At 33.6% G+C, this 72,089-nt stretch overlaps 4 protein-coding genes across 4 annotated transcripts; 2 read left to right on the top strand and 2 right to left on the bottom strand.

The window, feature by feature from the left end:
- Window positions 1–15,264: 15,264 nt before the first annotated feature.
- On the top strand, window positions 15,265–20,815 carry LOC133819680 (3-isopropylmalate dehydratase large subunit, chloroplastic). Its single transcript, XM_062252980.1, has 15 exons — window positions 15,265–15,554; window positions 15,625–15,759; window positions 15,847–16,017; window positions 16,362–16,514; window positions 16,616–16,684; window positions 16,786–16,902; window positions 17,561–17,635; window positions 17,790–17,867; window positions 17,986–18,081; window positions 18,290–18,339; window positions 18,445–18,499; window positions 18,814–18,945; window positions 19,844–19,891; window positions 19,978–20,136; window positions 20,267–20,815. Exons 1-15 carry the CDS (start codon window positions 15,510–15,512, stop codon window positions 20,405–20,407), a joined length of 1,524 nt encoding a protein of 507 aa, XP_062108964.1. The 5' UTR covers window positions 15,265–15,509; the 3' UTR covers window positions 20,408–20,815.
- A 9,403-nt stretch (window positions 20,816–30,218) lies between these two features.
- On the bottom strand, window positions 30,219–32,658 carry LOC133819679 (auxin-responsive protein IAA13-like). The gene is made up of 5 exons (XM_062252979.1): window positions 32,042–32,658; window positions 31,385–31,704; window positions 31,073–31,196; window positions 30,814–30,875; window positions 30,219–30,714 (listed from the first exon to the last, which is right to left on the bottom strand). The coding sequence occupies exons 1-5, from the start codon at window positions 32,437–32,439 to the stop codon at window positions 30,665–30,667; spliced, it is 954 nt and encodes a 317-aa protein (XP_062108963.1). The 5' UTR covers window positions 32,440–32,658; the 3' UTR covers window positions 30,219–30,664.
- On the top strand, window positions 32,549–40,410 carry LOC133815643 (uncharacterized). The gene is made up of 4 exons (XM_062248456.1): window positions 32,549–32,611; window positions 37,799–37,988; window positions 38,262–39,820; window positions 39,925–40,410. The coding sequence occupies exons 1-4, from the start codon at window positions 32,549–32,551 to the stop codon at window positions 40,408–40,410; spliced, it is 2,298 nt and encodes a 765-aa protein (XP_062104440.1).
- A 15,851-nt stretch (window positions 40,411–56,261) lies between these two features.
- LOC133816769 (uncharacterized) lies at window positions 56,262–58,345 on the bottom strand. Its single transcript, XM_062249089.1, has one exon. The coding sequence runs from the start codon at window positions 58,290–58,292 to the stop codon at window positions 56,595–56,597; it is 1,698 nt and encodes a 565-aa protein (XP_062105073.1). The 5' UTR covers window positions 58,293–58,345; the 3' UTR covers window positions 56,262–56,594.
- Between the last annotated feature and the right edge of the window lie 13,744 nt (window positions 58,346–72,089).

The raw sequence follows: 72,089 nt of genomic DNA, 5'->3' as shown, positions 1-72,089 counted from the left end.
CCTCTGTATAATCATCACCAGGTCTCATTATCTGCCTTGGTTACATACCTGTTGATTGAATCTGCAGTCAATAACTTGACCCATTAAACATGATGAGCATACCAAGAGCTTTCCCCACGGGAACAATCTTACCACACTACATTCACAAACCACTGTAGTGCTAAAAACATGCCCATGACATTCATACATCAATCATAATCCCTGCTCTTCCAACATACACCTCATGCTTTCAACTCCAGCATGGAAATAACACATTCATATATATATATATATATTCACGGAGCATGTAATCATATAATCATATTAATAGTCAAGAGTCAGGCTCTATCAGAATCTCATGCTCCCTAATACAATATGCAGGCAAAGAATTTGCATTCTATTTCAGCAGTTAAGCACATAACCACATAAATAGTTACCATACCTTGAGTGAAGCTATCTTTAGTGACGAGTGTATGTGCCCAGCTTGTCTACAGGAGTCCTTAACCTTGGTTCGCTCTGATACCAAGTTGTAATGCCTTAATCTCTAGGGACCGTTACGATGTGCATTTTAAACAGTGCTAAACTCGTTAATCGAGTCATTTGGCCATAATCGTGTAACTAAGTATGATTAACGGTTAGGGTTAAAAAATTTGGTCAAAGATATAATGTTTCAATAAAACGTTTACTGTATACATTGGGATCCCAGAAATATAATTTAAAGGTTAATTACAATAAAATATTTACAACTAGCCGACCTAAGCGGCAAAATAGGGTTTAACCCTAGTTCCTCTTTAATCCCTCAGCCGTGGTGGTCGAGCAGCCGCATATGTACACATCGTCACCCAAGTTCTCCAACTCAAGGATGGTCCAGCTTTCTTTTGCCTTTATCTGCACCACATAACACTCGTGAGCCGAAGCTCAACAAGAAAACTCAATATGCTCATGAACAATAATAACATGTTACTAAATCGTAATAAGCATGCCTAGCAATAATAGCCCTATTCATGCATGCAAATACGTCCAAATAATGATTGTGGGCCCTGCCCTTTGTATAGCTGACTTGTGGGCCCAGCCCTTTGTATAGATGACTATCAAGTCATAATGAGAATAGATGGCTAATGTGTCCATCTAAAGTAAGTGACAATTAAGTCACGCACTTGGGCTTTGCACCCTAATCAGATGAGTGAATAACACTTTATGATTTTGGTAATCATAATGGGGCTTGTAACCCTAACCAGATGAGTGGGTCTCACTTTGGACTCTGCAACCTAATCAGATAGGTGACTAAAGAGTCACAACTTGGGCTCTGCACCCTAATCAGATAAGTGACTGATGAGTGAGTCACAAACTTGGGCTCAGCACCCATAGCCATGTGACGTTGTAGTCACCTGGGCCTTTTGGCTCTGGCTCTAAGTAACTAGCCTTTAAACTAGGCAAGTGCTTTTAATTTTCATCAAACTTGAGGTCAGTCAAGCATTAATGTTCATGATGATTCATTCAATGCTTATGTCGATTAGATCTGATCATTTTGGCTTGTGTTGAACACATCAATGTCGTTCTTGACTCTTAAGCCAATACTATACAACTCGTGTTAATTTCTGACTCATAGGTCAGTGCCATACATAAGTAAGCAATGCAACCAGGCATATATCATATGTCAAATATCCAAATGTAGGGCATTCAACATGCTTACTTAACAATCACTAGCATAATTATGATCATGCACATTTACAGAGACTCAAGCTCTGATCAATCTCATATTCAATATTCATGTCATGCCCTAATCATATGTATCTCACGCATCACATACTGGGTGCAGTTTTCTTACCTCTGGTTCGAGCGATAAATAATAAAAGAACGACCCTTGAGAACAATTGGTCCTTAAGTTCCTTAGCAGTTACCTAGTCATAATTAATATGGAATTCCACCAATAAATAAATCATAAAAAGGTTTATAATCTAAAACCTCGTTCACGAGACCAATCTCGTACTCTTGGGACTTCCAATCCACCCAAACGGGGTAGTGAAACCACCCCTGAGCCCCCAAAGTCACCACGAGCCCTAAAAATAGGTCTTGTTGAAAATGACCTAGAGTTGGGGCACTGTTGGGTAGCACTTGGGCGCTTCCCCAAGTTAGAGAGAACCCCATTCTCTCCTCTGCCTAGCGTTGGGGTGCCACTGATAGACCAGAAAAATTCTAGTCTTTCTCCCCTATGTTTTCCTTTGAACCCAAGCTTTAAAACCAACATAAACATCATCCAAACCAATAATTTAACCCCAAAACCTCAACAACATCTCAACCTCATCAAAACCCAAGTCCAAACACCAACACAAACCCAAATCCAAGACCAAAACCTCAAGCTAAGAACTAACTCAAAAACAGAGCAAGAACTAGAAACTTGAACTGAAACCTTACCTCAGTCACGAATTAAACACCTTACAGCTGCTGATCACAAGCCTAAACTCTCAAGCTTCAATCCTCAAGCTTGAATTCTCTAGCTTGGCTTCAAAAATCCAATGGGAAATAAGAGAGAAAGATGAATCGGGAGAGAAATAAGGAAGAGCACTCTGTTTTGGCCTCCTTCTTCTAGAGCTTTTTTATTTTAAACATATCCTAAGGTCAAATGACCTAAATGCCCCCAAGCCTATTTATTTCCTTTTTAAGCCACCAAGGGCAAAATTGTCTTTTCCCGTCTATCTCGTTAATTATAATTAACGCCATCCAATTCCCGTTATTCCCAATATTCTCAAATACTAATAAATCATATCCCATTACCCTTTAATTCCTGGTAATGTACTAATCATCAAATTACCTCAAGACTCACCCCGAGCCCGGTAAATTAACCTCGTTATGACCAAACTGATAACTTTCATTCAAAGATCGTCTCATGACGAATAGCTCGAACAAATTTACATTATAACGTGGCCTCATCCATAATTCACTAACATGCATGAAAATATACAAATATGCCCTCAACGGGCCAAATTATCAAAATGCCCTTAAAATGAAAAGGGGACCCACATGCATGCATTTATCATCACATAATAATATAATTCACATAATCATGCATATAATCATTTAATTGCATAATAAATCAATTATGGTCATCACGACCTCCTAATCAAGGCCCTAAGTCTTATTAGGAAATTTGGATCATTACAGTTCCCCACGTAGAACTGGCTCTCTTCAAGCTTATTGCTTTCAGCCTTACGCAACATTAATTGGTGCAATAACACCCCAAAAAAATTGAAGTCATTCGCCTTGAAGAACTGTCCCAATGGGCATGCCTTTGCCCATTCAATCAAGTCATGCTTTTGAAACTGCTCTATAAGGGTCACAATGTGAGCACTCCCCCTATAAGTAAGACGGGCTGGAAAGTGCTTCTCCGAAGGAATAATAAGGTCATGCATCTGCAAAAAAAACCAAACAAAACAAATTATTAATAAGAAAATATTAAAAATCTGGGTTTCATCGAGGCATGTTGAGGTGACATTAATAGACATGTGCCATCGAGGTCTATCGTGACTCTTTAATTCTCCAACTGTCTAACCTATCGAATTTCATCGAGGCATGTCGATGTAACATCCATCGACCTTTGCCGAGGCTTATCGAGCCCCATTGAGGTTTATCGAGGTAATATAAATCATACATTTTCAAATTCTATAAAGTTTTATCGAGTCTTGTCGAGAGTTGTCGAGGTGACAGCCATCGAGGCCCATCGATTTCTATCGAGGTGGATAAAAAAAATTGAAAAAAAAAACTCATATTTGCGTATTCCCATCCCCGATCTAACTTATGAACAAAAATTAACAAAAAAAAATGGTGTAGACAAAAATTGCAGTATAAATATAAAAATGGTTCGAGGTCTAACCTTCGCCTTTATTTGGGTGCCTTCTTTGATGTATGGGCCGTTTCCTCTGACGCCGTTGCCATCTTCGGTTGTTCCCTCCGACGCACCAATGTGCATGACAAAGATCCGAGCTAGGCCCACAGGGGTTTATAGGGAAACCGAGAGATTGAAGGGTAGAATTAAGGGTTTTTTTTTTGGGCTTTGGTTTCGGGACAAAGAGAGAGACCGAGAGAATAGAGAGAGTGTGAGAAACAAATGTCAAGGGTATTTTGGGAACAAATAGAAACAATAAGACCAAATTGACATGTGAATATTGGGTAGGATATTTTTCAGTTAGTACCCCATATAATGCCTAAACACCCAAATTTCCCTTTGACAAAGTGTTGTGTGGTTTCAAATTCTAGACCAGCCTTGCTGCTCCACCAAATGTATATGCCATATGTGGGCGCAATTTTTGTTCCATTCCTAGTCTTTTGCTTGCTTCTACTCTATCAACTCCATCAATTGCAATTTCAATCACTACAAGATTTTAATCTACACATATTTATTACTAGGTAAATGTCACTTTTACCCACCCATATTTATTGTACGGATTATTTGTAAATAACCGTTTGGTCAATATTATAATATTTCATAATTGTTCTTTCTACCAATAAGATATAGAGTTTTACCAACAAATATTTTGGAGGAATATTTTTTAGTATTTGGCACTCATTTTTCTCTCCATTTTCACTTTATTTTATAATTTTTCATTAAAATAAATTATTATGTGTGCTTTATGTGTCAAAAAATGTCTTAAGTGTGTGATTATGTGTAAATATTTACCCTATATGTCACATCATATGTTTATGTGGGAAAATTTACTCATATTGTATGGCACATATCATTATATGTACTTAATATACTTGATGTTGGCATTCAGATTTAGGCTCTATTATTTTTTAATTTTAGTTTATGATTTAGAGATTTATATCTATTTGTTAGGTTGATTAATTTTTTGGTTCTAAATTTTTTTGTTTTGTTTATTTGATTAATTACTCATAAAGTTTTAGTTAGATTTATCAAGTTTGTTAAATATATTTGGGAATATTTGATTTGATAGTTTTTAATTTCAGTCCAAGTTTGGGGGTTTAATTGTTAGAGATTCGGTAATACAATTTTGGGTATTATTTGCTTATACGAATTTTAATTTTAATTTATTTTTTTTGAGACCAAGGGTATAAATTTTAATTTTGAGTGTTAGAATTTTGATGTTATATTTTTAGGTTTTATTTTATATAATTTTGGTGGATATGGTTTAGGTTTGTTTGAGAATTTTAATTTTGGCTATTATTACTTGGATGTGTTATCTTATGTTATTAGGATTTTAATTTTAGTTATAAAATAATGAAATATGTGATTTTTTTAAAAGGTTAAATTCTATAAAAAAATTGTCTGGTTAAGATAATGTCTATATATTTAATTAATATGTTGATATATATGATTTTTATTTATTTAATATATTACTAAACACATGGTTTTCATTACTTTTTTTTTCTTTGTCTATGATTTTCAAACAATCAGTATGCTTATTTTATGTTGGTAATTATAAAATTTGTTAATGTATGTTGGCATATCAAGTGTTATAAATGTCATAATAGGTCATATTACTAATTTTTTTCTTTCAAGTATTGTAATTTCAAATTTGATGTAATATATGTACCTATTTTGGATACCATAATTTTGTATTGCACCTTAAAGTTTGTTGTGTATCATTGAATGCTAATGTACCATAAAATATATATTGTATAAATAATTTATTAATCTATCATAAAATTTGTATAAATTAAATTAATTGTACCAATAAAGTTTGTATTGTATACCATATCAAAGAATAGAGAATGTAATTAAATGAAATAAAAAGATCGATCTTAAGAGTTGTATAAATTAATTAATTTAATTGAGTTAATATTAGATTATCTCCAATACAATATGTAAATTTTGTGCCAGATTTGACACAAAAAATGAGTCAATACTATTTTTGCTTATTTTGCTCAATATTTATAATTGTGCTCCAAAGCACAATATAAAAATTAACTAAAAAAAATTAATTAACAATTCATTTAATATTTATTGATAATATACAAAATTATTATTTTTTATTTTTTTATTGTAAAAAATGAATAAATAAGTAATATGGTTAGTCATTAATTGTTAATTAATAAATTATAATAATTAGTTGTAATAATTAGTGTCAATATGGTAAATAAAATAATGACATTTATTATTGTGTCAAATTTGACTCATGCTATTTCTTGTGCCAAATTTGGCAGAAATTTTAGCATTTGCCAAATTTGACACAAAACATCATTGAAGTGATCATTTTGCTAAAATATGCTAAATATAGCAAAGTACCAGATTTTTGGCACTGTAATAGAGATGCTCTTAAGTTGTATAATATAAATCCTAATAAAATAAAATTAATAATGTAATCCTTTAATCTTATCAACTAATCTAATAAAAAAAGTTAATTGAAACTTAAATGTAAAATAAAACTAAATCATATAAGCCTAAACATCTAAACTATAACCTAACCTAAAACCATGAACCAAACCCCTTAAACCAACCCTAAACCTAAATCCCAAACCCTAAACCTAAATCCTAAACCCCAACCAACTCTTTAACCCTAAAAATAAAATGAAAATTAAATATATGTTTCATAAATTTCAAACTTAGTAATGATTTTTATTCTTTCTTTTTTTCTTGTTAAAAACTTTTTTGAATCTTTAACAATTAGGAGACATACCATTTTCTTTTCAAATTTTGGTTCACGAATCTTCATTGGATAAACATACCAAATAGGATGTCAGCAGTATATGTCGCTAGTGTCAATGATAATTCAAAAGTGTTGCAAGACAATCCATGAACTTAAATGGATTGGCATTATGCCCTTATCGTCGATGCATGAATAAGTAATCATAAATCTATGAATGTGATCATCTACACTTCCTTACTCATGGTTTTCTTAATAGTTACACTAGATGGTACCACCATGGTGAGCAAGTAGAGGAAGTACAAGATGAAATGTTATTAGACATTGAGGATGTTGAAGATTTGCATGATGATTTAGCTATAGGCTTACGTGATGTTATTGGTAGTGGATATTTTGACACTGGTCCAATTAATGATTTTGTTGATAATGAATCCCTACTTAATATGGGTGACAAGTATGATGCGTTGTTCGATTCCCTTCATAAACCCTTAACGATAATTGTAAAGATTTTTTTTATCTTAAGTGTGATGGTAAAGTTGATGAATCTCAAAATGCTAAAAAAATGGACAAATAAATCATTTGACATGCTTCCATAGTGTTTTAAATAGATATTGTTTGATGTTAATCATTGCCCTGTGAATTATTAATAGACAATGAAGCTTTTTTGTGAAGTGGGCTTAGGGTGTGAGCAAATTGACATTTGTCGATATGGTTGTGCATTGTTCAATGGTGAAAATACAAACGTCGTGTTGTGTTCTATATGCGAGTATAGCTGCTATGTACAAAATAGAATTCCATATAAACAACTTAGATTGTTTCCAGTTAAGACTTGACTTAAACAATTTTTTAGTTATGAGCATACTTCTAAATATATTCAATGGCATAAAGAGTTACACAAAAATGAAATTGGGATATTTACGTCATCTTGCTGATGAAATTGCTTTGAAGCATTTTGACAATGTATACCAAAAGGTATATCAATTTTTGTGAATCATTATTTAACATCCAGTAAGACATCTACTAATTGGTATACTAATGTAACATTCATTTTGGCAACTAAAGCACAATAAGCTTTTATTTGCTTGATTTGTAGCCTAGTTTAAATTGGAGAATTGTTCATAAATTAAATCATTAATCAATTGATGACATTTCTGAAATGTGTAATGTAGTTGATGAGACATTAAATAATGATGTATTTCAAGAAGAAAAATAATTTCAATTGCCACATTTTCAACCAATTATGAATTAAATTGAAAAATCCTCTTTAGTTCGAAAATATGTCACACCTATAACTTTTTTCAAGCGAACTCATCGTTCTACAATTGAATATCAACAACCAAAATCAACTCATCAATGAAGAAGTCAAACTAGATGATAGAAATATTTTTTTGAATGATGATGTATTATGCTCTAATGATGACGATATAGAAAGTGATTTAGAAACATAATTTGATGATGATGCATATTCTTTTAAGAAAATCGTTAGTTTTCTAATATATATTTACTTAAATTTTAATTTTTCTAAAAAATCATTAGGCAGAGTCAGAGAGAAGCATAAAGTGCAGATGCAAGAATAAACATAGACACGTTTTTACAAACACCTCATATGTATAGAAGCTATATGGTTGAGAAGTAAGATAAATGGTTGAAGGTCATATATCACTATAAAATAAGAACATGAAAGAACATTTTAAAGTGTTTGATTAATTAGTATCTATATGTAGATCCCGTTTTCTCCAAACCTCAATAGGTGAGATTTTGTAGGCATGTTATATGTGGAATAAAATAATAAAAATGGTAATGGTTTAATCCTTTTCAATTGAAAATCAATTTTCGTCAAAAATAGAAGAAAAAAATTATGCAAACAAAATGTATCTACCGACGACAATAAACAGAGAACAGAAATCCTATATGAGAAGTAAAACTTTATGAAAATTGACAACTACCTAACTTTCAATTAAGTTGTATGAGACATCAAGGCCTTCTTGCAGCCGAGGTTGTCGACCTCCCATGGACGATGGTAATGGAAGGAAGAAGTTGAAGTCGTGCAACAGTTGTTTGAATCTCTTTTTCCTTATACTTTTGAGGAAATCCGCCTTCCAATTGAAACCATAAGGTGGAGAAGAAGCCTAAGGGAGAAGAAATCGGTGAAAAAAAGCTAAGGCAGAAGCTTTGAGATATCAAGCAACAAAATAGAGAGAGATGATAGGGTAACGTGGAAAGAGGACGAGAGAGTGGGTGATGATGTGCCAAAACAAGGCTGGGCAAAAGGCTTTAAAAAAAATCAGAAAGGTCCAAAATAAAAAACGTTGGAACTACCTAAATAACCATATTTGAATTAAGAATTACATGTGTTTTTTTGTTAAATAGTAAAAGTAATATATAAAATAATTAAGGGATGAAAATGAAAAAAAAAAGATCAACTAAGAGCTGCTTATGTGCTATTTTACTAATAATATAGAAAATTGTTTTATCACGACACTTGGATGTCACACCACTCATTCAATATTCAAAGTAAAAAAAAAATGTACTAACCACTGACTCCACTATCAGTGGTCAACAACCTAGACCCACCACTCGCTCTACTATACCAGATTCAACAAATGGGACCCATCACTTGCTCAACTGTACATGGTCAGTCACACAAGTCAGTCTAACCACACGTTCTACCATTCATGATTAACGAGTCACTCACACCACTAGCTTCATTATTCATGGTCAATGGGTTGAACCCACCACTTTTAGTGTATAGAGTCAACAAGCTGAATCAACTACTCCTTCTACTATCTAGAGTCAACAAGTCGGTTTTACCACTCATTAAACTATTAAGAGCAAGCAAGTCCATGTGGTGATTCATTCTATTGTTGAAGATAATTGTAATGCTCCAAAATTCCTAATAAGGTTTAGGACCTTGATTAAATGATTATATGCATGTGTTATGTGAATTATATTATGATATGATGATAAATGCATGCATATGGGTCCATTTTTAATTATAAGGGCATTTTGGTAATTTGGCTCGTTGAGGGCGTAATTGTGTATTTTCATGCATGTGGGTGAATTATGAATAATACCACATTATATGTGGATTTGTTTGAGCCATTCGGCATGAGACGATCTTTGAATGCAAGTTATCGGTCTGGTCATAACGGGGTTAGTTTCAGGGCTCGGGGTGAGTCTCGGGGTAATTTGGTGATTAGAACATTGCCGGGAATTAAAGGGTAATGGGATGTGATTTATTATTATTTGAGAATAATGGGAATTTGAGGACATTAATTATAATTAGCGGGATTAGATGGGAAATGACTATTTTACCCTTAGGGTTGTTAAGGAAAGAAGATAAGCCTAGGGGCATTTTAGTCTTTTGACCCTAAAGGAAATATATCATTTGAGAAGCTGTAGAAAGCTTAAGAAAACAGGGCACTTCTTCTTCCTCTCCCGTTCATCTTCTCCCTCTTCCTTCCTTTGGATTTTTGAAGCTCAAGTTGAGAGTTCAAGCTCGGGAATTGAGGCTTAAGGGTTTAGGCTTGTGTTCAATCATTGAAGAGGATTCAATTCGAGTTTAAGGTAAGGTTTTAGTTCAATTTTCTGATTCCTTAATTTGTTTTTGGTGTTACTTTTGAGGTTGGAGTTTTGATCATAGGAATGGGAATTTGATGAGGTTTTGATTGGTTTAAGGCTTAGGTTTTGTTGGTTATATGATGGACAAGTTGTAGTAATAGTTGGTGGCTTTGCTTTGTGATATTGGGAGTGTTTTAATAAGGTTTTGAATGAGTTCGAAGGGGAAAAACAGGGGTTTTTGGCTGGGTTTTGGGTGGGGTCGCGGCTCTGTTCTAGAGCGCCACGGGCCAAGCTTGATGAAGAAGCAGAGTGGTGCTGAAAGGCCATAAGGTTGTGGTGCTTGGGGAGGCGGGCCGCGACGCTTGGGGCAGTGCTTGAGGCTAGCGCCTCTGTTTTGGCTGGGGGCCGCGGTGCTTGGGGAGGCGGGCCGCAACGGTTGAGGGCATTTGTGGCCAAAGTAGTGTTTTGATCATGAGAACTCAAACCTTAGGCCTTGGGATCGTTCCTACTACCCGGTTTAGTAGGATTCGAAGTCCCGGAGGCTAGGTCTTGGTCTGGGAACCTTTTATTGATTGATTTTATTGATGGAATCCCATATTTGGTTATGACTAGGTGGTCGTTAAAAAATCAAATGATCGATCGTTCTCAAGGGTCGCTCATTTGCTATTTCTCGCTCGAACCAGAGGTAAGAAAACTGCACCAGTATGTGATACACAAAAAACATGTGGTTAGGGCATGCCATGAATGTTGAATATGAGATTGATCGGAGCTTGAGTCTCTGTATTTGTGCATGATCCTAATTATGCTAGCAATTGTTAAGTAAGCATGTTGAATGCCCTATATTCGGATATTTGACATATGATATATGCCTGGTAGCATTGCTTGCTTGTGTGTGGCACTGACTTACTAGTTAGAATCGGGAATGGTGTCAAAATCGGTTGTGAAGCTGTGACTTACTAGTCAAGTTCAACAGCAGTATTGAGCATTGGTCGTGTTATTGACCTATGAGTCAAGAGCGGCATAAGCGTCATGAACGCAGAGCTGAAAATATTAGATCTAATCGACATCTGCATTGAATGACTCATCATGAGCATTAATGCCGGACCGACCTCAAGTTCGATGAAAACTAAAAGCCCTTGTCTAGTCTAAAGGCTAGTTACTTAGAGCCAAAGCCGGAAAGGCTAAGGTGACCTACACGTCACATGGCTAGGAGGGTATGGGACCTCCGAGATAAACTTATTAGTCATCTGACCGAGATGGACTTATCAGTCATCTGACCGAGATAGACTTATCAATCATCTGATCGAGATAGACTTAACAGTCATCTAACCGGGATGAACTTATTAGTCATCCATATTGAGATAGACTTATCAGTCATCTAACTGAGATAGGCTTATCAGTCATCTACACATAGATAGACTTACTAGTCATCTAAACAGAGAATGACTTATTAGTCAACTAATTAGAGAGACTTATTAGTCGTATACCTCAGAGAGACTTATTAGTCATCTACTTCAGAGCGAGAGACTTATTAGTCATCTAATCAGAGCGCAGGGACTCCATAAACATTTATTTGTACCTGCTTGCATGCATGAGTAGGGTTATTACTGCTAGGCATGCATGTTATGACTTAGTAACATGTTATTACTTGTTCATGAGCATATTAAGTTTTCTTGCTGAGCTTCGGCTCACGGGTGCTATGTGGTGCAGGTAAAGGCAGAAGAAAGCTGGACCATCCTTGAGTTGGAGAGCTTAGATGACGATGTGTACATATGTGGCTGCTCGACCACCACAGCCGATGGTTTAAAGAGGAATTAGGGTTAAGCCCTATTTTGCCGCTTATGTCGGCTGGTTGTAAATATTTTGTGTAATTAACCTTTCAATTATATTTTTGGGGATCCCAGTGTATATGGTAAACGTTTTAATGAAACGTTATATCTTAACCAAAAATTTTAACCCTAAACCGCTAATCATACTTAGTTACACGATTATGTCCAAATGACTCAATTATTGAGTTTAACACTGTTTAAGATGCACATCGTAACGATCCCTGGAGTTTAGGGCGTTACAATAATATATCTTCTCCGGCACCATCTGATATGTTTAATATATTTTACGTTTAAGTCTTTTAAACTTTAGATTTATTTATACATATAAATGTATTTTAGTTTATAATCAAATCTTCCCAAAAGTAGCAAATCACATGGGCCCGACTTCAATACTGCTAGTGTTACTAAGGCAACTCTTATAAAAAATGTCTATGATTTTCGATGCAGAGTGTAGTAAACGAATTTGTGGAATGTTGAAAGATGTAATAACGAGAGATTAGATTATTTATTATTCCCAATAATGATACATTTCATTATAAAGAGTGAAGATTGGCTTTCGAGGAGGTGAGGGCTCTATTGCAATAGTGTCTTCTAAAACTATGCTCCTCGGCCTAAGAATAAGCAGCAACATAGTTCATGTGACAATTTTTAACTAGTCAGCATGCTAAAAAAGTTGTCAAACAATTAGCTTTTTAGTGTGACGACTAATTAAAAAAGACTACATCAGCCCGTACATGCCCTTCAAGTGAGTTGTTCAGCATTTTTGTTTCTTCCAATAAATTATATTATAATTGCTAGGCATGATGCTAGTGCAATCCAAAAAGAGGGCTCCCCGTTTGTGGTTGCTTCTTTTTCCTCTAAATAATGAACTCTTAGTTCGAAAAAAGAAGAACGTGGCTATAATTTTTCCCTTGCTTCCCATTACATGTACCATAAATGTGAAATTTTTTCCACTCCCTAAACTAGTGTCTCAATGCAGTGTCCTACTTGTCTTTTCTTTCCAATGCAATCTTATCTAGGGGTGGGCATCTGATCCAATCTTTTTATACTAATCTAATCCAATTCAATCCAATTAATAATTGGATTGCTTCGGTTTTTTTAATTGGTTTTCGAGTTAGAACTTGATTTTTTTTCAAAACTGAGTTGGAACTTTATTTTTTAATATTAACTTAAAAATATACAAAAAATCACTTACAAACTAAACAACACCATTTATTTAAGTTCAAACTACATAAAGTTATCGACCTTATAAGTTTAATCAAACTAAAAGCTTGAAGTAATATTGAAAATGAGAGAGAAGGAGGATAATAGATGCATATTTTTAGTGCTGTGCAAAAAATCTAAAAAACCGAATAAACCGCTCAAACCGACTGCCCGAACACCGAAAAAACTGAAACCGACGGAACCAAAAATCGTTGAAACCGCCTTGGCAAAAACCGACATTAAATTGGTCGGTTTATAAGTTGGTCGCAAACCGATCGTATAAACTGAAACCGACCGAATATGCTTATGTTCCAAATTTGTGGATGTAACATTGTAACCATGTGTTTAGGTTTTCAAATCTTAAAGTTAAAATATTTAAGTTAACAAATTAAATGAATCAAATTCATATTAAAAAAAAAGCTAAAAAAAATGGATTCCAATAATCTACATTTTTTTAACTTAAATTTCATTAAAAAAGAAAAATCAAGTTCGGTTTGGGCAGTTTTAACCGACCAAACCGCAGTTTAAATCGGTCGATTTTTTTTTTTGTGTTGTAAGTAGATCGATCAATTTTTGGATCGCACCAATCCGAACAAAAAACCGAAATCTGGATTTTAGAATAGAAAAAAACTGCCCAAACCGACTAATGCTCAACCCTAGTTTTTCCTCTTATTGGATGTGGAAGTGCATAATGAAATACTAATAGTTAGCCACTAATAATGTATTAAAAAAATATAAATATATATTTTAATATATTTAAATAAATATAAATAATTAAATATTTTTTAATATATATTATACTTAATTTGAATAGATTAGTTTTTAATTGAATTTCGACATTGTCATCCGCCATTCAATCCAATACAATTATACAATTATTCAAATCCAATTGCAATTTGATTGAATTGATTCGCTGTAATTGAATTGGTTTGAATGTGCCCAGCACTAATCTTATCCCAAGATTCAACTTCTTTTCATTATTTTATTTCTACTCACAAATATATGTAAATTATACCTAATTATATCGATTAGTTTAATAACGAAATTATAAAAATTATTATTCATTTAAAAGCGCTATCATCTAAAATTGGTAATAATTCGCTTTTTTTTGGTTATGACACTTGAGTTGAATGTAATACGTGAATTTTAATATGTTGCTCGTGTCATTTTCTACCTACCAAAATAAAATAAAATCATTTTTGATATAAACTGTAGGATAATTATTTGCTAGGGGCATTAAAAATGTCTCTACCTTAGGGATTTTATTTATTTATTTATGACATTTGGAAAAATTATAATAATTTTTTTTCAAGACCATATATATTATAGTTATAGTAAATATTTCACAAATTTTTAAAAAAATCTGTATCATTTACAGTGTTCAATCAGAGTTCAAATAGTGTGACTAATTTTTTTATACGTGTGAAAAATATATTTTTTGAACACTGTAAATTAATCGAAATTTCTCAAAAATTGGTGGGATATCTGCTACAATAATAATATACACAGTCATGAAAAAACAATAAATTTATTTAATATTTAGCACGATTATGATATATGGCGTCATATTATGATATATTGATTAAAATTCAATATTGATTTAGACAGTAAAAATAAATAAATAAAAAATTAAGGGGACAATATATTTTTTCTTTTGACAAATGATAATTTTTTATAGGGTAGGTAATTATTTGGTATCTGTGTTTTTGCAAAGTATTATTTTTGTACCATCTGTTTTCAATAATGCTCATATGGTACTCTGTATTTTAAAATCGTACATATTTGGTACCCTAAACTCAAATTTAATTAATAAAATTTTACTAATTTAATCAAACTGCTGTCAATTATGTAAGTTCCAAATTTAAATTTAATTACTTAATTAACAGTTTGATCATATTGACAAAATTTTATCTATCAAATGTCTAGGATATCAAATATGTATAATTTTAAAATATAAAGTACCATGTGAGTATTATTGAAAATAGAGGTTACCAAAATCATAATTTGCAAAAATAAAACATACTAAATATGCAAATTCCTTTTTTTTAATATATTATAACTACTATTTTATATATTAAGAAAAGAAAGAAAAAAAAACCATTGAGAGGCTTACATGTGTATCTGATTCGACACAATTTCAGTCACATAAATCAAAGTAAAAGAAAACTCGAAGCGGAGGCTCGTTCTGTCCACGCACCAAGACGACGCCGCCGCCTCTGTTAGAAGTGTTTATGTTTAAGAAACTAGCTCAGGCATAGGCATATACACACCATTACTCTTAACTCTATATTCTCTTCACTCAACACAGTTTTGCAAATCATTTCTATCAACTCTCATGGCTTCTGCAATTGCTCCAACTTCAGCTCCTTTTCTCAAGAAGGTGACTTTTCTTTCCTACCCACTTCCCATTTTCTTACCATTTTCCTAACCCATGTTTTCTTTTGTCTCAGAAAGAGTTGGGTCTCTCTTCTTTCTCGTCGTCACCGGAATTTTCTGTTCAGAGATGCAAGAGAACGGTCTCCAAGAAGATTTGTTCGGTCATGACGCCGCAGCAATCAGAACGCAAGCCCGCCACCACTGGCTCGGTTGGGGTTTCTTCTCTCTCGTTCATTTTGGGGGAGATTTGCGTTGATGGGTATCTTAGTTTTTGTTGATTTGGATTGTTTTTTCAGGTCAAGACGGCGATGACGATGACCGAGAAGATTTTCGCCAAGTCTTCTGAGAAAAGCCATTTGAGCCCGGGTGAGAATGTTTGGGTTAATGTTGATGTTTTGATGACTCATGATGTCTGTGGCCCTGGTTCCTTTGGCATATTCAAGAAAGAGTTCGGCGAGAATGCTAAGGTAGTTGGTAATTTTTTGGTTAAACTTGTGTTAAGGAATAATTAATCTCGTTACTGATTTGAAGTAGCTGAATTGCTGTATTTAATTGAAATGATTAGCTGCAAGTTGCAAGGCGTTGTACCTCATATTTAATTTTTGCTTATCATCTCTTGATTGACCGAAACAAAATAGTAATGACATGAAGAGTTCGTATTTAGAAATTCAGAGAAGTAATGGTAAAAGGGTGGAACCCTCTTATGTGGTTTCCAACTTCACAATGGGCTAATACATCTCTTTTCGTTTACTTACAAAAAAAGAGTAGCTGTTTTGGATTTTTAACTAGTGATTGTAATTTTGAATTGAAGGTTTGGGACCGTGAAAAGATTGTGATCATACCTGATCATTATATATTTACAAGTGATGAACGTGCAAATCGCAATGTGGATATCTTGAGAGATTTCTGCACTGAACAAAACATCAAGTACTTTTATGATATAAAAGATCTGGGTAACTTTAAGGTATGGATAACAATTTGCACTTTATCCTCCTCTATTCTAGTCATATTTGACTTTGTCCCTTAGTTATTGATATTGAAATAAGCTTGATATATATTTGGTAGGCTAATCCTGATTACAAAGGTGTATGCCATGTAGCTCTTGCTCAAGAAGGTCATTGCAGACCTGGAGAGGTACAGTTTCTTTGTCTTAAGATATCTTAGCCTCCTAAAAAAATTCTATAATTTACGTTGCACTTGCAGAAATTCATTTAAACCCCTAAATTGGTTTCCAGGTCCTGCTAGGTACAGACTCTCATACCTGTACTGCTGGAGCTTTTGGACAATTTGCTACTGGAATTGGAAACACTGATGCTGGTTTTGTGTTGGGAACTGGGAAGAGTCTGCTGAAGGTTTTTATTCTGTTCTTCTAATGTTTTCTGCATAAATAAATATTAGCACAATGGGGCTTTCTCTCCTCTGTAGCTTTTCTTAGTTTTTTTCTTTTCCTTTTCTTAAATCACTCTCTAACTTAAGATCCTACCACTTTTGTGGGTTGTAGTCATTACAATAAGAAGTGCTTGATTATCTTATTGTTATGTTCTTCACCGACAGCAAATGAGAACTGTGTGCTATCTAATTTCATAGATTTTAAGAAATTGCTACAATCCTCTTTACCTTAGACTTAAATTCAAATGTCCTTGTGTAATGAGAGTATGGAAACTAAAATTGAAGAGGACTATCACGAAGAATAAGGGGTATTTGGAAAAATAACTTTTTTTTAGTCACTATACGTCTATTTGATAATTTTTTACAAAATGGCCTCTAGACACACTCAATACCCTGTTGGAAATTATCAAGACCTTGTAGAAAATTCTCGACACTCTATCAAGAAGGCTATTTTGCAAAATTATCAAAAGAAGACATTATAAAAGGGTCTCTTTTCACCGATTACTTAGAAGAATAATGAATTTTATGTTGCCTTTGTATACATGTTTTCTCACGTTGCCATAAGATGTGTTAGTTCTCTGATTTAGTTTCTCTGGTTTTATTGTCCTTTTAAATTTGCAGGTGCCACCAACCCTCAAGTTCGTTATGGATGGTGAAATGCCAGATTATATTCTTGCTAAAGATTTGATTTTACAAGTAAGTTTATGTAATCCTGTGCCTTCTTTGCTTTAGATTTTCAAGTATTAATATTTATTGAGATGATCCGATATTAGTTAAGTAAATTGGTGCATTGCTTAAATATCATAGCTTTCCATACCATTGTGCTAAATATCTCTTTTTGTTCTTGCAGATTATTGGTGAAATATCTGTTGCTGGTGCAACATATAAGGCTATGGAATTTGTCGGCTCAACAGTTGAAAGTTTAAGTGTAAGTAAACTTGAAAAGATATTCACTGCAAGCACACGTGAAAACTCAAGTCTGCCGTCAGTTTTGGTTTCTCTTTGATAGAATATGTATTTAATTGTTCTAATTTTCTCTTCAACAGATGGAAGAAAGGATGACATTGTGCAACATGGTTGTGGAAGCTGGGGGAAAGAATGGTATAGTTCCTGCAGATAACACTACATACAAGTACCTTGAGGTAAGTACAATAGCTTAGCAGGTGCAATTTAATCGAGCTCTCTCTCTACATATATATAAATTTATCTTGAATACATAAATGTATATATTCATGTGTATGTATATAAATTATTTATATACATGCAAAACTCATCATAGATTTTCTCTTACGGGTATTATTGCAGTATGGTTGTCTTCTTCTTTTTAATCTGCCTCTTTTCTTTTCACAGGATAAGACATCTGTACCCTATGAGCCTGTGTTCAGTGATGCTCAAGCAAGGTAATCTATGCCATCCAACATAATTAATTGTATTTGTCTAATATAACGTGGGTAAATGGAATTTGTTCTTGAGGTGTTTGAACAAGTTATTTTGCCTGCATTTAGGTTTCTTTCTGAGTACAGATTTGACATCACAAAATTGGAGCCTTTGGTTGCAAAGGTGAGATTTTTATAAACCTAATTATGAATAGATGATGAATTTGTAGTAAGCAATCATGTGTCAAGAGATACACTTTTAGGACACTAATCTTTTGTGGATTGCCTCAGGCTTGCTTGGAAACTCCCTTTTAAAAGAATGTTAGATGAACTATGTTGTTTTATCCATCAACATCTTTACTCTTCAACTCACTTTAAAAACAAAAAATAAAAATGTTTCAATGCAAGCCCCAAGTCTTGTATTTCAATATATGTTGAGAATATCTTCTCTTGTATTGTTAATCTTGTACTTCATCTGGGTTCTGACTCTATTTGCAGCCTCATTCTCCTGATAATCGTGCTTTAGCAAGAGAGTGCAGAGACGTGAAAATTGATAGAGTCTATATTGGATCTTGTACTGGTGGTAAAACAGAGGATTTCCTTGCTGCGGCTAAAGTTTTTGTAGCTTCGGTAAGATGTCAAATTTATTTTATTGCATTTTAAAAGTATTGGAGTATGCTATTCACATGCTGATACAAGTTACTATCTTGGTATTTGGGGTTTGATCAGTTAGCTAGCACCTCCATATTATCATTTACGAAATAAAAGTGCACCCCTTTTTCTTGGTGAGTATGTTTGGGAAAGCCTGGGATGGATTATGACCCTTTGACAAGGAATCAGAAGATTACATAATGTTATCTTATTCTTGTTTAGATATATCTCAACATCAACTATGTGTATGCTAATTGATAAGCAACTTGGTATGCATTTACGCAATTACAGCAGTATGTCTTTTCAGTATTTATTTTATTTGTTAATGATGTGCCCCACCTGCAATTCTAGAACCCAGAAACAAACAGTATACCAAAACCAGAAAGCAACAGAGATGGATTGAAATAAGCGAAAGTAACCACAGGTCTTCGAGAGGCCTGTACTCTCCAAGAGCTGAGCTCACTCAATACAATTCATGCATACCTCACTACAGAATCAATTCCCTTTATATACTCTCCCACTAACAAACTTCCCACATTACCCTTTGCTGTCTAATTACTATTCTGACCCCTCCTAGCATAAGTAAAGCTTACCTCAGGCCTCGGTTAATTTATAAGATATCGATCCAGCATTAATACACTTTATGATTGCAAGATAATGTGCTGTAGGAAAGCGATTCATTTTTAAATGTTATTGCTGCTGCCAGATTACCTTGAAAGGCAGAACTAGTTTCCACTAATATAATTGTATCTGGGATCGAACATTAAAGCTTATAAAGCTCTCAGTCCCAGAACTAGTTTCCATTGATGACTGCCTTTCAATGTAATTTTGCTTTGATCTTTGGGCTAAAGGCTGAATGTTATTTCATTGTATACAGGGCAAAAAGGTTAAAGTTCCCACATTCCTTGTCCCAGCTACCCAAAAGGTCCGTCTACAAAATACATTGCTAAATAATTAGTTGCTTAAAGTTATACGAGGAGAGAACTTTATCTAACACATCCTAATTTACAGGTGTGGATGGACTTGTATAGTCTTCCAGTGCCAGGATCCGGTGGGAAGACTTGCTCCCAGATATTTGAAGAGGCTGGTTGTGATACGCCTGCTAGCCCTAGTTGCGGTGCTTGTTTGGGTGGTCCAAAAGACACTTATGCACGCATGAATGAACCTAAGGCAAGTTATTTCATGTAGTGTTACTGCTATTTCTTTTTTAACCATTGAAACAGTCAAGAATGCGTGAGCTTGTCGAAAGTTAAGGCATAATTTCCATTTTATAACTCTGAAGCATGGTTGGTCCATGCAGGTTTGTGTGTCGACAACAAACAGAAACTTTCCAGGCCGAATGGGACACAAGGAAGGCGAGATATATCTTGCTTCCCCATACACAGCAGCAGCATCTGCATTGACTGGCTATGTCACCGACCCAAGAGACTTCTTACAGTAGGATGTTCTCATAGTCTTCGATATGAACTTGACTAAGTTTGTGAGTACTTCTGGACCTTATGTTGTTCTTCTGTGGGGACTGGGGAGGGTAAAGCTTGACTTAAGTTTCTGCGTAGAATCAATGTGGAGCAACGTCTCCTGAGGTCTTACAATGTCATATATCCATATATGTTTTGTTTAGGACATTGACTTATGAGTCTTGGGTGCCTTGACCTTGTTTGGGTCTGTAGCCAATGTTTGCTGAATAAAAGATTACCTCGTTTTGAGTTCTTGTACTAGGAGAATTGCTGTTTATTATTACTAGTACTATAATAGTTCTTATTTCGGGCTCAATTGTCCTTTTATGGGAACTTTGATCAGGAACTCTGAGGTTCATTTGGAAAAATGGTTTAGTTTTTTTTCTTTTCAATACATATACATATATACACATAAATATAATCACTCTTATTTGCACCATTACAAATGCAACATATAGTGTCACATTATAATTTTAAATTTTTATTTTTGTTTGGCATGGCTTTTGTCATTTGAGTTTAAAAGAAAGCTTTTGGGTGAAATTTAGGTAGATCTCATATAAAATCATGTGATTTGTTAAATTTTGATAGAAATTTCTATATTTTATTGTCGTTTTTGAGAAATAAATCGTTTTTTAAAGGAATTTTGTCCTTTTTTTTTGGAAGTATTGTCGTTTTCAAAGTTCTTGTCGTTTTTAAGAAAGAGTGCCGTTTATTTACGAATGTTGTCGTTTCTATAAATAATGCCGTTTATAAGCATCCTTATCGTTTTTTTATAATCGTCATTTTTGAGAAATGATGTCGTTTGGGAACTATTGTCGTTTCTTTGTATGACTGTCGTTTTGGAATTATTGTCGTTTCTTTGTATGACTGTCGTTTTGAAATTATTGTCGTTTCTTTGTATAATTGTTGGTTTGACAATTGTCGTTTCTTTGTATAATGGTCGTTTTTGAAAGTATTCTTGTCTTTGATATATAATGTCGTGTTTTCATTGTCGTTTTAGAGGAATAATGTCGTTATGAGACGTATTGTCTTTTCATTGTATTAATATTTTTTTGGTAAATATATTATTTTTCTACGAACTTTTTTTTTTTAAATTATTGTCTTAATTTGATCGGCAACGTGATGTTAATATGTGAATAAATAAATTGACATATTTTAATAATCTCAAATAAAATAAAAAGATCACCCATTCTATGTGTTGCATACCACGAACGGTGGAGTTGACTGTGGAATAAAGAAACACTTAAAAAAGTTATTTTTAGCAAACTATAATAACCCGTTAATATCATAATTGAGGGAAGAAGAGAAAAAAAAACTCTTACTAACGCATAGTTTTCTATTTTTAATTTATTACCATTAAAGTAATTATATTTAAATAAATAAAACTACATTATAAAAATAAATAAAAATGTGAATTAAAAAAGTCAAAACAAATTAGAAAAGTGAAGCCATCACATATATATATATATATTTTCTACACTCTTGGATGTTTGCTGTTTGGTACGAGGGATACTAGGTTAGTTCCATCTCTCGTAAATTTATTTTTAATAGTTTGATGGTTTGTATTTTTCAAATGAGTTTCACATTTTGACTTGGTTGATGATAATTTTGATTCTTTTGAATACTTAAATTTTACATTCTCTTAATTTAAATTATCTCTAACTCTAATTTAACATATAAATTATTAGTTTGTTATATTTTATTTTCTTATAATTTTTAATATTAAGACTGTAAAATTTATTTTAATTATGATTATTTATGTTAATTTTTTTTAATTTAAAGCCACATCACATCATTATAAGGTTTATAAGAGATTACATATAATTAAGATAAATATATTAAATTCAATATATATTTTTTTTATAGAAAAACATTAAATGTTTCATGGGATATTTTCAAAAGTATAGTAGATAAAAACTAATAAAACGCACATTTTAGTCATTGAAAAAAAAAATCATACGTTTTTTGGGATTTTACATGACTATAACTAATATATAAAATAAGTACAGAGAAGTTAAAAAAAAATTACTTACAAAAATAACTTAATAAGAGGATGTAATTTTCCATTTTTTTAAATAAGAAACTATACCACCAATGTAGCTTCTTATCATTAGGTTCAACGAAAAACATGAAGAAAAATATCATAAAAGTGTTAGAAAAACTTTAATCTGAATTTAGCCCTAATTAATTCACGAGAATCAAACAATAGAATCAAAGATTAACGGAAGAGTACCGGAGTCCATAGAATCGATTTTGAATGGTATGATCTTCCAATTTTTGCATCAATATTTCTCTCTGGAACCTCACTTTCTTGATGATGGGGATTCAAGAATAAAGATACGATATATGAAGCGATGCAAAAAATGGGGACCAACCTGTTTATTAATAACTGAAAAACAGTAATTAATAATTTATTTACTATTTCTAATTTGGCCCCTCATCAAATCAGAAATTGTCTCAATGGTATCCACATATAAAAATCATGACAATCATGCCCTTAAGTCATAAACTTTATTAAAAAATAGACCACATAAATTTGACTCATTTATATAATGACCCAACACACATTTTTATATATACAATTGTGACCCCAAATAAATAAATTTCTAACAATCTCCCACTGGGCCACATATGTATATATATAAATGTGTTAACCTTATTGAGCTCATAACTTTGTCATCATAACTATAGGAATGTGCATTCTCGTCCATTAATTATATCAACATAGGATCAAAGCGATTTTCGTTGTATCAATCACAACTAAACCCATCAATGGTCACATATATCAACATAGCCAAATGACATAGATCAATCATGATAATGTGGTATGAAAATTACATGCATGGTGATCTATTCATGTCAATTTTCAATTGGTCCTACTTTACTTTATAGAGATCAAAACTTTAGCTTAATGTACAAAGTGAAATTAACCTAATAACATAAATTATGATCAGAAAAATATCTAAATACACTAGTTTCATGAACAAATAAAACACAAAGGATAATAAAGACAAACTCCCACTGAATCTAGATATCCTCATACTCTAAAACACCCATACGAGCAGTGTGCTCATGAAAGACCTTGGGTGGCAAACCCTTCGTAAGGGGGTCTGCAATCATGGAGTTTGTACCTAAGTGTTCTATACAAATCTGTCCACTCTGTACCCTTTCTTTTACAACAAGGAACTTGATGTCAATATGTTTTGACTTCGTTGAGCTCCTATTGTTGTTGGAATACAATACAGCTGATTTATTGTCACAATACAACTTAAGTGGTCTTTCTATTCTATCCACAATGCGCAGCCTGGTGACAAAATTTCTCAGCCATAAACCATGGTTGGATGCCTCATAACATGCAACAAACTCTGCTGCCATAGTAGATGAAGCTATGAGTGTTTGTTTTGCACTCCTCCATGATATAGCTCCACCACCTAACAGATATATGTAGCCCGAAGTGGATCTCCTACTATCTTGGCATCCCGCAAAGTCGGAGTCAGAATACCCAATGATCTCAAAGTGATCTGGCCTCCTATATGTGAGCATGTAATCTCTTGTTCTCTTCAAATATCTCATAACCTTTTTGGCTGCTTTCCAGTGATCAATTCCTGGATTGCTTAAGTATCTGCCTAACACTCCAACAATGTACGCTATATCCGGACGCGTACAAACTTGAGCATACATTAGACTCCCAACAGCTGAAGCGTAGGGAATCTTTTGCATTTCTTGAATTTCAAGGCTTGCTTTAGGGCATTGCTTAAGACTAAATATGTCTCCTTTAACGACAGGGGTATCACCTGGTCTACAATCTTGCATGCCAAACCTTTTGAGTACTTTATCGATATAGCTCTTTTGTGATAATCCAAGAATACCCCGAGAACGGTCTCGATGTATTTGAATTCCTAAAACAAAAGAGGCGTCACCAAGATCTTTCATCTCAAAATTTCTTGACAGAAATCTCTTGGTTTCGTGCAACATGCCTATATCATTTGTGGCAAGCAGTATGTCATCAACATACAAAACCAGGAAAACGTGTTTACTCCCACTGAACTTGTGATACACACAATCATCAACAACATTCATCTCAAAACCAAACGAGAGAATCACTTGATGAAATTTGTGGTACCATTGACGGGAAGCTTGTTTGAGCCCATAAATGGATTTGGTCAATTTGCTAACCATCTTCTTTGGGTCTCCTGACACAAAGTTTTCAGGCTGCATCATATATATTGTTTCATCAATGTTTCCATTGAGAAATGCTATTTTCACATCCATTTGATGAAGCTCTAAATCATAATGTGCAACAAGTGTCATGATTGTCCTAAAAGAGTCCTTTGATGAAACTGGAGAAAATGTCTCCTTAAAGTCAATCCCTTCCTTTTGAGTATATCATTTTGCTACAAGACGAGCTTTATACCTTTCCACATTACCTTTTGAATCCCGTTTTGTCTTAAAAATCCATTTGCAACCAATCGGTTTCTTTCCTTCTGGTAATGGGACAAGCTCCCAAACTTTATTGTCTTGTATAGACTTATACTCTTCATTCATTGCTTCATTCCACTTTTGAGAGTTAGAACTTTTCATGGCTTGATGAAAGTTGATTGGATCATCTACCATCATTCCAATGTCATCCTCATGTTCTTGAAGATACACTATGTATTCATCTGGATTAATAGTATTTCTTCTTTCTCTAGTGGATCGTCGCAAAGGCACTTGTTCTTGAGGTTGTTGAGTTTGTACCTCTGGGGTTTGATTGACTATGTTTGGTTGCTCTTGATCTAAAACTTGATCAATATCAGGATTGGAATCCTGAACATTGTCAAAAGCAACTAATGGAATAGAAATCAACTCATCTTCAAGAAGAGTGGTTGATTCTAAATCCTCCTCAAAAACAAAGTCCTTAACCGTATTTCTCCCCCCAAACTCAATATCCTCAAAAAAATTTGCAGTTCCCGTTCCAAATATATTCTTTACTTTGGGATCATAAAACTTGAAACCCCTAGATCGCTAAGAATATCCAATAAAGTAGCTGCTCACAGTTTTGGGTTCCAGCTTCTTTTCATTTGGCCTATAAGGCCTAGCTTCAGCTGGACATCCCCAAACGTGAAAGTGCTTAAGACTAGGCTTTCGCCCCGTCCAAAGCTCATAAGGTGTTTTTGCAACTGCTTTAGTTGGTACCCTATTCAAAATGTAGGCTGCTGTCTTAAGTGCCTCTCCCCAGAGTGATTCAGGTAAGGTTGAATGATTGATCATACTCCTTACCATATCTTTAAGAGTACGGTTTCGTCTTTCAGAAACACCATTCATGCTAGGAGATCCCGGCATAGTGTACTGTGGGACAATTCCACACTCCTCTAGATATCTGGCAAAAGGTCCTGGACGTTGTTCACCTGATCCGTCATATCTACCATAGTACTCACCACCACGGTCAGACCTGACTTGCTTTATTCTTTTGCTAAGTTGATTCTCAACTTCAGCCTTAAAAGATTTGAACACGTCCAAGACTTGAGACTTTTCATGAAGTAGAAATAGGTACGCATATCTCGAGTAATCATCTATGAATGATACAAAATATTGTTGACCATTCCAAGAAGGTGTAGGAAATGGCCCACAAATGTCCGTATGTATCAACTTTAAGACGTCCATAGCTCTTTTCGCACCTAATTTCTTTGTTTTGGTTTGTTTGCCTTTGATGCATTCAATGCAAACATCAAAGTCTGAAAAATCAATTGAATCCAAGATTCCATCAGACACAAGTCGCTCAACTCTATTTCTAGAGATGTGACCTAACTGTTTGTGCCATAAGGAACTTGATTTTTCATTATCTATTTTACGCTTAGTACCACGTGATTCCACATTTAAGGTTTCATTATAAGAAGCAACGGTGTCAAGCAAATATAAGTTGTCATAAACCATAAGAGAACCAGTTCCAACAGTATTTGAATTAATAGATAAACTAAAGCAGTTGTTTCCAAATGAACAACAATAACCTAATTTGTCCAAACAAGAAACAGAAACCAAATTCCGCCTAAATGACGGTACAACAAAAGTATCTATTAAGTCCAAATAGTAACCAGTACTTAACAACAACCTAAAATGCCCTATTGCTTCCACATTCACCGACTTGCTGTCTCCCACATAAATGCTTCTTTCAGCATCACTTGGCTTTCGGTAACTCAGGCAACCCTGCATTGAAATACTGATGTTAGTAGTAGCACCGGAATCTAACCACCAAGTGTTTCTTGGTACTGAAGCTAAATTTACGAACAGACCAAAGTAAGAAATGTACCTTTCTTTGCTCGCCATGCAATGTACTTAGCACATTCCTTCTTCGCGTGTCCTTTCATGTTGCAAAAGAAACAACCACCATCGTTGTTGGCTTGAGTTTGTTTCTTATGTGCTGGACCCTTATCCTTAACAGCCTCATTCTTCCTTTTCTTGCCCTTATCCTTAGAGGTGCTTGCCAAATGAGCACTTTCAGTCTTCTCTTGCTTCAATCTTTCTTCCTCTTGAACACAAAATGAAATGAGCTCATTAAGAGTCCACTTCTCCCTTTGACAGTTGTAACTGACCTTGAATTGACTGAATTGTGGAGGAAAAGAGATAGGCACTAAATGCACAAGCAAGTCATCCGAAAGCTCAAGCTTTAGTGCCTTCAACTTTGAAGCAAGGTGAGACATTTCCATAATGTACTCCCTTATGTTTTTCTTGCCCTTAAACCTCATGGAAATAAGTTTCTTTAAAAGAGTACTTGTTTCCACCTTATCGCTTTTTGCAAAGCGTTTCTCAATTTCAGCAAGGAAAGTTGTGGCATCGGTGACCTCTTCGGACACTGCACCCCGAAAAGCCTCAGGTATGCCGCGCTTGATGATCATAAGACTCATGCGGTTTGAACGGTCCCACTTCTCATAAATCCTCCTTTGCTCGGAGGTACTAGCATCCGTAAGAGAAGCAGGTCGATCCATCCTTAATGCAAGGTCAAGATCCATGCAGCCAAGAACAATGAAAATGTTCTCCTTCCAGTCCTTAAAGTTATTACCATTAAGGACCAGCACTGAATTAAGATTAGCATATACAGTAGCAACAGCTGAAAACAGAACAGTACAATTACATAAATAACATGCTCATATAAGAAACCAAATTAAACAATAAATTCAAATAATGGTTAATCCCATCTCAAGATACCAAACACATCATTAATATCAAGTCTTTGGACAATAATATTAATTATAAGCGGTACTCTTGTTATAGCGATCAAACATTGACAATAAATTATGTCAAATAATATGCAATCTTTGGACTAACATATTATTCACACAAAAATACATTATAATTGTCACACATTTATCACCATATGTATGTATGAAACTCTGTTAAATATTAACTTACCTTTGGGTCAGTTAATAAACACATGAATTACATACACACAATTATCTTGATATTTTAATTAAATTAATCTACACAAAAAAGATCATTTTGGTGATATTTTGTTTCAATTAATTGAACTAAATATTAGATATCCTTAAAAAAAAATTCTAAAACCAAAATTTGAATTAAATTGTTACTGTATTATTATTATTATTATTATTATATATTTAATAAAATAATAATAATAATGAAAACCCAATAAAATATATATATATATCCATATAGAAAACAAAAAAATAAAAAACTGTAATCGTTGGTAATATGATTTTTGTTTTATTCTTTATATATATATATATATATTCATATAAAAACAAAAAAGAAACTGTAATCTGTTTTTGTTTTTATTTTATTCTATATATATATATAATAAAATAGATAACAGTCGATAAAACAAAACTTAATAAAACAGTTTTGTTTTAAACAGTAATCGCAGTTTTTGTTTTATGTATTCAATAAAAACAGTAATCGCAGCAGTCGATTCTTCTCCTTGAACAAAACTTAAACAAATATATATATATATCTTCTTCTTCGTATTAATAGCCATTAACATAATTCATTCTCAAATAAAAATATACATATACACAAGGACAAAAAGAATTTCATGGAAGACCAATAATACCATAAATTCTCAAGAACTAATTTAGGGATGCTCTGATACCACATGTTAGAAAAACTTTAATCTGAATTTAACCCTAATTAATTCACGAGAATCAAACAATATAATCAAAGATTAGCGGAAGCGTACCGGAGTCCATAGAATCGATTTTGAATGGTATGATCTTCCAATTTTTGCATCAATATTTCTCTCTGGAACCTCACTTTCTTGATGATGGGGATTCAAGAATAAAGATACGATATATGAAGCGATGCAAAAAATGGGGACCAACCTGTTTATTAATAACTGAAAAACAGTAATTAATAATTTATTTACTATTTCTAATTTGGCCCCTCATCAAATCAGAAATTGTCTCAATGGTATCCACATATAAAAATCATGACAATCATGCCCTTAAGTCATAAACTTTATTAAAAAATAGACCACATAAATTTGACTCATTTATATAATGACCCAACACACATTTTTATAAATACAATTGTGACCCCAAATAAATAAATTTATTTTAATTATGATTATTTATGTTATTTTTTTTTAATTTAAAGCCACATCACATCATTATAAGGTTTATAAGAGATTACATATAATTAAGATAAATATATTAAATTCAATATATTTTTTTTATAGAAAAACATTAAATGTTTCATGGGATATTTTCAAAAGTATAGTAGCACATTTTAGTCATTGAAAAAAAAAATCATAAGTTTTTTGGGATTTTACATGACTATAACTAATATATAAAATAAGTACAGAGAAGTTAAAAAAAAAATACTTACAAAAATAACTTAATAAGAGGATGTAATTTTCCATTTTTTTAAATAAGAAACTATACCACCAATGTAGCTTCTTATCATTAGGTTCAACAAAACACATGAAGAAAAATATCATAAAAGCTCTTCTGAAATATTTCATCCCAAAAAATATATCTTGAATAAAGCCATTGTGTTCACCTTGGCATTTTCTTGAAACATGATTCAAAGTTCTCTATTGGTGGTGCTTTAAATAGAAATATATAACAGAAAATGGTATGTTTGAACTTACATGAACTCACTTCAGTCACTCAAATTTCACTTTCATATGGCCAAATTGAGAGAATGTAGCATGTGTTGAAAAGTGGTAAGCTATTTCTTTTGGTGAAACTTTATAAAATTCTTTGAGAATGTAAAATGGAAACCAGCAAGAAAGCATGGCTATCAAATCAAAAAAGAGCCAGACAAGTTTGATGTATTGTAAAATACAGTTGTCCCACAATCATTTAAAAAGAAGGTAATTATGCCTAAGGCCATCACCACTTACTATTCCTTGAATTGGGTACAAATTAGCTAGAGGTCCAAACTGTTATGATTGCATAAAGTTAAACCTACAACATTGTCCAATTTTTCAACAGCAAGGACAACAGTTTTTCAAGTTAATGTTTTTCCTTTTAAGACTATATTTTGAATGCTATATAATCAAGGAAAAGATGAGTTTGTATAAAAATTTAACTAAGCAAGTTTTTCATACCCTTTTTTTGTGTGCCTAATATACATTTTCAATTATGCTTTGTTAAACTTTGGACAACATCCTTTTCAGGATGAGCTGGAGTTTAGAAAATTTTCAAGTTTAGTTTGAAACTTTATGAAGACTTGAGCTCTTCATCTTTGAGATCACTTGCTGTAAAAGGCAAGTCTATCGAGATGAGTCATATTGAAAGGTTTTTCTTTGCTGGTTTATAGAGATGTTTTGATGTAAGAAAGAGTAAATAAAACACAACCAGCACAACCAAAAATAATAGATTTAACAATAATCAAAACAACACAAGCTTTTCTTCCAGCAAACTAGAACACTCTAGATATAAAGATACTCCAATATTTACAGTATGAGAAACCAGCAGTTAACCAAGTATGCAGGTTTTTCTGCTGGCACTGTATATGAAGTTGTAAAAGTAAACTAACATAGCCCTATCTCCCAAAAAAAAAAAAGGCAACAAGAACCAGAGAGTGGTTTTTTAAACCAAAATGAAATAAAAATATATTTGGAAAAAGAAAAAAAGAAAAAAGAGAGAGCAAACATAAACTGGTTGAAGACCAAGCTCAGCAAAACACTGTCTCATCAACTTCTCTACTTTGCTTCTGTTGTAAAAACTGTAGGTTGTTGTTTTTCTTCATCTTAGCAGATTATAAAAAAAAAGGACAAGGAAATATAAAGGGATGGAATGATTCTATATAGGCTTGCATCTTTGTCTTTCATTCCTTTCTTGAAATCTTGGAGCTGCAAATAGATAATCAGCAAAAGAAAAAAAATGAATAAGGCAAATCACAGGATTGCTTGAAATCAAAACCAACATAAGATAGTTGCGAACTAACATACCGAGTCCATTAGCTTCCGAGGTTCTCATGATTCTGAGCCTTTTCACTGAGCCAAGGAACATCCTAAATGGAAAAACAAGAATGAGGCAATATGATTAGCCATACTATTTAGATATGGATAATGGAGGGGAAAGCAATACTATGATGTGTATCTTTGGTGGTTTTCTTCATCTTCAACTATTTTACTATAAACAAATGAAACTAGAATATCTAGTAATTGACTATTACTGTTAAAACATTTCTTAAGAGAAGTGACATACCTCCAAGGGACATCTCCCACAAGCATCCAATCACCATCTTTGTCTTCATAAGTCAGAGCAAACTCAGAGGACCCATCCAAAAGCTTGGAGGATTTTGCTGCTTGCTCCTTCTCTCCACTTGATCCTAAATAGACATTTACAACAGTCAATACCAATTTTTTATAAAGAAAGATCATTCCACATATCATCATTGAAAACACTCATCAAATAGGCAAAAGTTGATCATCCATATCATGATCAGAGGCATGTGCAACTAAGCCTACTCAACCAGACATCTCATCTAAAAATAGAAAGAAAGAGAACTAAACTAACCATTTAAGTTCACAGTTAAATTAGGTCTGAAAAACATGTCCACCAGGGTTTGGGATAAAGTTTCATAACAAGAGTGAGCACTCAAGTCAACTTTCCTCCCAATAGCTATGCCATCTATGTTGACTTTGACATAACCAAGATGCCCTTGTTCTTTGACAGCAAGATTGGCCTTGCCATTGCCAACATCATTAGTCTTCTTCTTTAAAGCCTCCTTGGATTTTTCTTTGTCTCCCATCACCTTCTCATCTTCAGCAGCCCTTGAAGTCTTTGCTTGATTATGCAACCTGGAAGCTCTTATTGGTGGCCACCCCACAACCTGACTGCTTTCACACCAGAAATCATAAAAAAAATTGTTAAAAAAAACTCCCCAGAATTAATACAGTACTAAAAATATATACATATATATATATAGACACAGCTAATACAGGATACATATACATATTTTCACAAAGGATAACAGGAAAGCTTAATACATATTTATAGCGAACACATATATACTATAACTACAATGAAATCATCAAAATCATGAAGGAACTTGGTAGCAACTGTTATAAAACTTTTTTCTTTGGTGGGGTTTATTTTTCTTCTTACGAGTGTCCATATTTGACTTCCAAATACCATCAAAAGAGAGAGAGAGAGAGAGAGAGTTGTTATTACCTGACCCTGGGAGGAGAAGAGCCACCGTCTTGAGAAACAGAGTCAGCAGCGGTTCTTTTAGTCCCGGCGACAGCAACAGCACCAGTCTTAATATTAGCCAAACGAGAGTTTGGTGCCGAAGACGGTCCACGAGAAGGGAAGTCCTTGGCCATCAAGATACGACCACACTCACCCCACGTGGACGTCTTAGATTTCCGACCACCACCACCACCACTACCGAGGCTGAGCCCCAAGCCCAGTTCAAGGTCGGACTCAACACCATACGACGTCGCTTCAGACGACATGCCCACGTAGTCTTCTTCCACTTTGGAAGCAGCTACCACTACTGACTCATTCGAAGAGCTTCCACAAGAACCACCACCACCACTACCACCCAGAAGACCCAGAGTTCCTTTCATCAAAGCAGAGATATGATAACAAGAAAAAGTTTCTGCCTTCGGTGAAACTGTGAGATAGAGAAAAAGAGGGAGAGAGGCTTGGTGTGTTTAAGGAGAGAATGTTAGAGAAATGGAGGAGGAGGAAAAGGGTGTAAGGAGAGATGTAAAGATAAAAACAGAGAAATGGGGTTGGGTTGGAGAAGAAGAAGAAGAAGGTGGTGATGATGATGATGATGGTGATGGGACCCATATGTCTGGGAGTGCGCCTAGCACTCTCACCACCCAACCCCATTTTTTCTTGACATGGTTCATATCTCTTGAGAATCTGTCTATCTCTGTTTTGGTATATTTATTTTAATTTAATTAATTATAATAATTGTTAAAAAAAAAAGAGAAGACATCAAGAACTAATTAGACTAAAATCAATATATTTACTTTTAATGTGGAAGGAAGAAAAAGAAGAAAGATTCTTAAAACACCTTCAAACTAAAAATAAATAAATTATCTCATATGTTATTATCTTTTATATTAATTGTAAAAAATTTGTGTAAAAATTTATGTTTGTTGAGCCTTCTTTATAAGCATTATACGTAAATAATAACATAACTTAATTGTTATAGAATAGATAAAAATATTTAACTCAGTTTTTACTAATTTATTTTTTGTAATTTTGTACTTGAATTTTTTGATCAATTAGTGGATTAAAATGACTTTTTTTTTTTTTGAAGTGTTTTGTTGAAAAAGTGAAAGATTTTATTGGCGTTTTGTTTTCAATGTTTTTAAGGCATTTGTTTGAAATAAAAGTGTGTTTGTAGTTTTATTTTGACATAAAAAGTTACAAACTTTTTTTTTGGGTTTATTATTATTATTTGTTAGGTGTCTTAAATTGGCCTGGTATTTTGGAAATGGACCACCAAGTGTCTTTTCTGGCGGAGCCAAATTTGTGTTAATATAAACAACATTAAAAATTAAAATAAGTTAGACACTAAGCAGCCCCACTTTCTTTTAATAATAATAATAATAACAATGATAATAAATTATATAGAAATTTTTTATAATGAGATAAAGAGATCGGAAATGATGCAAAGACCTTTGCTTTCTTTGGTAGAATAATGAGTTTTTTCTCTCTTTTTGTTCTTGGCATGATGGTTAATGATATAATGAACAACTTTGGACTCTTTGGAGCTTTGGAGCTATTAACTTAGACAACTACTATGGCTTTAGCATAATTAGTCTTAGTGTTCTTTTTTGCCAAAATCATGCACTTAAATAGTAAAATAGTATAATTTTATGTTACTATACATGCAAATATATTATATACTTTTAAATATGATAACTTTTCAAAACATAAATAATAATTTTTTTAATAAAAATTAAGATTATGTATTATATATTATAATTATAATTATAATAATATTTTATAATATTTAAATTTATATTAATACAAAGTATTAAATATCTAATTTTGTATTGAATATTATTATAATAATCATATTTATAATATTTGAATTCATATTAATATAATTAGTAAAAAAAAAATTGTGATTATATATTATTATCATAATAATATTTTATAATATTTAAATTTATATTAATATAATTATTAAATATTTAATATTGTATTATATATTATTATAATAATCATATTTTATAACATTTGAATTTAAATTTATATTAATATAATTAATAAATACCTACTTTTAATTAGTTTTAAACGTATATTTTAAATTTATATTAATATAATTAATAAATATATCTTTTTAATTGATTTTAAAAGTATATTCCATTAAATATTTAAAATATTCTATTAAAATTAACAAAACAAGCTGTTAAAACCAAAAAATTTCATTATCTACACACTTATTGATAATGACACATAAAAGAACGTCGATGCTGGTTTTGAGGAGCAACAACACAAGTTATGTGGCTCCTTCCAATTGTTCGACAACCAGTAAAAATTGTTAGAAATTCAACTTTTGCAGATTACTCGAGACAACCCTGTATAAAATTATCATTTATCGCACACTAATCACTATTATTGAACAATGTAAGCAAAATATAAAAAAAATACTTTATCTTTGACAATGAAATTGATTTTCTTACCCTACTTGCTGATTAAACAAATGAAAAGAAGTTGAACTGTCAATACCCACATTTCTTGTTTTTGTTTTGTGGTCTCCTCCAACAATTGATTGATTTCTTGAAAAGAGAAGGAGAAAGAAGAAAAAATTAAAGGACTTTGGATGGAGTGAGAAAAGTTTGATTAAGATAAGACCCGGTAATATGTTAATTTCTATTGTAAAAAAATCATGATAATAATAATTAATAATAATAATTAATAATAATAATAAAAAAATATTCTATAATGTAGCAGCAAAAGTACAAGAGCACCACCATTCAAAGGGGTCCTTTTTGTGTGTCTGTTTTGTCTAATTAAATGGATAAATTATTAAAATGTATTATATAAATAGGGTAAGCATATTCACTATATTTTACCTTCTAGCTAGCTTTATTATTATATATACCACCAAAAACTAAAACAAAGAGAGCAAACAATAGTATATAGTATATAGTATATAGTATATAGTATATAGGGAGATAGGGGATTTAATTTAATTTAATTTAACTAATGGGATTTGATAGAGATCATCAAGTCATGAAAACAGTAATTAAATAAAAATTATTATTTATTTTTTTAATTATTTCATCTTAGGTGTCCTTTTGGGTAAGCTTTATCATAAAAAGTAGTAATGTTGGTTTAGTCTAAAGGTAGAGTCAATTAGAAGCAAAAGCATTTATATTCTAATTAAATTATATTATATGTTATATCTCACTTCTCATTGCCTTATTTTCTTTTTCAACTATATGTTGTCTACTATATAGAAGACAAATAGCACAAAACCTTGTTTTAGAAAGTTGAGACCTAAAGAGATGCATTCACAGTGGGTGGTGGGCCTTCACAAAAGTAGGTTATTTATTTATTATTATTAATTTATAAATATATATATGAGAAATTAACATTAACAATAATAATAAAAAAAGAAAAAGAAAAGGGACTATTTTCTTTATATATGTATGTTGGGGTGTAAACTTAGGACAATGTGTTTTAAATGTAAATTTATACCAAATTAGGGACCACAGCTAAGCAAAAAAAATTTGTTTGTTTGGTACAGATAAGTCTAATCAAGTGATTGTTTGGGAAAGAAAGGACCTAAATAAAATAGTCAATGTTGCATGCTTAATTCCCACTACTTTTATATGTGTATACTTGTTTTATTATTCCTTTCCAAAAAAAAAATTAAAAAATATATTTGTTTTATTATTATTATATAGTTCATTAATTGCTTCAATTCTTTCCTATATGTTATTGTTATTGTTTTTTTTAAACTTAATTTGTGCATCAATTAATATCATTTCATACAATATAAGATTTAAATAAAATAAAAAGCCTTCCTATATAAAAAAAAGGTTTATATGTATAGTAATAACAATAATATGGTATTTTGCTTCCATTTTGTTTTTAAATGCTAGTTTTATTGTTCTATTCTCAAAAATTATAAAAAACTTTACTCATTTTCATAGCATAACAAAAATGTATATTCAACTAAAAGATGTATGAAATAACAAATAAGAGGAGCCTAGGGTCAAAATTTTATTTATTTTAATTATATTATGGATTCTAGTCAAATGCATTTAGCTTATATTAAAATAAGTGAATGATTGTTTTCTCTTGTTAGGATAATAATTATTTTATAATTTATCAACAATTGATTAAAATTTGATTTTATGAGGACAAAGAATGATATGATACTAAAATAATATATTTCTTGATAAGAAAACAAGTGTTAATTAATATATATATATATATTACTAACCAATTATATATACAAGATATAAATTCAAATATGAACTAGAATAAAATGTGATCATATGATAGAAAAAGCAGCCTAGTAGTTCTATATTATCTTGGGGTCTCAAATTTAAATATTACCTTTCCTATTGTTGAAAAAAAAAAGTTAAAAATATAAAATTTCTTAGTGTGGATGGGATGGATCCCATGGAGCCCCGCCCCAAAAGAGTACCAAGGCTTTATGTGAATTTAGAAATTAAAGCCTAAAATTATTAAAGGAGCAAAGGAAAAGAAAAAATAATTGTCATTTTTTTAAATTATTTATAAAAAAAACTACTTCATTTGTGATTGAATCAATTTTTTTTATGTATATTTTTTTTTTCTTTAGTTGATCATACACGAATAAAAAAATTCTATTAGACATTTTTGTTTCTAACTTATACATAAAAATAATTAACAACACAATATGAAAAAATAAATAAATAAAAAAGTAACAAAAATATAATTTGAAAGGTGTAAACTTTAGAAGTTAGAGTAAAGACTAATTTTGAATGGGAAATATAGTAGTTATTTTTCTTTTGTTATTGAAATAATAGTCTTATTAACGATTTTGAAAATTGGTTGTTTAGAATACAAAATTAAAATTAAAATTATATATAGAAAATAATCATAATTAAAAAATTTGGGTACTTATAAAATAAACACATAAATTTGCAATACAAAATAATTACTTTTCTTTCATAAATACATATACAATACATAATAAATTAATTAGATAAATATTTCTAATAAATACATGTCAATAATCTATGTATATATAAACCTTTATTAAAAAAATAATAGATAGGCAAATTCTAATAATAATAATAATAGAATAGAATTTTTTTAATAAGAGACTAAAGTAGAATGTAAAAACAAGAATAACGGAGACATTTTCCACCTTGTTTCTATCCTTACACGAAGTATGATGGTGGTACCTACCTTTACAACAATAAAAATAGTCTTCACATTAATTTAACCTTTTTCATTTTTCAAGTTATAAAGAGTTAAATGGTTATTTTATTCCTCATATTGTATGTTTATTTAATGGCAATGAGAATTATATGTGTAGTAATGCCTTTCGTTCATATGTTTACTAGACTAAAGAATGAGAGAGATAAGTAGAGTTAGAAAGAGAGAAAATAATATACATACTTCTCCCTACAAATACCAAGAGAATCTCATTACCCTCAATAACTTATTTTTCTTTTTGTTTAATTTTTTAATACTAAAATCAAAAAGACAATTTTGTCCTTCAAAAATCCATCTTACCAAAATGCTACATTATTTTTTAATAAAAAATTATAATTTAGTCAATTTAACATTATGAGTTCATTTCCGATTATGTAAATAGGAAAAGACGATTCTGATTTCATTTCTAATCAGCTTTAATAAACAACATAATACAAATAATAATTATGATTCTTCTATATTTTATTTTCATTTATTTTTCTATTGATTTACCCTGATTACAATTACACTGTTACACAGGCCCAAGTCACAAGCCCAATCGAGCTGGATACTGGCTTGGCCCACGAAGGTGTGAGAGGATGGTTAGACCTTGCAACCCAAGAAGCCCAGGAAGCAGAAGAACATATCACGCGTGAAGACATTCAACCAGAACAAGAGAAAGAAGAGATAGTCGGCAATGCAGAAGAGAAGGGTGAAGCGCGTAAGCCACGTAAGCGCGTGAGACCTCGATGGCTGGAGGATTTCGTTGGACACTTCGGACGTTGAGCTGAGAGAAGTTTTGCAACCATATTCGGTTATGCTTCCAATTTGTAATTTCTGATTTTTGGTTGTAAGTATATATTTGGAACAATGTATTTTTCTGGGTTTCCTTATCTTGAATGAAATACTGAGTATTGTGGGAGTTTGGCACTGACTCAAAGAGTGCAGAATTGCTATTATTTGGTGCTTTCATTGATTTTTTTTTTCACCATGAAAAATGAAGATATTGCTGCCATGTTACAGGCCCTGGAAGCTACTTTCAAACAGCATTCAGAGTCACAATTGGAGAAGTTTACCACCTTGTTGGACCAACATATGGCGAAGACTGGGGAACGACTTTCCCAAGGACCACCACCACCGTCGCCAGGCTTGACGGGCGACACCAGTGCGATGAGGGAATCGGGTCGCACCCCAAGTCGACGTTCACACTCTGAACCAGAAGCTTATGAAGTCAATTCCATTTTGAAAACACTGAGGGTCAAGGTACCCAAGTTCGATGGGACTAATGTGGAGGATTGGGTATATAAGATCAATAAGTTCTTTGATCTGCATCGAGTGGAAAATCCCATTCGTCTGACCATTGTGCCGTTCCATCTGGAAGGAGTCTCTTGCACCTGGTTCCAATGGATGGAGAAGAGTGGGTCGTTCACTGACTGGGAATCGTTTTTGCGTGCTCTGCAGCAACGTTTTGGGACATCCATATACGATGACCCCTTAGGCCGCATCTCCAAACTCATGCAGAAAGGAAGAGTGTCCGATTACAGAGCTGAATTTGAGGCTCTCATGCCTCGTATCACTGGAGTTCCGGAATCGATGTTCCTGAATTTCTTCATTTGGGGTCTGAAGGTGGAGATTCGCCGTGAGCTTCTCATGCTTCCCCCTAAGGATTTGGCTGATGCAATGGCGAAGGCGCAGTTATTTGAAGATCGTCATGATGATTGGGCTTCTCGACCTCGAGGGGAGGTTACTAAAGCTCCGTGGTCCAACCGTACATCTACCCCGCACCAGGGAATGAACTCCTTGGTACAGTTGCCCAAACCGGGACCGTTCGCTTCAGGTACTTCTATATCGGCCCCCACAGGTTCTCCCTTGCCGATTAAAAAGCTATCACCAACTGAGTTGAAGGAGAGACGTGATAAGGGTCTCTGTTTTACTTGCGATGAGAAATTTCATTTTGGTCATAAGTGCAAAAATCGAATGCTTATTCTGTGTGGTTATGATGATGAGGAGATGGGTACCATGGTGGACAGTGAGTCGCATGAAGAGGTTGAAGAGACTGAAGAAGAAGTTAGCTTGAATTCGTTATCCAATTCAATGAACCCTCGTATTTTTCGGATTATGGCTACACATGGGTCCGAAGCGGTTGAAGTGCTCATTGATACGGGCAGCCACAATAACTTCATTCAAGAGGCGTTGGTCACACAGTTGCACTTAGAGTGTGAGGATACCAAACGATTCAAAGTCTATATGGGCAATGGGAACTTTCTGCTGTGTTCCAAGATATGTAAAGGGGTCGAACTCATTTTGCAGGGCTATAGTTTCCTTGTTGATCTGTATGTATTACCCATATGTGGTTTGGACATTGTTTTGGGGATGCAGTGGCTGCAAACGTTGGGTCCGTGTATTCATGATCATAAAGCGCTCACAATGGAATTTACTTGGCAAGGTACGGTTATCAAGCTGGCGGGATCGAAGGAATTGGCAGCTCACCAATTATCTTTTACTCAGTTTCATGCGATGCTTCAAGAAGGAGAGGTTAAGGATATCTATCGCCTCTCAGCGGTTTTGGACAGGACCGAGAGTAAACAGCCGCCTTTTGACGCATTGGCAGCTCAATTTCCTTCTAATGCACAGGAACTTCTGACTGAATTTGAGGATGTTTTCAGGAGCCCGATCAACTACCGCCGCATAGAGGGACTGACCATCGCATATTTCTACAACCGGATTCCACACCGGTTAATGTTCGCCCATATCGGTACCCGTATTTTCAGAAGGATTTGATTGAGCAATTGGTCAAGGAGATGCTGGCTGTGGGTTTTATTCGTCCTAGCACTAGCCCTTATTCTTCACCCATTTTGTTGGTTAAAAAGAAAGACGGTACATGGCGCTTTTGTGTGGACTATCGGGCTCTTAATGGGATCACCGTTAAAGACCGTTTTCCTATTCCTACGATTGATGAACTACTTGATGAATTGGGCAGCGCTAGAGTATTCTCTAAACTTGACTTGCGGGCGGGGTATCATCAAATCCGCATGGATCATAGAGACATTCACAAAACAGCCTTGCGGACTCACGAAGGCCACTATGAATTTATGGTTATGCCGTTCGGCCTCACCAATGCTCCCTCCACCTTTCAAGCGACAATGAATTAGCTCTTTCGCCCCTTTTTGCGGCATTTTGTGACTGCTTTTTTTTATGATATATTAGTATACAGCAGGAGTGAAGCGGAGCATTGTCACCACTTGAAGCTAGTGCTACAGTTACTACGGCAACATAAGTTTTACGCTAAGGGCAGCAAGTGTTTGTTCTTCCAGAAATCGATAGAATATTTGGGTCACTTGGTCTCTTCTCAAGGTGTACGGGCCGACCCTTCCAAAATACAAGCCATGGTCGACTGGCTGACCCCACAAACAGCCAAACAACTTCGGGGTTTTCTTGGTTTGACGGGGTATTATCGCCGGTTTGTAGCCCATTATGCAGCGATCACAGCCCCCTTGACTGACCTCTTACGCAAGGATGACAAGTTTACTTGGAATGCAGCAGCAGCAGCGGCTTTTGCCACTCTCAAACAAGCAATGACAGCCACTCCGGTACTTCGTCTACCAGATTTTTCTAAGGATTTTATAGTAGAGACAGATGCATCCAACGTGGGTATTGGTGGGGTCTTGATGAAAGATGGGCACCCATTAGCTTTCTTCAGTAAGAAATTGGGACCAAAATTTATGGGCACTTCGGCATATACAAGGGAAATGAGGGCGATTGTGGAGGCAGTCCATAAATGGCGTCAATACTTGTTGGGTCGCCATTTTATTATTCGAACGGATCACAAGAGCCTAAGGGAGTTACTGACACAAGTGATCCAAACACCCGAGCAACAACAATTTCTTCGGAAACTTTTGGGGTTCCAATTCTCTATTGAGTACAAAGCAGGTTGTCAAAATTCTGCAGCAGATGCCTTATCCAGAAGGGATGAAATACCGGCCACAACACTTCAATTAGCTTTGAGTCGCGGTTGTTTTGATTTTCTGGATGAATTACGCCAGGAAAATACCACTTGCCCCGATTTGAGAGCCCTCCATACGGCCTGGCAGCAAGGTAATCTCGACAATACTTTGTACTCTATCGAGGATGGCCTGCTTTTTTTCAAACAGCGGCTTCTTATCAGCAAACATTCCAGTTTGAAACAACAGTTGCTCAAGGAATTTCATGAATCTCTAGTGGGCGGTCACGCAGGAGTAGAACAGACTTTTCTTTGTCTTAGTGCAAATTTTTTCTGGCAAGGGATGCGCAAGGATGTTAAGGCTTATGTTCAGGGCTGTCTCACATGCCAAACGGTCAAATACTCACCCACTTCACCTTATGGGCTGCTACAACCTCTTGAAATGCCGGAACGGGTTTGGGAAGATTTGGCAATGGACTTCATTGTGGGTTTACCTAAGTCCAATGGGGCAACAAATATCTTGGTGGTGATTGACAGATTTACCAAATACGCACACTTTGGTGCACTTCCAAACCCTTATACAGCGAGCAAAGTGGCTGAATTGTTCTCTAATATGGTCATTCGTCTTCATGGCGTTCCACGAACGATAGTTTCAGACAGGGACCCTCTCTTTACTAGTGCATTTTGGAAGAAGTTATTTGAGCTTATGGGTACCACATTGAAAATGAGCTCCGCCTATCATCCCCAAACCGACGGTCAAACCGAAGTGACCAATAGGTACCTTGAGCAGTACCTTCGAGCTTTTACCGCTGAGAACCCGAAGCAATGGAGTAAATTTTTGCAGTGGGCAGAGTACCATTACAACACCAGCGTTCATTCAGCCATTCAGATGACTCCGTTCCAAGCCGTGTATGGTCGACCGCCACCCACGATACCAGCTTATACGCGAGGAGCCACATCGATTCAAGCTGTTGAGGCTGATTTACTTTCGAGAGATGCCATTCTGCTTCGCCTCAAGGAAAACTTGACTCATGCTCGACACAGGATGTTACAGCAAGCGAATAAACATCGCAGGGACCGTCACTTCAAGGTGGGGGACTGGGTATTGGTCAAGCTTCACCCATTCCGTCAGACCATTGTTGCTCACCGTCTGAATTCGAAGCTATCTCGCCGCTATTTCGGCCCATTTGAAATTATTGGTCACGCCGGACCTATCGCGTATACACTCCAACTTCCACAAGGCAGCCGCATTCACCCCACTTTCCATGTATCTCTGCTGAAGCCTTATTATGGACCCTCTCCGATCAAGAGTTTTCCTCTGCCTGAACTGAGTATCGGTAATAAACCAGTGATGCTTCCTTTGGCAATTCTAGCAACGCGTGTTCAGCAACTCCACAACAAAAGCCAGCGACAGGTTTTAGTTCAATGGTCTTTGAGTTCTCCCGAGGATGCTACGTGGGAAGACTTCGATTTGTTCATGGAGATGTACAAATTACACAACCTTGCGGACAAGGTTCGTTTTGACGGGGGGAGTAGTGTTACACAGGCCCAAGTCACAAGCCCAATCGAGCTGGATACTGGCTTGGCCCACGAAGGTGTGAGAGGATGGTTAGACCTTGCAACCCAAGAAGCCCAGGAAGCAGAAGAACATATCACGCGTGAAGACATTCAACCAGAACAAGAGAAAGAAGAGATAGTCGGCAATGCAGAAGAGAAGGGTGAAGCGCGTAACCCACGTAAGCGCGTGAGACCTCGATGGCTGGAGGATTTCGTTGGACACTTCGGACGTTGAGCTGAGAGAAGTTTTGCAACCATATTCGGTTATGCTTCCAATTTGTAATTTCTGATTTTTGGTTGTAAGTAAATATTTGGAACAATGTATTTTTCTGGGTTTCCTTATCTTGAATGAAATACTGAGTATTGTGGGAGTTTGGCACTGACTTAAAGAGTGCAGAATTGTTATTATACACATTAGTAAACTTACGACTAATGTATAAAAATTCTCATTAAAACACTCCAGAAATGTTAGATACGTAAATATATTTACATATTTTTCTAATTACAATTATTTTTATGAATTTTAACAAAAATTCTCCCTAAATTTTTTCGCAATTTGGCAATATAGTTTCTAAAAAAAATTTAACAATTAAATCTTTATTACTTATTTTCTCACAAAATTATTAATTTTTGAATGATTTTGTCTATGATAAGTAAAAAAAAAAACTAATTTTGTCATTAAAAATTGAAATCTTAAATGTTAAGTAACTTAATTGATATTAGTTTTAAAACTTAATGATAAAAAATAATTTTTAGCCAACTAAATTTAAATGAAATGAAAATGAAAATTGGGAAAGGAAAAGAAAAATGGGAATGGGAATGGGATCCAAAGGTCAAAGGTTGTCGTTTTCAAGGGACAAGGGGACAAGGTGGGAGCCAAACCACGTGCCTCAAACACTTTTCTTGAGCGCCACGTAAGCCGACAGGGCTCTCCCCTGCGTGGGGACCACTTCCTTCATTTACGTTTCTTTCTCTTTCCTTTTCTTTCATCTCACGCGCTCTCTCCACGCGCTATTACAACATCAAAACATGGTAAAAACAACCACACGTTTGTTTTCCTTATAAGTCCAAACACCAAACTTGTTCTTGTTTTCTCTCTTATTTTTTCTAGCTTACTTGGTCCTGGGGTAATGTATTTATTTATTCTTTTTTTACAAAAATAATGTATTTATCTTTAAATTCAGATCGAGAATAATGGGCTGTTAAGCATAGTTTTTTTTAAGAGAAAATATGATTATTATTTTAATGAACAAAATCAAGTTTATTAAGCCACACGTGCCCTTCTAAAGTTCAAGACAAGAAAAAACATATATATTCCATATATTAGAATCTCTCTATATAAATTATAAACTATACACATTCAAGTTTTAACACTTAAAAGGTAAAAAAAAAATTAACGTGAAAAAATTACATATTATATATATATGAACTTTTTTGCAAGGGCTTCATGAACACTATCCCGATTATGATTATTGTGAAGAAGAATGCAAAGGAAATTTTATATAATATTCTCGTATTGCACTTTCTTGAGTAAATATTTAACAAGTGGATAATAAGTTATTAATAAAATTCATGTGTCAAATAATAAAAAACTGTAAAATAAAATAGGAAAGAGTACGTGTGCATTTAATATATATTTAAGAGTTTATATTTTTTTTACCTGAATTTTATAAAATGATTTAAATAGATTTCTAAACTGATAAAAAAAAATTAAATATAACTACACAGTTGTTAGACAAAATAATTTTATTATTTTTTAATTGTTAATTTAGTGAATTATTTAGAATTTTAGTTCAGAATACTTTGACAAAAATCAAATTTAAAATTCTATTTGAACAATTTTTATAAAACATAAAGTTCAAATAAATAATTGGACAAAATACAAAATCTAAATAATTATAAACCCTATATTTAATCCTAAATCATAACACTAATAATGCAAATAAAATTAGACTTGCTACCACCGAAGGCATCAATATTTACTCTATTTATTTGTCAAAAAAATTGTTTACGAGGGTCATACAAGACATGCCCTTAAAGGAATAATCTTCAACCACCTATTTTTGGAAGATTCGAAGAAACCAATAATTAATAAAAAAAATAGTTTTAGGACAGGCATGCATTAAAAATAAATATATATTAATTGTAGTCACATCCATCATTTGATTAGATTTAATTATCTGTCTGTATGTCTTTAGTCTTTATGGTAAAAAAGAATACTTTGAAAAATTAATAAATTAATTATATTATTTTAATTGATATATATATATATACACCCACAAAATAATAAGATTAAAGTAACGCAATCACTTCTTATTTAAACTTAGTTATTCTACGCTCCTAAAAATATGTGTTGGGACTTTTTTTCTTTTTTTTTTCTAATTTTGTTTATAGTGGTGTTCAGTATAGTTACAGTATTTTTTTATGAAAATTTTTGAAAAATTCTAATAGTTACCGTGCTAAAAATATGTTTATATTTTTTTTAACACGTCGTGATAAATTTAAATATTAAGAATTATGTTTTCAACACTATAAATTATTTATAATTTTTCAAAAATTTATAGAAAAGATATTGTAATTATAATGAGCATTATGTACTATAAAAAAAATTGAAAAAAAATCTCCATTATGTGATTTTGGGAGTAGAAATTGACAGATGAAATATGAGATTGACCGTACCATGATGAAATTCGTATATTATTTCAAATAAAAAAACATACCATTACTCATCTTATCATGTTTGGTGCTCTCTTTATATGGGAAATTTCACTTTCTATGCCTAGTAGGGTTTCTTAATTAAAAAAAAATACCAGCATTATTCACATTTTCAATTTGAAGCTAATGAATCCCTATGTATAAAAAATATCTCTCTCATTATATCAAGAACACTTCCTTTCTCTTTCTCTCTCTTCTCTCTCTCACGAAACCATCACCCAAAAGCCACGGTTTGCACTACAATTGTAGCTACATTTTGTTCTCAAATCGTTGAAAGACATCTTCATTGTGGGTGTAAAGATCCCAATATCAAAGGCAACATCCTTTTTGAGGGATTTTGAAGGAGAAAAACTATGGGTAAGAAGATTGTTCATTTTTTGGTGTGGGTATTATTTGTTTACTTTTTTGGCTATTTCAAACAGATCTGAGTATAGGTTGATGTATTTTTTTGGTTTGTTTGAAAGATTTATTGATCTGTGATTTTCTGGATTTTCTGCAATTGTTTTGCTCAATAGAAGCTTGACATGGGCTCAATAACTGGTAGACGATAGGTTTTTTATGAGCTCGATCTTGCTTGATTATGGCTCAGTGATGGCTTGATAAGTATACCAATTAGTTCTCGATGAGTGCTCGATAGGGTTCGATTAGTATTTTCTCGATTGTGCTCGATGAGTGCTTGATATGAGCTCGATGGCTATACTTGTTTAGGGTCGAGTTTGGTGAAAATATTTGTTGCTCAATATAAGTTCGATGTGTTGGGATTTGTGCCCTTAAAGCGTATTTCTATATGAACGATTAATGTTAATTAAATAAAGTTAATATTTTGCACTCATATTAACATTTAATTATACATGTCATTTATCATGAAAATCCAATATTATTGATGTGGTCTTAAATTAAATATATGTATAATAATATATATATAAAAAGATTTAATTCAATATAATAATATAAATTTTATCCGTAATCACTAAATAAAGTATGACCTTTACTTAATAAATATTATGAGTATGGTCTATCTTCTGTTTAAGACAGAACAGTTTATTCAGACTGTTAAGTATAGCGACACATAAAAATAAAGGTACTGTATACAATATAGATTGTATTGGAATGGGGCAAGATGAAAGAAATAACTTTTGATAATCTCCGTTAAAATATAGAAGTTCAACATTCATCAATCAATGGTCATTTGAAACTTGACTTCAATCCTGAAGTAAGTAATAAACTCTTATTTGTGCTTTTATGATTTTTGACTTATCGGGTAAGGTTCAATATTCATACAACCGAATTCCTGATATCTTGGAGTTATAGAAGTACAAGTGCCTGGGAACATACTTCACATATATGGAATCTGCTCCTTACTTGAATAAAAACATATTAATTGTTCATTTTAGTGTTGATTCGAGACTTAAACATAAAGCGCTCAATTTCTGTTAGAATCGAGTCTATCGAGCAACATTATCCCTAAAACTATCGAGTCTATCGAGCTCCTATCAAGCAATGTTTTTTATACAACTACAGACCCATCGAGCAATTTTTACTCATCCCTATCGAGGTCTTATCGAGCTAATATTGAACCTATCGAGCCACCGGTCCAAACCCAGAAAAAAAAACCCACAGAATCGACGAACCCATTCCACATATCACAAATTCAACATGCATTTAGCTTAAAAATGGATTTGGGTTCAAGATCTAACATTTGATTGTTTTCTCGAAAGTCCTTAACTGCATGGGAGGAAATCACCACCGTGGATCTCGACTTTGAAGGGAACGCGAAGGACTGTTTGGGGGTAGATGGAGGTCCCTGGAGTTAGAGGAGATGATGGAGATGGAGGTCACCTGAGATGCTCGATGAGGTTGGGGCTCGACGGGGGTTGGAGCTCGACAAGTCTATAAGGTTTCTTCTGGTTTAGGTCCGAGAGAGAGAGAGAGAGAGATCGAAAGTGATAAAGAGAGAAATGATGGGTTCAATTTTTTTGGTGGAAAAATAGTATTTTTAATAGATGAATAATGTTTAACATTAAATTGAAAAAAATGAATAAAAGTGATTTTTTTTTTTTTTAATTAGGAGTGACTATCATCCCTACAAAGTGAAATTTCTCATTTATATTTTACGGCCCTTTCTTTTGAATATTTATATTTTTATATATACATATATAAGTTTTTAAAAATATATCATATATATATTCTTTTGTTGTTTTCTTTTATTTTTTATCAGGTGTTTAATTTGTTCTCAGAAAACTCAAATATGTAAATTGTTTTTACCGACAGGAGAAACATAATATATTTGAGACTTTTTTTTGTTATATAGTTGACTATGAAAAAAAAATATGGTTAATGTTGGTAAAGATAAATATATTAAAACATGCATAACAGACTGAATCCATCATTATTAAATTTTCTGACAAATGTGAATGTGGTCGACAAAAGATGCAGATTTGACATGGTCTGTGAAAAAGTGAAAAAGCAAAGCAAGTGTTAAAATTAATAGAACAATTAATTTTGTAAATAAAATAAAGTTTTGATTTGAATTCATCAATATACAGATTAGACAAAAATAATTATTTAAGCCTTAATAAATTGGATCATTATTTAGCTAGGAATGTTACCAAAAAGACAATATCTTCAAAAGTGAAAACCAACTTATAACTTCCAAAATTCTAAATAGAGTAGCATTTGATCATTTTTCGAGATTATTATTTAATTTTTTTTCTTTTTAACTTTCGTGCTGCTACAATATATTTCACTTAAAATTATTTTTAAAATGTTACTAAATTTTTAATACATTTAGTTACATTTTTTAGTAAATGCCACTAAAATATTGTTTTTGTAACATTTTTTTAGTAAATGTTACTAAATATAATGTCACTAATATAGATTTTTGGTGTAGTGCTTGCATTAAATACTTCTAAACAAAAGGATAATTGGCTTCGTATTTATTTTTTATTGAAATAAGTTGAAGAAATGAAAAGTAAAATTTTATATTAGTTTTTCAATTTCAAAAAATAGAAAGCTTGTTTGACATACTTTTTTCTTTTTAATATACTAGATACAAACAACATGCAATATGCACGTTTGCTTAATTTTATTTATAAAATTTATTAATTATTTTTATTAAATTTATATGAATGTCATATAAATTTTGAAATAAATATCCTATTTTAATTAAATAATTTATTTATTTTTATTTAAGTTTATGTTTATTCTAGTTTTGAATTTGAAATTGACAACAAGAGATTAAATATTATAGGTGCATTTTAAATTTAAGTTTCTTGTTAGTTTAAAAAAAAAACAAAATTTGTTGCTAATTCACAACACATTGTATTATATGTTTAATATGATATTATTCTAATAAGTGAGTTTCAATTTAATTAAATTTTATTTAAGTTATAAAACGTTTGATTTTATTATTTTTAAATAATTATTAGAGTAAAATATCTCAAAAATATCATATTTTAATTTGTGTAATTATTTCTTATTTTAAAATAATTATCATTGTAAAATATCTGAAAAATATCATATTTTAATTTGTTCAATTATTTATTATTTTTAAATAATTATCATTGTAAAATATCTCAAAAATATAATATTTTAATTTTTTTAATTATTTATTTTATTTTATTTAAGTTTAAGTGTTTACAAACTACCGTTAAATATAATAATATTCTATTAAATATAAGAATATTCCGTTAAAATTAACATTAAAAAAATAAAAAACCGTTAAAATAAAAAAATTTCCGTTATCTACACATTTATTATATAGAAGATATATTTTGGTTTAGATTATACATATTTTTGTAAATATGTATAAACACACATGTGTATTGTACATTTATATATTCTTTAAAAAATGCTGAATTTTTTAAACTAAACACAAGTTTGCATGCAAAGTTTCAAAGCAAAATTATGTTTTTTTTAAAAAAAAACAGAAAAAAGAAAAAAGTGATTTCCGAAAAGATTTAAACCAAAATTAAATTAATGACAATTTAGTTGAAAATTATAAAATATAATCTTTTTTTTTATTCAACATAATAATTAATGTCCATGCTTCATTTTTTTAAGTTAATAATTTCATTGACCAACATAACTTTACTAAAAACACAAAAAATACACATTGTGCTCATAAAAAATGATATATTTTCAATAAGAATATTCATGGTTCGGATGATGTGATTTGAGTTATTTTTATTGGAGCAAAGCTATACATTTTATTAAAAAGATGATGTTTATAATATTTTCTATTGCTAAGTGTTGGTATAAAATTTTCTTTTAATTAATTAGGATATGTAATCACGTTTTCAAGATTTTGTATTAAGTAAATGACTTAAATAATAAATATAAAGGAAAACCAATTTATAGTGGTCTGCATCAATCCACTTTGTTTATATATTTGAACTTTGAATTCACTATAAATCTTAGAATTTGATTTCATTTTCTATTATTTATAAGTTCTTGTTTGAATAATAGGATTATTGGATAAGTTTTTTTATGTAATGTTGTTATGAAATTGGAGAGTATTGAAAAAATCAATCTAACATTTTAAATAATCCCTATAATAAGAGATAACTTAATTCTATTAAAAAATTTAGAATAATTTTATCCTATACAATCTCCTATCTGAAAAAACAAATTATAACTTTGTATTTATCTTGTTTTTTTTTCTTTCTAATATAGTGTTGGTAAATTATCAACTTATTCATATGTCTTTTCTCTTATATATTTTATTCTAAGCATTAGTCTTGATGTGATCATAATTATAAAATGTATCTTGGTAAAGTGGAATCTATACTATAAATTTAAGATCATCCAATTCAGTTTAATTTTTTTACATCTAACCAATCCAATCTAAATTAAGAATGAAAGTTGGAAACTACCATCCAATCCAACTGGTTCATTTATTTTAATCAGATTTTAATTTATTTTTTATAACAATCAAATTTTTTTATCATAATATCAAAGAAAACAATAATAAAAAACATACAAAATCATACAACATAACAATTATTATCAATGATAAATAGAATTTAATTAAACCATATAATTACTAATAAAAAACTAAGAATCACCATTCAGTAGTAATACACATAATCATCAACATTACAATTGCAATATAATAATAACATTGTGAAATTCTAGAGTGCACCCCATGTTTTTGGGAGCACCACGTTTTGGGTACTGGAATGATTTTCAGCGTAAAATTTTTTATGATCATCTACATTGTAGTTATTTAGAACATCCTGCAAATTTTCAGGAAATTTCGAATAATTTACAATATAAAAAATATAGTTCAAACATATTATTTTTTACGTGCATAAGAAAAAATAGTCACGTGTACAATATACTATTTGAACATTATTTTCGGCACAGTAAACTATTCAGAATTTTTTGAAAATTTACAAGATGCTCTAAATAATTATAATATACATGGTCATAAAAACAAATTCACCGAAAATCATCCTGGTATCAAAAAACAAGAGTGGGTGCACCAGTATACCCATTTTTAGGGGGTGCACCCTAGAAGTACCCAATAACATTTAAGTAACTAATACAACAATTAAAACTTCAATATAAGTCTCAAAACAACAATGATCATATTTATATTTTATATAATATATAAATATTATATAGGTTGGATTGGTTTGGATTATGATTAAATTTTAACATTTTTCATTTATAAACCGGACCAATCTAATTATTATCCAAACTTTCAAATCCAATACAATATAATTATAATTGAATATCTACTTTTTTGTAACTAAATTAGATTAGCAGTCTAGATGATGTGATTCATGTTTTGTATGCAATAATCTTATTGTCATATTAATAATTGCCTTTTTATTTGACATGATACTAAGTATTCATTAAGCATGTGTCTCTCGACCTAATCAATAGTCAAGAAGAATGATTATATCTCCTTTGACACAAATATATAACTCAAACTCAAACTCAAAGTAGATTACAAGTATAGTAACAAATTAAACACTAACCCTTTAATTTGCTTCCTAAAAATGAAACAAACACTTTAGTGCAACAGTACTTAACAAACATATTATGTCTAATTTGTTAGATTAATGTTAATGAAGGTATAATAATTCAGAAATGTCATAATTAGGGTTTGCAGAGAGTAGAGGGCAGGAGGAGGCAGAGACAGGTGGCGCGTGAGATAGAAAAGCAGAGGAGCGTGAGTTTAGGGTGGTGGGGCCGGTGAGAAGTTATATTTTCTGATCTCTCATTATTGGATTTAGATTTAGACAGCTCTGCTCTGCACCACTCCAATCTCTCCCAAAGAGAATTAGGTCATTTTCAATAAAGTTCCACACCCACATGAAAGTTTATACTAATGTAATGCTCAAATACTTTTTTTTTTTTTTTTGAGTTTCTTAGTTAGGACATTTTCAAACACTTTCTCAAAAAAAAAAAAAAAAAAATTAATAATAATAAAATAAAAATCTTGAAGTAATTTGATAATATATGGTTATGTTAGTGGCCACAATATTTTAATATTAAAATGTTTCTTATCCCAAGGTAATAAGGAGATATATGTTACCACAATATAATTCAAAAAAATATTGATTGTATTTTAATTGGTCTATTAGACATTGTTATCACTTTTAATCAAGTCACTGACAAGTGACACTTAAATATTTGGTATAGTAGATTATGTGTATCTTCTGCCATAATGATGTCGATGATTTGTTTATGGATTGGTGATCAAAGCAATTTTTAATGTTGAGGACCAAACTCAAATCCCTCTTCCCTAAATTGTAGATATATATATTTTTTAAGGTGACATAATTATATTTTTGTTAAATATGGGAGTCTTATATCATTGAATTGAATAGGAATTTTCACTCTTCAAATTTACATGCTTTTTTTTTTCTTCTTCGAATCATTTGAAATTTGATAAATTATGGGAGAAAAATGTATTTAAATAAATATATGAGAAAATTAATTTAAATAAATAACTTAATTGTCAAATTTTAAATAGTAGAACATAGATAAGATGTGTAATCTAGATATAGAATTTTTTTATTCTATATCACCCACCTTTCAAGTTCCACACAAAATTGGATAAAGAGATATACAACAACTGGTCAATGGTGAAGTTCTTAATTAATAAACCATAGTATATCTATAGATATTAAACGGATTGATCAATATATATGGAATGGAACATAATTGTATGATTTTTTTTTAGTCAATTTGAACATTATTAAAGGATGGGTAAATAATAGTTGGAATCCCTATACTTTACTAATTGTATTATTTAGGTCCCCAATTTTTATTTTGTACCAATTAGATCCTTAATTTTTACTTTATGGCTCACATAGGTCCCCAATCTTTATTTTGTACCAATTAGATCCCTATTCTTTACTTTATGGCTCATATAGGTCCCCAAAGTTATATTTTATTAAATAAATCTTTATTTATATGGATAAAATAGGATTTAAGAAAAAAATAATACCTATTTTTTTCTCTTTAAATTTTTCTTTATATAAAGAAAAATAGGTTTTTTTTTGTTAAAATCATATTCTACCCTTATAAATTATGATTTATTTAATAAAATATAACTTTGGGGACTTAAGTGAGCTAAAAAATAAAGATTGGGGATCTAATTGCTACAAAATAAATATTAGAGACTTAAGTGATATAACTGTTAAAGCTTAAGGACCCCAAGTGCTATTTACCGTTAAAAGGATGTTGTTATCTTATTGATAGTAACTATATAAAGAAAAAGCATCATAATGAATACAAGTTGCTAGATAATTAATTAATCTGTTGTTAAATTAGTCCCAACAATATTAAATTGACATTTCGTATAACAAAATAGCAGCATAAAAGAGTGTTATAAACTTATGAGTAATTAGTGAAAATAGCTTATTTTTTGGAGTTATTTTGTACTTTGACCTAGTTTTGATAATTTTTTGTAAAATAGTTTCTGTCTAAAATTTCAACCAACTGTCTAAAAATTCTAACTAGCTGTCAGAATATTTTGACCACCTATGTGGAAAATTTCGACCACCTGTCTCGAGTGTCATAGACTATTTTGCAAAAAATTATTAAAATTATGCTAAAATGTAAAATATCTTAAAAAAAAATAGAATATTTTGCCAAATCCCGTAAACTTATATATATATTTATACACAAAGATCAATATATAAAATTTTCCATCATGCAAATTAAGAATATATTTCTTGGCCCTAAGACCATCTTTTCCTTATAAAAAAATAAATAAATAGGTTTCTACATTACTTTTTCTTTTCTTTTAGTTAATGAAAAAGAGCTAGCAATCTACATGAGTTTAGAAATTGATGTGTGGGATAAAGACAGCTGGCTTAAGATATATCTGTATATATATATATAAATATTTGACTCACTATTTATAAATAATATTGGACATTTTAGAAAAGAGATAATTATATCCTATATATACACATAGTACACCAATTACTTCTAGCTATATATTTTGTGTCTAGATAAATACAAATTATTATTAGTAGAAGACACTATGATCTTGTTATATTTTGCATAAAGTCATTATGTTGGCTCATTAGGTGTCATAACACTAAGACCCCCAAAAATAGACAATCTTAAAGAAGAATGAAAATGATATAGAATATCTACCCCATATATATCAAAATTATATATGTCCCTTCAATATTTCCAATGGGCAAAATAAAAATTAAGAAAAATATGAATCTCCAAAAGGAATTTTGATAAACACAATGAGGCACAAGTCAAGCAAATGAATTGATTATTTATTAGTGTTATAGATAGAATATATAATGTTATGAATTGACTATTATATATTTATATAATATAAAAATGAATATTATGTCTCCTAGTACAGTAATTTGCATTCATGCTTAAGCTAGCAAATAAAAATCTAAACGTGGAAGCTATAGTGAAGAATATTAATTAACATGTTAATTAAATATTAATTAAAGGTGCTACATCTTTATTATAAATATTTTTAAAAGGGTAACATGCTTTTGATAAAGATAAATTCCACTAAAGTTAACTAAGTCTTTCAGAATTAAGTTCCTGGGCCACTATGTACCCTAATAGAATCTAAAAAAACAAAAAGAAAAAGATAGATGTGATCTTCATGCTTCTCTTTATACAAGATGTTTTTATAGATATATACACACACACACACCCTATCATATGACCAAATTTATTTGCAATTAATCAGCTGTTTATCTTGATTATCTAATTAAAAAATATTATCAACAGAATACTCTTTGATAAGTATATATACAGACATTGAGGATATAATTATTATTCCCCAAGATATTAGGAATCATTTAGCTATATTGTTCTGATCTTAATATGGAATCCATATATATATATATAAAAATAATATAATTTAATATGTTAAAGGAGCTATTTAAGTTATAGAATACCATATTCTAATCAAGTATACAGCATCAACCACTTTTTTTATTTGAAAACTCATGGACTTGACTGAATTTATTGGAATTTAAAGGGAATATATATAAAATAAAATGTAAATATATGTCACATCACTTTGTATATACTTTTATAGAAGATATATGTGCTTAACCTTATAATAATAAAAGACAATCCTTCGGAGCCCTACGAGTGAGGATTTTCACTATTTTTCGACCTGTGAATAGTTTTCGGTACAATTTTTTTTATGACCATATATATTGTAGCTATTTAGAGCATCCAGCAAATTTTCAGAAAATTCTAAATAGTTTACAGTACCAAAAACTAGGTTCAAACGTATTATTTTCTACGCGCATAAAAGAAATTAGTCACGCGTGCAACAATATGTTTGAAGTTTGAACTTAGTTTTCGGTACTGTAAACTATTCATAATTTTCTGAAAATTTGCAGGATGCTCTAAATAGCTACAATATACACGGTCATAAAAAAATCGCGCCGAAAACTGTTCACGGGTTGAGAACACTGAGAACCCCACCGGTAGAGCTTAAAGTGAAGCTCTCATAGGAGAATTCCCCCAATAATAACATCTCAATTTAGTCCAATTTATACATTATTGTCAGAAATACAACCTAATATATTATAAAGAAAAGAGTAATTAGCGGTAAAATCTCTTCATCTTTATCTTCTTATACACTTAACTCCCAATCTCCCGTTCCGTTATCGAATTTACTATTCACGTCGATTCCTTCCGTTATGTATCCAAACCCTTCGACGTGGCCATTTCAAACCGTGTGCCCACGTGGATAATGAAAATGAAAATGAAAATTAACAAAACTTAAATAATTGAAATTAAAAACCTAAAAAAAAAACGGAAAAACTCAAATCCAGAAATACAACTTTATTTCTTTCATTTTAGTGTTCATCTTCGTCTGAAAAATCCAAATCCAGATTAAACCCAAAAAAACTCAAACATTTCAGATCAACAAATGCCATTAAAAAAACTCAGGAACTAACTAATTCCCCCCACCCCGAAAAAAATAACTCGAAATCCAAGTACAAATGCAAAAAACAAAAAATAAAAACTCCAAGCATTTCAAATTAATAAATGCCCAAAAAGATTTGCTCTTCCCTGTCGCTCACCTCCCCCAATCTCTTTATCTTTCACTCAATCTCTGCATCTTTTTAATTAGTGAAAAAATATCTTAAAGCCATGGTTATTGACTCCATTAGAGGTTCATGAGGAGCTTTAATTAGATGTATATATCCTTAATAATTCAACTGAGTTTTCAAAATAAAAATAAATTAATAAAGCTAAGTGCAACAATATCCAATTAATTTCCACACATCACATTATTTATATCTTAGTTAATAAAAATTGTTCATATATGTATAGAGAGAGATGTCAATTCTACAAATCTTTATAATTGATTTTGCAGAAATATGGAGTAGCTCTTGATTGGATCACCCAAATAATTAATAAAACATAAAAATACACAACAAAAAAGAATATAAGGGTTTATTTTTTTAAAAGAAAAAAAAGTATAGAACAACAATAGCAATTGAAGAAGACTTGGCCTAACCGAACATTGATCAATCCTCTAGCATATTTATCAAATACCCGTTGGCTCATATCCAATAGCCATAGATAAATACCTCTTAATAAGAATCGGGTGAATAAAAGCCCGACCCGAAACCCGTTTATCCGAACCCGTTACTTGTAAACGAGATTATCAGCCGAGGGACTTCGCATCAGCCGCCCACTGCTATTGGATTTCTTGGAGACCGACCCGCTACCCGACCCGCAAACAATGGAACATTCCACACCACAAATGTTGCTGAAGCAAGAGAATAGGCCGCTGCCGCTGCCGCCGTCGGTGTGGCGGCGATTGTGGCGGGACTCCGACACACTCGAGAATTCGCCGCGGTCATAGACAGGAGGCAATTCCGTCCGCCACCGCTCGAGCTTCGACCGAAGGCCCTCCATGCTCTCATCCACGCTCCATCCGCCGAGAAGTGAGCTCTCCGTCTCCTCCGCGGGAGCAAGCTGTTTGGCGATCGCTTCCGCCACCTCCGATGGAGACGGCCCGAGCTCCGACTCCGTCAAGAACGCCGGGCCTCTGGTCATGAGCGGCGATTTCCTCGGTGTTGCGTACTCGTACGTCGTTGGAGTTGGATGAAACTTGGAGCTATGAAACGGCGATTTTCCGTGGTGGTTTCCGCTCCTTGGGGCGCTCCGTTCGGTTAGGTTGAACCTCGGCGACGGCTTGGCTCTCGGCGAGGCATTAATTATCGCCGCCGCGTCCCGTCCAAACGACGGAGAGGGTTTCAAAATAGGCTTAATGATGTCCTTTTTCTTTGGCGGGATACGGTTATATTCAATTCCCACGTCAACTTCCGAATTACCGTTAATTAACGAACTCTTATTCTTAGTTTTTTCCTTCTTCGGTGGGTCCACCGCAACAACTTCCGAAATACCGTTAATTAACGAACTCACTTTTCCACTTTTGCCCTTACGTGGTGTCGTCTCCACCTTAACTTCCGAACCGTAATTAACTGCCGAACTCGGTTTACCCAAATTACTCTTTCCCGTCCGGCGACTAACGGCGCTGCTGATCAAGGAGCTTCCGCCTTTCTTCCGGTGTCTCCTCCTCCTCAATAACGAGCTAGCTTCGGATTCGTTGACCATGGAGCTTGACTTTTTTCCCTTTTTCGGCTTCCCTTTAAATTCCTTTGCCCTGGTCTCGGACCCCATCAAAGAACTCACATCACTCTTGGTCCGCCGGAGCTCCGACAACAAACCCACGTGAATAGTATTGGTTAGGCTGCTATTGTTATTATTGTTACTATTGTGATGATGAATTGGGTCTTCTTCGCCCATTAATTCTTTATATCCAACGGCCGAGGTGCTCAGCTGAGAATACAACGGCATGCTTCTCATGGAGCTGTGAAGCAGAGCAACCCCAATGTTTAAAATGCCCTGCGGTCTACCAGAGGCCCGGCGAACCTGCAACGCAACGAACCTCATCCCCAGCTGGGGGTGGTGGTAATGGTGGTGGCGATTGTTGTTGCCGAAAGATGACGAAGCCGCTCGAGAAAGAGGATTCGGGATCAGGTTTCCGACGAGGATCCGGACGGTACCAACGTGGATGTCCTTGAACCAATGGAGAGCGTAGATTTCGATCATGACGGCGGAGGTGTCGTTTTGGAGGAAATCCTCGTCGACCCGGAAGACGAACTTGTCGTTCCACGTGGGGTTATTGTGGCCACGCGTGTCGACCCGGGTCGAGAGCTTCCGGTCCGGGTGAACCCAGGCGACGGCGTAGGTTCGCATCGAACGTGAGACGGGAGACAGGTCCTGCGCCGAGATGACATTCAGTTCCAAAAGTTGGAACGGGTTTAGTATAGACATAATATTAATTATCCAATAATAATAATAATAATATTTTGTAATTTATATCTTCGTTTTTGTGGTCAATGAATTGAGGTCTTTTCCGATGACACACCCGCCGCCGCCGCCGCCGCCCGAGAGGAGGACGACGATGGAAAGGGTGGCATGAAAGGATATGAGATCCAGAGGGGTCAAAAGACAAATATTTGTCTGAAGTAAAAAAAAAAATTAATAATTTTTGGTTAATTTTCTTTTCTTTTTTTGTGTTTTGAAAAAAAAATATAAAAGCGAAATAAATGGGGGAATTGGTCAGGTGCTGAGTTTGACCATTGTGGTATCTGTTTTTCTTCTTGGACAGGTGCCAGGTGGGCATGGATGAGGTTGTAAGTTCCAAGTTTATTTATTTATTATTTATTTTAAATTTTATTAAAGCTCTTCCTTTAATTTGGGATGGTGATGAACTGTAATTTTGGTCCAAATATTTCGGTGTGTAACCATTGCCAACTTGTGCCAAGCTACGTAGTAGTTGTTCTGATAAAGAATAGAGCAACATTAATGAAGTTTCTGTTAAAGAACTAGAATTGTATTGAGAATAAGATAATAATGTTACCTGTCCTTATTTATTCATTTATTTTTGTCTATTGTTTTGTGGACTTGGAATATTGGGAGGCTCTTGGGTTTTTTTAGTTTTGATCTTTCTGGATAGTTTAAATATGAGTTCTCATTTACTAAACATCAACACAAGGCTTATTTTAATTACATTATTCCTCTAAAAAGAATTTTTACTAGGTATTCTTTCTTTTCTATTACTTTAACATGTAGACATTTCATTTCTAATAATGAAATGGAAATGAAAAAAAAGAATTTTCAATTCTAGCAATTTTTATATATTGAAATGGACGATTCCATTGTTTGTAATTGAAAAGAGTTACAAGGGATTTTTCTAATTCAAACTCAAAGAGATCATTTTTTTCGTTCAATATTTCTACTTTCAATTTTTTTTTTTTACTTTTTCTTTTCCATGTATCTCTTGCAAGTAACTTTATATGTTGACCAAATAACCTTAAATTATTTTCAACCAATCATTACTATTCACTATAAAAAAAAGAAGAAAATTGGCAACATGCCACTATTGAGCAACTTTCACGGGCAACAATAATATAAAATATTACTTAGGGATCCATTTGAGAATCAACCAGGCCATAATAGAGGTGGATGTCAATTTTTACATCATAATATGATATGAGTTCTCATATAGTAACTTGTGTTTTTTTGGTACGATTTTAGTCTAAATATTACATGGTAAGTATCTTTTTTATATACCATATAAATTGAATTGTAAAATCATTTTGTTGTAAGATTTGAAAAATGAACACCTATCTAACATCGGTTCAAAACCAACCATTTTGGTAAGAGCCTCACACTAGCTCTAGTTATAAAATGAATATGTATATCACTATTTGTAATGGTTAAATATATTTAACAGTTCATAAATAAGTGTATATTAATAGATTTCCAACAGAAGAAATTGCACATTGAGCTACATATATGGGCTTTTTAATCTTATGTAATTAGATATCTCTTGGGATTTTTTAAAAATATTTATAAATGGTACCTCTTTAGTATCTTTATTATAATTTCTAGTACATATTTTGAAGTTTAGTATATTTTTATTTATTATTATATATAATTTTTTAGAAAAATCGCATTTTTGTAATTGGAAGTTGTATTTTTTTAATAAAGATTATTTTAGGCTGGTAGCATTTTTGTAAACATAAGTTAAAAAAAAAATCTAGGGTAAAGTACACATAGCACTAAATTAAAAAAAACATTAAAAATATGGAATTTTGCAAAAATTATAAAAATACATAAAACGGTTTGTCACAGTTTTGTTAAATTTTGTTGCAATTATCTATTTAGTTGTTTACAAAATTGTAAAAGGTCGTTACAAATTTGTAAACTTTAGTTACAAATATGTAAATTTTGGTTACAAAAAGACTGTCTTGTAAAAAAAAAACTCCATATTTATGACTATGCCCTTTCATATTTTTTAAATTTTTTTCCTAATTACATATTTTTAGTATTTTTTTTTAAATCTTAAATAATTTTGTAACTTCCCAAAAATCTATACTTGCTTCCCTTTCTTTCCATAGCCCAATTAGGAACTATCTCCATGGCCCAATTAGCAACTAGCGGTCCTTATTATTCCCATCCATGCCTCTAAAACCAACATAAATGGGAGCCTCAATAAAGAAAAAAAAATTATAGAAAAAAAAAGTATTGGAAATAAACTACTTACAAATTTACAAAGGGGACATAAAAAATGATGACATTTTTCAAAGCATGTTTGAATAATTAAAATAATTTTGAAATATAAAAATTAAAGTTGATATATTAATAAAGATATTCATTGAACATTTATTTTAAGTAACTGAATTAATAAACAATGTTGATAACTTAACATGTAATTATTCAAGACAATTACATTTTTACACCCATTTGAAAAATATTGACCTACTGTATATTTTTAATATATTATAATTCACACACATCTGCTTCAAGACTAATTGTTTTTATTTTTTATTTTTTCACACATTGTGGAACACATCTGCACTTAACTTGATACATAAGTTCTATTTATTAGAGATATGGGAATGTAACAAATCTCTTGTTAGAGAATATATATTATGGAAATAGGAAACCAAAATATAATTCTAGGCAAGAAATACAATAGACTAGATTTTGATTAAAATAAATTTTACGACTCAATTGCATAAAATACAGGTTGTTGACTAGCGTTTTGGTCAACGACATTGAGTCAACATGAACGACAGAAACGAATTTAATGAACTAAAATCAAATAAAATGACACAAAAAATTTATAGTGGTTTGACCCCAAGAATTGGTTATGACCTACATCCACTTACACTTTTATTAATCAAGAAAGTTTGAGACTCAAGATCAAGAAGAACAATGTTCAACTGAGTTTCCTAAGCCTGAGAGAGAATACAATTCGATAGGGATTTTGAATCTAGAACTTAAGAAAAAAATGATTGTGTAGGATTTCTATTTATAGAGTCTCTAGTGGGCTATGGGCCCTAAACGTGTAGTGTGAGATTGTTACAACTGATTACATATTCAAATCATACTGGAAAAATACATTCAAATATCAGTTACATAAATATCTTGGGATATTTTGTAATATCTCGTGAAATTCAAATCATTTGGTTTAATGAATTGTTCTTCGAGCAAACTTCTACTCGAGCAGCTCCATGGGATGTTACCAGCTTCCTTCTCTTCAAGTAGCACACTTGAGCAAATCTAATTGTTGTTCCTTATGCTGGTGAAGTCTACTCGAGTAGCTCTCAGAATTTGATGTCGTTTACTGCCACGTTCCTCTTCAAATGTCACGCCACCATGTCCAATTTTGGGTTAAACACAAGTAAATAGATGTGAGAAGAAATAGAAGAGAGTGAGATTACAAAGAAGAACACGAAGAATGAAATAAGAACAATAGTAAATAGAAAACAAAGCAAAAACAACAAGGACACTTGAACACTCGCACAACCTTAAGTGTAGAGTAGTGAGGATCACCAACTTGAACAAGGTTCAAGACCTTTGTCGTCCAAAATCTTATTTCCTCCTATTGTCTAAGCACTAAGGGACTCTCAAGTTTAGAAATAGTTATCTAGAATTATCATCTTTTTGGTGTATTTTCTAGCCACGAGCTTTGTCGATAGAAAATTGTATGTATAACAAGTGAGCATTAAGCTCCTATTTATAGAGTTTTGAGACACCCTTTGAATTTCAAATTCCACCAACCCTCTTGGTTGTTACCAATGTTTAATTTGATGTTTATGAACTTAAAATGATTATTTTGGAGTTGCTTGGGTTGTTAAAAACGTTCAAATTGAAGAAAGGGAAAATAGAATTTGGCTACAAGCACCCTAGGCCGCAGTCTGGGATGCTCTTGGTCGCGGCCCGGAGGTTGTTGCAGCCTCCCAATTTTGCACATTTTCTCAAAACATCCCAATTTATTTCCCACGTGGTTTTGTAACCTCTATACACCTAATGAAAGTTAAAAACATATATTCAACAGTCATATCACATTATGGTTTATGAAATTCAATCTCAAACTGTGTAACCCTCAATCTACACATTCTTTGGTGATATTTGATAGTTACAAATTTGTAGCTAGTTTTGTAACTCCAAAATATGTTATATTTAGATCACACATATGTTCAATTTTGCAACTCTCAATATTATAATGTGATTTGTCACATTATTTAATCTAATATTATATTATCTAAAATAATAAAACATCACTTCTCTTCAAACGAAATGATGGGTTTTCACTCCAAAGCTCTAGTTTTCTTTTTTCCTAAATGGTAGAACAAGTGAGTGCAACACATGAAAAAAATTTACAATGCTACAAATAATACACTAATAATGCTAATAATATAAAGCTAAAGAGCTCATATTACATCAATTAAAGCATACTGGCACTCATGGATCTGTGAAATAGAAGTTGAAAGATTTTTATTTTTAACAATAAAATTACAAAAATAAATTATTTTTGGCAAAAACAATTCAAGAGTTCAAACTTAAGACTTAAGGGAGTAGCATATATTTCTATACAAATTTAGGCCTCATTTAACATTTGTCTTTTAGTTATTATTATTTAATTTACTAAACTAAGTATAATATACTATAAGAAAATCAATTTATGTTTAAAAAGAAAAATAATATTAATAAAAGTCTGATTTTGTAATACCGTTTTGGATAAAGATGAGAAACAATACATGTATTGCTATTTTGGTTCTCTCTATTAAAACTAAACTTCGGTTTCCACATGATGTTTTTTCAAATGTTATAAAATAATCCCTAAATTCAATTTTGGTAAAAATAATTTGTTGACCTATGAATTGGCCTACGGTTGTATGTACAGTATACGATACATTTTGAACGAAATAAATAGAATAAACGACAGAGTACAATTATCTTAAATAAACACACATACATTTTATAGTGGTTCAGCCCTGTTCTGATGAACAGTAATAACCTAATCCACTTAGCTTTTAGTATTGAATCACTCGAAAATTACATTGTTGAACCGAAGTATTCACTCATTCTCACTTGCCCAGAATTTCTCCCCAAATGTTCTTTAGATCTCCAAAATTCCAGAAAAAGCGATCCTTTGAAATGAAGCCCTGGGTCCTTTATTTATAGTACCCAGGGGCTATTACATGACTAGTAATACTGAGATCGTGGTTTGGTACACGATTATCAGATGGTGGAGATACGTGTCCACCTCCCCATGATCATGAGATCGTGGGTCTTCTCGTTGTTTCTCTAGATCGTGGTAGATGATGCACGATAGAAATCTTTGAGGAAGATGTTAAGTCTTTGTTGGTATGTGAGACTTAGGTGCTAGGCTCGATGACCTGAGCTTGGGTGCTAGGCCTGTGACCTTCTGGGTGTTGGACCTGTTGGTCCTTTGGGTGCTAGGCATGTGACATTTTGAGTACTAGGCCTGATGATCTCAGTTTGAACGAGAGTGAGTATTTCTCAGTGAAGTGAACTTGGGGGTTTGAGCCGACCACCCTATGAAGAATAGGGTGGGCCGACCACCTAGGTGGTTCATGAGCATGTCAGGCCGACCACCCCTAGGGATCCTTGGGCATACTAGGCTGACCACCCCTAGGGTAGGGGTCAGGCCAACCACTCTCTTGGACACACTGGGGCCGACCACCCCTAGGGCTAGGGGTCAGGCCGACCACCCCTAGGGGGGTTTAGGCTTAGTCGATTTCCCCATAGGTCTTGGACCTATCTTTTTTGTCCGTCGATATTTTCTCAATACTTTGTCGTTTTTTTCCCTGATTTGTGATGTCAAGTGTCGCATTCTCATTCGCCACGTCATCCTCGTATTTTTTAGGGATAACATTTGCCCCTCATGTTTATTGTAATGTTTTCAACATTACGGTAAACTTGATCCCGGCCCGAGAAACATACCGTAGCAGTACTTAAATAGTCAAGTCCCTCGGGACATTACATAGTACTTTTTTAACCATCGATAATTTGCTCAATACGAATTTTTTAGGGACAATTAGAAATTCCTAAAAATATTTAGGTTTTTCAAGGAAAATTAATTTCCTAAAAATATAATATATTTTTCAAGGAAATTTGAAATCTTAAAAATATAACATATTTTTCAATGAGTTTTAAAGTCCTAAAAATATAATATATTTTTCAAGGATGTTAATTCCTACAAATAAAAAATATTTTTCAAGGAATTTTAATTCTTAAAAATGTAGATATTTTTCAAGGAATTTAAAATTTAACAATATCAGATATTTTTCAAGGAAATTTGAATTCCTAAAAATATCTCGTCTGCCTGAAAGGTTATAAGTAGATCTTCTCCTCTCATTTCAGCTCTATGTGCCACTTTCAAACAAGATCTAAGTCTGATTTCTCCAGTTCCTCATCAAACTCAGATCTTTGGTAAGTACTTTCTTCTAATTCTCACATCATTTAATTTAAATGTGCTTAGAATTATAAGAAACACTTTGCATTTTTGAGGAATTTTTGTCTGAATCTTCTTGTTTTGTTGTATCCTCATCCGAAATAATTGACTTACTTGAATCAAGATTTCTTTGTAAAGTTCCTTAGTCTGGGCGATTTCCAGGGTTATAAACCTCAGACTGGACGATTTCCAGGGATGTAAGACCCTAGGCCGACCACTCTGGGACTCCAAACTATAGTGCCTGTGATTTCTAGGGATAGGGTCAGGTTTGGGCCGATGTAATGCCTCGAATTTCCTAATAAGGTTTAAGACCTTGATTAGGAGGCCGGGAGAGCCATAAATGATTTATTATGTTATTAAATGATTATATGCATGTTTGTGTGAATTATATTATAATATGATGATAAATTCATGCATATGGGTTTATTTTTAATTATAATGGCATTTTGGTAATTTGTCCCGTTGATGGCGTAATTGTGTATTTTCATAAATGGGGGTGAATTATAAATAATACCACACTATATGTGGATTTGTTCGAGCCATTCGACATGAGACGATCATGGAATGCAAGTTTTCGATTTGGTCATAACAGGTTTAGTTTCGGGGCTCAGGGTGAGTCTCGGGGTAATTTTGAGGATTAGAACATTACCAGGAATTAAAGGGTAATGGGATATGATTAATTGGTGTTTGAAAATGATGAGAATACCGGGAATTGGAGGGTGTTAATTATGATTAACGAAATAGGTGCGAAAGGATGATTGTGCCCTTGGTGGATGTTAAGGTTTATTTTAGACTTGAGGGCATTTAGGTCTTTCCACCCTAAAGGATATATATTAACCATTAAGGCTGTAGAAGCTTATCAAAAACAATAGTCTCCTTCCCTTATCTCTCGATGGTCATTTCTCCCCCATTTCTCTTTTGATTTTCAAGCTCTTTTTGAGGAATTAAGCTAAAAAACCAAGCTTTGCCAAGCTAGGGTTGTGTTCTACCATTGAAAAGGGTGCTAAGCTGAGATTGAGGTGAGTTTTTAGCCATTAAAACTCTTGTTCTTACTCTATTTTTCTAGTTGAGTTTCAGCTGGTTTTTGAGTTGGAAAGTTGGGAATTGATTAGAGTTTTGGCTAGGGTTCTTGGGGTTGTGATGCCTAGGTTGTGTGTAGATAATATTTGGGTTCAATTGGGACTTAATTTGATGTTTGGAAGCATTGGAATCAAGTTGGAAATGGAGGAGTCGAAGGGGAAAAGTTCAAGGGCACTTCAGGCTGGAGGTAGCGCTACAGCGCTACCCAGAGATGCTTGGGGGCGGTTTTGGTTTTGTGAAGAGCGCTGGGGCACTACCTTGTTCCTTCAGAATCCCATTTTTAGTGTTTTTAAGGGTTTTTGGCTCGGGGTTTTAATTCCTAAGGCCCGAGATCGAATCTACTCACCTTGTGGGTACATTTCGGGGTCCCAAGAGTGGGTTTTAGGTCAAGACCCTATTATTGATGATTTTCATTAATTGGAGATTGTATTTGGTTATGACTAGGTGACGCTAAAGGATTAAAAGATCGATCGTTCTCAAGGGTCATTCAATTGTTATTACTCGCTCGAACCAGAAGTAAGAAAACTACACCCTGTGTATATGACATGCATGGTTATTCTTGATGCATGTTGGATGTTTAAATGTGATGCATGTGATGCACGAGAAACATGTAAATAGGGCCTGCCATGAATATTGAATATGAGATTGATCAGAGCTTGAGTCTCTGTGTTTATGCATGATCCTAGTTATGCTAGTAATTGTTAAGTAAGCATGTTGAATGCCCTGTATTCGGATATTTGACATGTGATATATGAGTGGTGGCATTGCTTACTTGTGTATGGCACTGACTATTCAGAATCGGCACTGGTCGTGTTTTACTAACCTGAGAGTCAGAAACGGCATAAGCGTCATGAACGCAGAGCCGATAAAAGATTAGATCTAATCGATATCAGCGTTGAATGACTCTAGGATCATTAATGCTGGACCGACCTTAAGTTCGATGAAAATTATAAGCGCTTGTTTAGTCTAAGATTAGTTACTCAGAGCCAGGGCCAAAGGCCTAGGTGACTGTTTTCTCACATGGCTAAGGGAGCGGAATCCCATGTTAGTGACCTTGTGGTCACTCGGTAGGTTTATGTTGGTGACTGTTTCATCAAATACATACCTTGTTTAAGCTAGTGAAAGGATCACTTATTTATAAAGGGAGCATAACCCACCTTAGTGACTTTTACAACTGTCACTCTTCTATTTAGGGCTATAAGCCCAGTTTGGTTACCGGAACCACCAGTGTTAAATCACTTATCTGATTAGGATTGACTTGATAGTCATCCACTCAGGAGGGCAGGATTCCTTATCCTGGATACCCATCATTACGTGAACTTATTTGCCTGCTTGAATAGGGCTATATCTGCTAGGCATGCGCCTTATGATTTGATGACATGTTATTACTGATCATGAGCATATTGAGTTTATCTTGCTGGGCTTCGGCTCACGGGTGCTATGTGGTGTAGGTAAAGGGAAAAGAAAGCTGGACCATCCTTGAGTTGGAGAGGTTAGGTGACGATGTCATATGCAGCTGCTCGACCACCACGACCGATGTTTGAAAGAGGAACTAGGGTTAAACCCTGTTTTGCCGCTTAGATCGGCTGGTTGTAATTATTTTCTTGTAATAGACCTTTAAATTATATTTTTGGGATCCCAATGTATACAGTAAACGTTCTAATGAAACATTATATCTTAACTGAAAATTTTAATCCCTAAACCGCTAATCATACTTAGTTACACGATTTTGGCCAAATGACTCGATTAGCGAGTTTAGCACTGTTTATAAGGTACACCATAACGATCCCTGGAGTTTAAGGCGTTACAGCCGAGCACCTCCATGGCACCCAATCATGGGCCGAGTACCTCTTGGCTTCTCCTTGTGCGATTTCCAGGCTTAGGAACAGGTTTGGGCTGGGCACCTTCAGAGTTTCCAACCTTTGCCTTAGGCGATTTCCTGGCTTAGGAACAATGTTTGGGCCGAGTACCTTTAGGGCTTCCTTTACCTTGCCTTATGCGATTTCCAGGCCTAGGGATTAGGGTTAGGGCCGACCACCCCTAGAGTTTCCATCATGGGCCGAGTACTCCAGGGCTTCCCTTCCATTGCCTTATGCAATTACCAGGCCTAGGGATTAGGGTTAGCGCCGACCATCCCTAGGGCTTCATCATGGGTCGAGTACTCCACCCTGGGCAACTTCCAGGGATCTAGGGTTGTCGCCCCAAGCATAAGCTGACCACCTGGGACCCTATTTTGTTTGTCTTTACTGATCTCTTTGGAGTCTTCCTTTGTACCGCACAACTTTTTGGAGACTTGAACCCTAGCCTTTTTGCGATTTTCTGGAGCCTATATCCTCTGGGTGGTCGGCCTAAGGTGGTAGGCCGACCACCTTAGCCCCTCTTTGTCTCCTTGATGTGCCAAAGTGTTGTTGTAGCGTCCCAAATTTTCTAATAAGACATAGGGCCTTGATTAACGTTCCTGGAGGGCAATAAGTGATTTAATATGTTAATGTGTGAATTTGATGAATATGTGATTAGAAATGCATGTTTAGGTGAATTAAATAAGCATGTGGGCCCCGTTTGGTTATTAGGGGCATGTTTGTAATTTTAGCTCGTTGAGGGCATAAATGTGATTATTATGATATATTTGTGATATACCTGTGTTGCACGATTCGAGACAGTCCTAGGGAGCGGTTAGCTAGAAAGTCACAACGGGGTCGAAAACCCGACCCGGGGCGAGTTGAGGGGTATTTCGGGTATTGGATGTTTTATACGGGTTATGGAAATAAATATTTGAAGATATATTTGAAGTTAGAATGTTTAGGAGGGAATATTGGGGAAATTTACCATTTTTCCCTCGGGGACATTTTTGGTACCTCAAGCCTTTAAGATAACCTTAGAGACTTAAGTTAAATAAAACAAAGTGAGGAAACACTCAGAAACTAAGGAATCGAACCTTTCTCTCTCCATCTCTCGGTTCCCTCTTCTCTCTTGGGAGTTTGGTGAATTTTGGTGAAATCTAACCAGAAGCTAAGGATTTTAAGCTGGGATTTTGGGGGCTAGGAGCTTGGAGCTTAGGAGATTACTCAAAGATTCGATTAAGCAAAGGTAAGATCTTAATGTAACGCCCTGGGTACCCCATAACAGTTACGGTGAACCAGAAATTTGACCCGCTACCTGAGTCCTTTGGTTAAAAATATGCATCTTAGTGTTATTAACAGGTTAAGGTGAAAAACCAATAAAAGGGAAAGGATATATTTTATTAAATACAAATTTTTTTTCATGGGCCCATAAAAAACATTTACAAGTTATTTATAGCTCAAAATGATCATTACTGTTTCAAATTTACAAACCCGCCGACCTTAGCGGCAAAAATAGGGTAAACCCCCTAGTTCCTCTGAGAACTCCTTGGCCGTGGTGGTCAAGCAGCTGCATATGTACACATCACCACCTAAGCTCTCCACTCAAGGCTGGGTGAGCTTTTCTTTCCCTTTACCTGCACCACATAGCACCCATGAGCCAAGGCCTAGCAAGAAAAACACAATAATGCATATAAACATTATCAACTGATTATCATTATAATCACACAGAGCTTATAGCTCTTAAATAGATAAGTGAATATCACTTGAGCTTCTGGTAAACCATAATGAGTGACTGACAAGCAAGTCACTAATTTAAATAGATGAGTGACTATTGGGTAAGTCACTAGCTTGAACAAATGAGTGACTGCTAGGTAAGTCACTAGCTTAAACAGATGAGAGACTGATGGGAAAGTCTCTAACTTAACAGATGAGTGACTGATGGGTAAGTCACACAAGCGCTTTTAGTTTTCATCGAACTTGAGATCGGTTCGACATTAACGCTCTTCTGAGTCATTTAATGCAGATGTCGATTAGATCTAATCTTTATTGGCTTGAGTTGAACACGCTTAGGCCGTCCTCACTTGTGAGTCAGCACTGTGTGACCAGTGCCCAGTACCACTACTGAACTTGACTAATAAGTCCCAGCTTCACAATTGATACTAGCACCTTTGCCAATTTTGACTAATTAGTCAGTACCATGCACAAGTGAGCAAGATTTGCTAAGCATTCAATAATCAATCCATGTCCACATTTACACAATCAACATGCCTCAAGAATAACCATGCATGTCACATATGGGGTGCATTTTTCTTACCTCTGATTCGAGCGAGAAATAGAACAAGAACGACCCTTGAGAACGATCTGGCTTTTAGTGCTTTAGCGGTCACCTATCCATAATCAAATATGGGACACCATCAATAAAATGATAAACATGGGTTCCCAAACCAAGATCTAGCCTCCGGGACATCAATCCTCACTAATTCGGGTAGTAGGAACAATCCCGAGGCCCAAAACCAAGTTCCCGGGGCCAAAACACTCAAACGGGCTCAACCCTGCTCAAGGGCTGTGGCCCTAACACCTTGGGCCGCGGCCCCCAGCCACTCCAGGAGCAAGGGTCGCGGCGCCCAACACCTAGGGCCGTGGTGCCCAGCAAAGGCAAATTGCTCCACCTGCTTCTTCGAGCTAGGGTCGCGGCCCCCAACCCAGAGCCATCCCCAAACACATTTTCCTTCATCCCAAAGCCTCCAAAATCATACCTAAACACTTCCAAATCATCAAATCAAAGTTCCCAAGCTTCCCAATGGTCCAAAACCATCAAATCCCAAGGCTCAATCGAACATCACTCTTCAGTCTACACTCCTTGAGATGATCAAGGAGGCGCATGGGAGAGATTCCCAGTTGAGAGGGCACAAAGAGAATGTCTTAGTCGGAGCGGCTAAGGACTTCTCTATCACAGAGATGGGGTTACTGAAGTATAAAGGTCGGATCTGTGTTCCGATGGATTTTGATATCCGGCGAGAAATCTTGGATGAATCGCATACCACTCCCTATTCCTTACATCTAGGTACGACAAAGATGTACCAAGATTTGAGAGCTTTGTATTGGTGGTCGGGCATGAAGAGGGATGTGGTTGATTATGTGGCCAAGTGTTTAACATGTCAGCAGGTTAAGGCTGAACATCATAGGCCAGCGGGGTTATTGCAGCCTCTAGGGATTCCAAAGTGGAAGTGGGAGAATATCACCATGGACTTCGTGGTTGGTTTGCTGAAGACCATGGGACAGCATGACTCGGTGTGGGTGATTGTGGATAAGTATACCAAGTTCGCCCACTTTTTACATGTTAGGATGACTTATACTGTGGAGCAATATGCTGAGTTGTATGCGAACGAAATTGTTCGACTTCATGGGGCTCCGAGGTTGATAGTATCCGACAGGGACCCCACCTTCACTTCCAAGTTTTGGGAGAGTCTGCAGAAGGCTATGGGCACGCAGTTGCGGTTTAGCACCGCTTATCATCCTCAGACAGATGGACAATCTAAGAGGACGATTCAGATACTGGAAGATATGCTACGAGCCTATGTGCTGGATTTTGGGGGATCTTGGAGTAAGTATCTCCCTTTGATTGAGTTCTCGTACAATAACAATTATCAGACGACTATCGGAGTGGCTCCATATGAGATGCTTTATGGGAGGAAGTGCAGATCACCTATCCACTGGGATGAGACGGGTGAGAGAAGATATTTGGGTCTTGAGATGGTTCAGAGGACCAATGAGGCAATTGAGAAGATTAGAGCTTGAATGCTCACCTCCCAGAGTCGCTAGAAGAGTTACTCAGACTTGAAATGCACAAGTGTAGAGTTTCAGGTCGATGACCATGTGTTTCTTAGGGTTTCACCTGAGTGAAACAGTTTGGTGTTCGGGGCAAGCTGAGCCCTAGGTTTGTTGGCCCCTTTGAGGTTCTGGAACGGGTTGGAGAGGTAGCTTACAGACTGGCGATGCCTCCAGCCTTATCAGGGGTTCATGATGTTTTTCACGTGTCCATGCTTCGGAAGTATGTATCAGATTCGACACATGTCCTGAGTTATGAGAATTTGGAGCTGGACCAGGATTTATCTTATGAGGAGAAGCCGGTTCAGATTCTCGACCGGAAGGATAAAGTCTTGCGGAGCAAGACCATTGCCTTGGTGAAAGTGCTGTGGAGGAACAACAAGGTTGAGGAGGCGACATGGGAACTTGAATCAGATATGCGGGAGCGGTATCCCAAGTTGTTCAGGTAATTTCGAGGAAGAAATTTCTGTAAGGAGGGGATAGTTGTAGCGTCCCAAATTTGCTAATAAGGCTTAGGGCCTTGATTAGCATGCCTGGAGGGCAATA

This window comes from Humulus lupulus, chromosome 2 (assembly GCF_963169125.1).
Source record: "Humulus lupulus chromosome 2, drHumLupu1.1, whole genome shotgun sequence".
NCBI lineage: Eukaryota > Viridiplantae > Streptophyta > Magnoliopsida > Rosales > Cannabaceae > Humulus > Humulus lupulus.
Note: the sequence above shows the minus strand (reverse complement) of the source record. Positions and strands in the feature narration are given on the sequence as shown.

Bases quoted from the DNA above. Each gene is read 5' to 3' on its own strand.
- LOC133819680 (XM_062252980.1), top strand. From the start codon at position 15,510: ATGGCTTCTGCAATTGCTCCAACTTCAGCTCCTTTTCTCAAGAAG. The intron at 16,685-16,785 runs GTACAGTTTCTT...ATTGGTTTCCAG, and splicing joins GTCATTGCAGACCTGGAGAG to GTCCTGCTAGGTACAGACTC. The intron at 17,636-17,789 runs GTAAGTTTATGT...TTGTTCTTGCAG, and splicing joins CTAAAGATTTGATTTTACAA to ATTATTGGTGAAATATCTGT.
- LOC133819679 (XM_062252979.1), bottom strand. From the start codon at position 32,439: ATGAAAGGAACTCTGGGTCTTCTGGGTGGTAGTGGTGGTGGTGGTTCT. The intron at 31,197-31,384 runs GTTAGTTTAGTT...ATGTCTATTTAG, and splicing joins TTTAACTGTGAACTTAAATG to GATCAAGTGGAGAGAAGGAG. The intron at 30,876-31,072 runs GTATGTCACTTC...TTTTCCATTTAG, and splicing joins GTGGGAGATGTCCCTTGGAG to GATGTTCCTTGGCTCAGTGA.
- LOC133816769 (XM_062249089.1), bottom strand. From the start codon at position 58,292: ATGTCTATACTAAACCCGTTCCAACTTTTGGAACTGAATGTCATCTCG.
- LOC133815643 (XM_062248456.1), top strand. From the start codon at position 32,549: ATGGAGGAGGAGGAAAAGGGTGTAAGGAGAGATGTAAAGATAAAAACA. The intron at 37,989-38,261 runs GTAAGCGCGTGA...TGAAAAATGAAG, and splicing joins GGGTGAAGCGCGTAAGCCAC to ATATTGCTGCCATGTTACAG. The intron at 39,821-39,924 runs GTTTTGGACAGG...GGATGTTTTCAG, and splicing joins ATATCTATCGCCTCTCAGCG to GAGCCCGATCAACTACCGCC.